General features: G+C 43.6%; 4 protein-coding genes across 6 annotated transcripts; 2 read left to right on the top strand and 2 right to left on the bottom strand.

The window, feature by feature from the left end:
* The first annotated feature begins 1,217 nt into the window (after positions 1-1,217).
* On the top strand, positions 1,218-19,088 carry ano11 (anoctamin 11). 2 transcript variants are annotated; one of them, XM_034536859.1, is made up of 24 exons: positions 1,218-1,546; positions 1,651-1,787; positions 2,251-2,374; positions 2,462-2,655; positions 2,748-2,855; positions 3,340-3,476; positions 3,553-3,610; positions 3,694-3,804; positions 3,899-4,064; positions 4,627-4,717; positions 6,168-6,264; positions 6,373-6,516; positions 6,819-6,956; positions 7,595-7,693; positions 7,859-7,961; positions 9,229-9,340; positions 9,432-9,486; positions 9,620-9,717; positions 11,120-11,256; positions 11,380-11,585; positions 11,684-11,820; positions 12,082-12,172; positions 12,616-12,799; positions 18,812-19,088. In XM_034536859.1, the coding sequence occupies exons 2-24, from the start codon at positions 1,674-1,676 to the stop codon at positions 18,955-18,957; spliced, it is 2,850 nt and encodes a 949-aa protein (XP_034392750.1). In that variant the 5' UTR covers positions 1,218-1,546; positions 1,651-1,673; the 3' UTR covers positions 18,958-19,088. The 2 variants fall into 2 exon arrangements, with proteins under 2 accessions (XP_034392750.1, XP_034392751.1); XM_034536860.1 differs by lacking the exon at positions 18,812-19,088 and adding an exon at positions 14,614-17,224.
* Positions 19,089-31,257: 12,169 nt separating this feature from the next.
* Positions 31,258-38,135, top strand: arhgef19 (Rho guanine nucleotide exchange factor (GEF) 19). The gene is made up of 15 exons (XM_034536858.1): positions 31,258-31,930; positions 32,045-32,536; positions 33,243-33,375; positions 33,462-33,547; positions 33,668-33,924; positions 34,018-34,178; positions 34,295-34,447; positions 34,751-34,880; positions 35,055-35,129; positions 35,227-35,316; positions 35,413-35,576; positions 36,303-36,461; positions 36,552-36,631; positions 36,718-36,822; positions 37,021-38,135. The coding sequence occupies exons 1-15, from the start codon at positions 31,288-31,290 to the stop codon at positions 37,173-37,175; spliced, it is 2,883 nt and encodes a 960-aa protein (XP_034392749.1). The 5' UTR covers positions 31,258-31,287; the 3' UTR covers positions 37,176-38,135.
* On the bottom strand, positions 37,458-46,947 carry LOC117733315 (rho guanine nucleotide exchange factor 7). The gene is made up of 11 exons (XM_034536861.1): positions 46,174-46,947; positions 44,139-44,247; positions 43,274-43,420; positions 42,852-42,938; positions 42,598-42,685; positions 42,374-42,510; positions 42,136-42,282; positions 41,395-41,481; positions 41,055-41,130; positions 40,858-40,934; positions 37,458-39,724 (listed from the first exon to the last, which is right to left on the bottom strand). Exons 1-11 carry the CDS (start codon positions 46,266-46,268, stop codon positions 39,593-39,595), a joined length of 1,182 nt encoding a protein of 393 aa, XP_034392752.1. The 5' UTR covers positions 46,269-46,947; the 3' UTR covers positions 37,458-39,592.
* Positions 46,948-47,818: 871 nt separating this feature from the next.
* ttll10 (tubulin tyrosine ligase-like family, member 10) lies at positions 47,819-56,354 on the bottom strand. 2 transcript variants are annotated; one of them, XM_034538128.1, is made up of 12 exons: positions 56,123-56,354; positions 55,213-55,509; positions 54,883-55,027; positions 54,515-54,633; positions 54,249-54,372; positions 52,748-52,833; positions 51,422-51,608; positions 51,101-51,272; positions 50,341-50,481; positions 49,503-49,619; positions 49,309-49,402; positions 47,819-49,138 (listed from the first exon to the last, which is right to left on the bottom strand). In XM_034538128.1, exons 2-12 carry the CDS (start codon positions 55,334-55,336, stop codon positions 48,561-48,563), a joined length of 1,887 nt encoding a protein of 628 aa, XP_034394019.1. In that variant the 5' UTR covers positions 55,337-55,509; positions 56,123-56,354; the 3' UTR covers positions 47,819-48,560. The 2 variants fall into 2 exon arrangements, with proteins under 2 accessions (XP_034394019.1, XP_034394018.1); XM_034538127.1 differs by having other exon boundaries at positions 55,213-56,354.
* Positions 56,355-58,384: the final 2,030 nt, after the last annotated feature.

The raw sequence follows: 58,384 nt of genomic DNA, 5'->3' as shown, positions 1-58,384 counted from the left end.
GTCATGCCGTCTGATCATAACGTTAAAATACTACAAAGGTTAAATATTCTTCTAACAATCAGTGGGGTCCTTTAAACAATGTTGAGAGAAAAAAAACTATATATAGTTTAGTTAAAGATAATTTAGTTAATGTAACATCTGGTGCAACGCAAGATGTTCAGTATCGGCTGTAGTCCATATCAAACAGCATAGATGGAACACGTTCAAAGCCTCTGGTGTTAGTCATCTTGTTGTAGTTGCTCCGGCAACAAGTTACTGCGGGTATTATTTCAGCAGCATAATAATATATTTCATCATGATGTACCTTTTGGCTGCCGTGGTTTCTACAAGCTGTTAACTCTTCTCGTCTCGTCTGCACACAACTCCACAGAACAACCTCAAGGAGGATTACAGGAAAAGTCTGTTTTTGACTTTGGTGCCTAATTTGGGTCAAGCTCCAAAAACACCGGATCCCATCCCATAATTCAACTGGATGCGTCTTTCATTAGACCCTAAAGATGACCACTTGTAACGCAGTCATTCCAACCTGAGATAACCCTGATGACGTCATCATGTGTAGGGAGGTGCCTTAAAGTTGGCAGCATAACATGTTTGTTTATTTCGAAAGAAATTAATGACTATTACTATATTATGTGACATTTATTATTATTTTTTCATATTCTTATATTAACAATTTCAACCTCTCAGAAGAAGTCCAAACAGTATTCATTGGGATGTAATGTAATGTTGCATAATTAGTCATAGTTGGTGAATGCAATTTTATAATTTTTTTTTGCTGGAGACTCTAAATGGACATTTAATTATCTAGACAGCACACTGTATTTCTATCCATTAAATGATGATGGTGATAGAATATCACTGTGCTTTCCCTCATTCACTCTGCTCTACATCTTTTCCTTTTCTAATGCAATTTTAATACCTCACTCTTTCATGCATCCTCCCTCTTTCCTTTTCCCTCCTCCTCTTTACGTATCTCTGCACGCACTCTCCTGACTTCTCTGTTTTCACTGCAGCAATGCGCCCCACTGAAAAGAAGCAGGTGTGTGTGTGTGTGTGTGTGTGGAAGAAAACACATTATGCCATGTGATGATGCGTGCACACCCCCGGCCGTGTGCCCGTGGTGAAATAAAGCAAAGAGGGCTGGACCTTCTCTTCTAGCGCTGGTAATGATGTATGTTAAGTAAGTGTACATTTCAAAACCAATGAGATAACATTTGCAAAAACAGCTCCCCTCCCCACCCCCCACGTGTTACATCCCGCATAATGAGGCTGCTACAGATTCTCCCACGCTCCGCCCCACACTGACTATTGCATTATTTACGAAGTGGGGATGTGCGCTGCACTAAAAAAGAAAATGCTGTGAAGTGTCAGCTGCTGCGTGCATGCTCGCTCCAATACGGGAGCCCACAGTTATCTCGCAGTGGAGCGGAGGAGCCTGACGGATGCAGAGACGGAGGAGAGGGAGAGGGGAGAGGACAAGGGAGGCACAGATTGCTGCGAATCCAATCCAGACTTTGGCGGCAGCCTCATCTTTGCCACAGTGGAGGTGCAGTATCAACCATTCTTTTCTCCTTTTCTTTCCTCTTTCTCTGAATCGGTGTTATGTCGTCTGAGAATGACTTCAGTGATGAGCACGGATTTCTTCCACAGCGCCTTTCGTCATCTGCCTCATCATGTTGAGGAAGGGAGACAGAGAGGTCCTCCTGAATCTGGACTACGTGGATGAAGCACAAACCACAGGCGGCTATGGGAGTCTGCAGAACGGGAGCTTCATCCCGCCCAGATGTGTGAGCATCAGGCTGCAGTTTTCCTTTTCATGTAGGAATCGCAGAGATATGGAATAAAAGGGGGACGGCACATTTCACAAAGCGGCCATAACCCTGCTGCTCCCTTCACCCCTCACTGACTTCTCTGGGATGTTGCAGTAAATCTGAAATCCACAGTAGTCGGTGGGAAAACCCCAAAAGGTCTTGTCGTGCAACGGGACTTTAACGGCACTGAAGGATTGTTCTCAATCCGACTGTAAAAAGCTCAGTGATCGTTTCCCCACTCGTCTTTCTGGCCTCATTATTGCAAATTGGAGGCTTTTATGAGGCTCAGTAATGGCACGGGATATTATGGGTTAAACCTCTTTGGGAGCTAATTAACTATGTACAGATGAAAGGATGTGCACAGAACAGAAGGAGAAGCAGTTCGAACTTGTTTTTAATCAACCGATTTTGATAAATAACTGTTTTGGATGCTCCTTAGCTTGCGGCCGCAGCTGTTGACGATGTGGGCGGCGAGGATCCCATGTACAGTCGCTGGAGCACAAGAAGTGACCAGCCGGTTCCACAGCAAGGGAATTACTTCAGGGATGGACGAACCAAAATCGGTGGGTAGCATCAGCAGCTCGCTGATGGATGACGGAGCCGGTCCTCCACTTGACCTTTTGTGACCTTCTCTGTTGATCTGGGTTTAGACTTTGTGCTGGTGTGGGTGGTTCGCTCGCGGAGGAAACGGCGAGGGAAGGGGAAGAGCCGGGCGACCGCTGAGGAGGGGGAAGCGGCGCCGACGGAGGAGAACAGCAGGTCTGAGCGGAGGAAGGCACAGCTGGCCCAGTGGAGGGAGAAGTTTGTTCAGAATCTGCAGAGTGCCGGGCTGCTCATGGAAAAGGTGCTGTGGGTCAGATTAAAGATCTCCGTCTGGTGGGTGAGTCTGCCCGTTGTGTTTGCTCACTGTGTCCGTGTGGCCTCGCTGCTCTTTAGGAGGAAACGGCCAACGAAAAGAAAACAATCCATTTTCTGAAGCTTAGCGCTCCGTGGGATGTGATGCTGTTTTACGCCGAGGAACTCTGTCTGAGAGCTCCGTTGCAGGTTAGTGCAGCTGTTTATGATCCAATAGGTCTATTTTCTATTGTTATGTCATGTCGCATAAGCGTCTTACAATATCATGTTACAATCATACACCGTGGACACAGCTACAGGGAGCAATTCAGGGTTAAGTGTCTTGCTCAAGTACACATCGACTAGGGCGGGGATTGAACCACCAACCCCCTGATTGAAAGACGGACCTGTTAACCACTGACCCACAGTCGCCCCGCCCTCTTGGTTTAGCAGGCGCGAGTCCAGCCTGAAATATCTCAACTATGAGATGGAAAGCTTTGGAATGCGTACAGATGCCCGTCTCGTTCAGAGTTATGGACACATAACTCTGAACTTTCATCGAGTGCAACAAGCTGGTCAAAGTTCTCATTTTTCCTGGCAAATATTTCAATATGTAAAACACTCTGGGACCAGTAACCACAGGTGTCACCAAATGAAATGTTTAAGGAGTGTAACTTTATAAATGTTCTTCCAGGCACAGCCAAACCTGGACTTAAACACATCGGGTCAGGTTCTGAAAAGACTATGCATACCCAACGTGATGAGGGAGTCGGTGCCCAACAGGCCGCTGGACTATTACACGTGTGCCTTTCGCAAGTCCAAGATGAACAGGTGCCTCCTAATTAACAATGAGGAATAGTAGGAGTCGGTTGGCATTGTTTGCTGAATGAATGTCTCTCTTCGACAGGTTCCTCGGCTGCAACAACCATGAGTCCTACTTCACTAATACACAGAGGCACCGTGTTGTGAGTGACAGGGAATCCCTCGGCAGTGCATGCACTCAGTGAAACGATCCCCACACGGAGTGAGAGTGTGTGTGTCATTTCAGGTGCATGAGATTCTTGCCAGGACGGTGTACGGCAAAAGGAAGAGGGCTGAGGTTGGCGTGGACAGACTGGTGAACGAGGGGGTGTACGCGGCGGCGTTCCCACTCCACGAGGTCCGATCGTATTTATCTGCTCTTTAATCGGACCGAAGGCTTGTGCTCTGTTCCCTTCTCCAATCAACAGGTTTTTCTTTTTTTCTCGCCACAGGGCCCCTTTAAGCTCCCAAAGAATGACATCCGTCCTGATGAGCTGAACCAGAGGCAGATTCTTCACCACTACTGGGCCCGCTGGTGTAAATGGTACAAGTACCAACCACTGGACCACATCAGGGAGTACTATGGAGAGAAGATTGCACTCTACTTTGCCTGGCTGGGTAAATATAAATATGTATCCAGACACATTAGGTTGAGTGCCTTGAAATGAGTCGTGTGGCAGGGGGGAGCGTACACGCTTTTTTTTTAGCTTTCATCTGCATCTCATGGTACTCACCAGCAGTATGGAGCTGTGGGCACATACTAACATGTAGTTGTAGAGATGATGAAGACCATGAGATGGAGTTGAAAGGTTTCGAAAAAACTCAAAACTAATACTTTCGCTTTCCACAAATCTTACCTCGTAAATTCTGGCGGTCCATTTATGCCCTCGTAAATCTGTGATAAACTAATAATTCACAACAATGTCACTGTAGAACAGTCCGGGCTCCACCTTACACCTGGTGCATATTTTAAATGTGGATATTTGGTATGAGGAGTAAAATACATTATATTTTAAAAAAAAAGAGAAGAGCATACTCAGCGTTGCACATTGTCAACAGAAAAACAAAAAGCTTGAGACAATAAAACTATCAACCTCAGAATGAGGCGACGCCTACCCGACCTCTCCGTGGAGGCCATCAGCCGAGAGCTGCGGCCTAATGCAGCTTTATGCCTCTGCAGGTTTCTACACCGCCTGGCTGCTGCCGGCGGCTGTGGTTGGAACCCTGGTCTTTGTGTCGGGAGTCATGTCCATGGGGACCAACACACCAGCGTGAGTGCACACACACTACACAGAATATATATATATATATATATATATATATATATATATATATATATATATATATATATATATATATATATATAGTATAGTCAAGGGTTTAGCTGCTCCATCCTAATCTGTGCCGGTTGGACCTTAGTTAATGGTAATGTTAGCAAGTTTGATATATATATATATCTGCGAGACACTGTTTTTCGTCTTTGTATGAATGCGTGTTCACATATTGTGCTTGTGTTTTGTTTTATCATGTCACAGATAGACATTTCCTGATTGGTTGTGTCAAAAAGTAAAAGGGCTAAAGAAACAGATCATCAGGCGCTTGTTTTGTGCTGTCGTTCCACAAATGGCCTGAGAGCATCTTGGTGAATGAAACTCAATGATGTGTCATCCGTTTAATGGTCCCCCGTGAATGTAAAATAAAACTCTTTGTAATTTAAGGGAGACAACAACAGGGGGCAGTGACTTCCTGGAGGCTTGTCGCCGCAGTGCGGTTGCCAGGTTTGGTGCCATAACGTTTGCTTTAAAGACACGGCATCCAGCACCTTTGGCGTAGTCCAGACACAAGATCCTTAAATTGATACTGGAATAGAGCAGAAATTCCAAACTCTTCCTCCGAAATCATGTTGAGCTGGCACAGTTTTAGATACCAAATTACCAAATCATCAAAGCAGAGTCCACCCTGCATGAAAACAATCCATATGGGTATGTCTGTGCCCAAATTGTTCTTCATTATTTATCAACACAGTGGGGTCTACTCTACCTACACAGCACCGTGGAACACACCCCGAGTATGTGTACAGATTGTAAAGCCCTCTGAGGCAAATTTGTAATTGGTGATATTGGGCTATACAAAATAAACAGAATTGAACTGAAGTGCGTTTGTACCTTAATGCTGCTCTTTTCACATCATGTCTGGCTTTAGTGGCAGAAAACTCATCCCGCTTTTAAAGTAACGAGGGCGGTTAGAGAGAACGAGAGGGCGAGTGAATATCTCAGGGAAGAATACAACCAAGTTCCTCAGATTGATGCGGCCCGTTAGTTCAGACTATAGATTAAAGCTCGTGATTTGTGTGGAGAGCAGTCTGCGGAGACAAACTGCAGCCGTCTCGTGTGATAATGAACTATTGGTGCAGAATGACGATCTCCTCAGGACATAAATAAGGAAGATAGACGTGTCTCAGCAATTCACTTAATAACTGCAGAGTGCAAACAGGCCGCGAGACCGACTTCCACACCTTCCATCCGTCCTGTTTTCTCACTCAATCAATATGCCGTGGCCTCGTGTGAAGGCAAAACACATCACAGTTAATTCTCCCTCACACCGACAACTACGAGCGTGGTTTCTGTCAATTGCGCTTTGACAGAAAAAGCAGTCCTTTCTTTGAATGCTTTTCAAACGTGTTTGCTCCGTTGTAACTCATCGGTGTCGATGTGTCAACAGTAAGGACATCTGTGACAGCGGAGCCAGCTATCTGATGTGTCCTCTCTGTAATACATGCGAGGCCTGGAACATGTCAGATATCTGCACCATGGCCAAGGTAACGCACCTCGAAACATTTCGCTATCCCTGTTTTTTTTTTTTTCTTCCGTTATTATAATGCAACAAAAAAAAAAGACTTAAAGCTGATGTACTTTCTGCATTGCAGTTGGGCTACTTATTCGACCACCCAGGTACAGTCCTCTTCAGTGTGTTCATGTCCTTCTGGGCCGTCACCTTCCTGGAGTACTGGAAGCGAAAGATGGCCACGCTGGCCCATCACTGGGACTGCATGGACTTCCATGAAGAAGAGGTCTCACCATCCTCCCTTTCTTTGCTTGCTTTCAATACGAGTGTGACCATGCTGGTCTAATAATCATGTTTCTTAGGTAGGTCATGATTCAGGGTCCAGCAACGCCAACAGAGTCCAACTGCAGACCTTAAAGCTCCTTAGAATACTGTTGCCTTCCCATCCTGAGTAAACGGCAAACATAATGTCAGTTATGTCCATGAAGTTACAAGCGTAGTCCGTATCCATTGGGCCGCTTGACCTGATTGTTGTCAGCCAAGCGAAGTGCGTCCGTAGATGCTGATGTCATCGCTGTGTTCCCTCAGGAGCGTCCTCGTCCAGAGTTTGCAGCCATGGCCCCGACGATGGAGCAAAACCCAGTGACTGGGGTGAAAGAGCCCTACTTTCCAGAGAAGACCCGGTTGTCCCGGATGTTCACTGGCTCCATGGTCATCATTATGATGGTGAGACACTGTTGACATGTGTTTTAAAGGCAGAGGGCGTGCTCTTTTGATTTGAGCTTTCTTTCCTCATGCAAATACGTTGGATTCTCAGATTGGCGAGTCAATAACACCAACTTCTAACCTGATGAACACATTGTCAAACAATCATTGCCATTATTCAGTGAAGAATCTCAGTGTCTTTTTCAGCTCTTACTTTTGTGACCCTGAAGAGAGAGAGAGAGAGAGGTGGAGTTCACACCTGTGTGCTGTTCCTCTGAATCCTGCAGTGGTAACTGAACCTTTCTCTCATAATGAATCCAGATCATTTGCCCAAAGGGCTGGATATGATCTGATAATCTAAGCCTCACACATTATGTTCAGTCTCAGGATTAACTTGTTCTTGGGCAGATATTTGAGGATCATTTTTCCCCAAACCCTTCTACTGACAATGATGATTTGAGGTGGAAAACGATACCATGGTACCAGCTCTGTAAAGGCACCCTGCATAGAATAGTATCTATGACCACCTGCCGGTATCTGGAGAAATCATCCAAATATGGGGAGTGGTGTCGATGATCGCTGCGCCCCATTTGGCACTCAAATTCTGTTGTTCAGAATATCAAAATCCACCAACAATGTCCCCGTTTCCTCCCTCTCAGCTGTGTGTGGTGATGATTTTCCTGGTGACGGTGGTCATGTGCCGAGGTATCATCAGCTTGATGATGTTCCGCACCGGGAGCCCTGTCCTGCGTACAGAGGTATGTATATATATATATATCATCGACGGATGTGTGGATTTAATTTGTTCTATTATGAATATTTGTATTGAATTGTAAAGCAGTGTAATGATGTACATCAGCTCCTTTAACATCTCTGTGTGAACCTAACATACATCACACATACACATGTGGTCTCGTCTCCAGGCCGGGACAATAGCCAACATCTCCAGCAGTATTGTGAGTCTGGGCCTTATCCTGTTGATGGGCCGGGTCTACACTGCATTAGCTGAGCAGCTCACTAAATGGGGTAAGAATCAATACTGCTCTCCAACACCAGAATGCTCTCTATTGATATCAGCCTCTCACTGGATGTCCACTAACTAAAAGTTGAGACTCCTCAAAGAGCAGATGAGGTCTTGAATTGGATCCCAGCATCTGGGGGCGACGATGGTAATCGTAGACTTTATTTGTCTAGCACCTTTTATACAAGAAATCAAAAGTCCTTTACAATAACGAAACATGGATATAGAAAGAACATCAAAACAGTGTTAGAATGCAATAGAATGGAAAACAAGATAGATAATATAACAAACTTGATTAAATAAAGTAAATTACAATAAATAGAATGCATAACGATAAGATGGAGAATAAAACACACTGACTAATAATAATCACATTTCATTATTAACAAGATCAGTACCCATATTTACCGCATGTACATATACATCAGTAAACACTTGCAACATCATCAAATGGTCTCCATTTGCTTCTGTTCTTATCTATATTTTTCTACATCAGTGGTGGAGATTTTAATTTTCTAAGACGAAACCTCTCGACCAATCGGCGCCTCGGTCTGCTGAACCAACTTTGCCCAAATGATTCAGACTCATAGAGTTGCAGGCCTGCATCAGTAATGTCATGGATAGCGGTGGTGTGTGCATCCCCCAATTGAATTTCCCTTTGTCCCTTTAACGTATGATGATGATTTTTCATATATTACGGAATACTTTTACTTTAGCTAGCCAGCTTATAGCTAAACACAACAAGAGTCAAGAAAGACGATCCACGTTGTCGCGCTAACATGCTCAGGGTTCGCCGTGGTCTTCATTGTCTGAGCACAACCCAGACAGAAGTCTTATTAATCCTTCCCCTATTTAGTCATAAACTAAAGTACAACTTTGACTTGATGATGGCACCAGACGAAAAGTCAAAGGATGACTTAAAGCCACTAGATTATGGCCACTAGAGGTTGTGATACATCCCCTTGGCAGTTCAAAGGAGTATTGGATTGGTTGTCGTCTCTCCATGAGGCACAGTAGAATAAACTCAATCAGTCTCTGAGTGAATTTCAATTTCAATCCATTTGCTTTTATAGAGTTGTATATACAGTTGATTTCTCGGTTTGTTTTGACATAGTTTTGACGATTGTTTCTATAAGTTAAAGGGAACAATATGTTCACCAAGTTACACAACAACATGTTTAAAGCTTTCAAACGTATGCGGAAGAGAAAACAAAGGCGGGCAGTTTTAGTCTGACTCTGATGTCTTGTGTCCATGTGTTTACTCTGTTGCAGAGATGCACAGAACACAAACCCAGTACGACAATGCCTTCATCTTCAAGGTGTTCATCTTCCAGTTCGTCAACTTCTACTCGTCCCCCTTCTATGTGGCTTTCTTTAAAGGAAGGTGAGACACAAGTCAGTCTCGACACACACACACACAGAATATTGATGAATGAAGGACCGACTTTAACTTTCTCACTTCTCTGTGTGGGTAGGTTTGTGGGTTACCCCAGCAACTATGGGACCTTGTTTGGGATGAGAAATGAAGACGTGAGTCTATAATTTACCACTTAATGTCAAAGGCATGGAGTATTGCATATCCCTGCTTTTGTATTTCTTTAATCTAATTATATAAAAGGTCCCATCTCTCTGTGTTTCTGTGTGTCTCCACACTGTGTTGCAGTGTGGTCCCGGCGGTTGCCTCATTGAACTGGCTGAGCAACTCTTCATAATCATGGTGGGAAAGCAACTCATCAACAACATTCAGGAGTTCATTATCCCGTATGTTTCCTGTCCACACGACTGATTTACCATTCCTGAGAGATCAAACATCTGTTATTTTACTGGAAAATACTTACAAATTCATAAATAGCCTTTAAAAAAAAGTGAAATAGAACCAAATAAAGTAGAATGAGCGCAATACGGGCATGTGATATTTGACCTGCGTGACATTTGGCAGTTTTTCTCGAGGCGTTGCATCCCAACTGCAGCTCTGTTTTGGTGCAGTGAAGCTCACCGACGTACCTCTGCAGCACTGGCACACAGTGCGGGTGTGTGGGTGTGGAAGGAGTTTGTAAACCAAGGAGTTACCTTCAGAGAGCTGTGAGGCTTTGTGGGGAAGCTAATGAGCTCACAAGCTGACGTGTTTTAAAGAGATGATCGGAGGCCACGAATCTTCTTGTTGTCGTGTTGCGTTGCTGCTTCCCTTACTTCAACTTTTCTTGACCTCCCTGCTTGGAAGTTGCTATAGTTTGTCTTTCATTGACGGTTATTTTTTGTATGCCACTTCTTTTTAAATAAGCGTGAGGTTGTCGGGTTGAAATCAAGGCCATATATTATTATGTAGATCTCCTTGCTGATAACCGCAGTAGGGAAGTCTCACGTGCAGCTGCTGTGAGATGGATCGGTGTGTGTGTGAGCACACACAATGGGAGTTAGCAGCCAGGCTTGTTCTGCTTGTCGGAGTACTTTTTGTTTTTGTTTTGCTCTGCTCGCGCTGCGTCCTAACTCGTGCCTCGATCCTTCAAAGAATACGTTTGTCCTATTGATGACCTACAGGCAGGACTGAATCCTAACGCTGACACTGTCCGTCGCGTGCGGCGGCCCCTGTCTCTCGGGATCAGCGCGCCCGTTTCCAGTTGTACTTTACTGCTCATAGCCCAGACGATGGCTGCCACTGAAGAGATGACAGAGGCGCTAAGAAACCTGCTTAGCACCTGTTTTGTGTCATACATTAATACAATATCATAGAAGACGGTTTGTGTGCTATTATATAGTGGGATTGAGCTACAATTGCTAAAAGTACTGAGAATGTTGAGACAGAGTAATAATTAATTACTAAGATGCCAGTTTCAAAACCACAATAGAACCGTCTGCAACTTCTTTTGAAGGTTTGAGTGTCAGAGGCTGCTTATACTCTGGCAACAACTTCAAATGTCTCCAGCTTTGAAGAAAAGAAAAACACATGCTCATTACAAATCATCAACAGTTAAATGAACAGTTATTATCCATGTGACATAATATATTCCAGGGTTCACAAAAAAGAAAGGCATTTCAAACTAGAATAAGATAAAACATCAGAATCAACAGCTGTTTCGTAGATGCGCATGACCTCTGACCTCCGTGTGTTATCAAAGTTCAGTGTTAATCGTCGTGTTGATTTCATCTTCATTTGCTCTGCCAGTAAAGTGAAGGCCTGGCACCAGAAGAGGTCTTTGGCCAAGGTGCTGGGGGATAATGCATCCCATGAGCCTCGGCGCTGGGAGGAAGACTACCAGCTGGTGGAGTGTGAAGGCCTGTTCGAAGAGTACCTGGAAATGGGCAAGTGTCAGCTACTGCATTCAAACTACATGGTTTCTATTCAAATGCTCATAAAAAAAAATAGATTATGATGAACATGTGTAAAAAATAATGATAATGTAAGAGGTTTAAATTGCTCTGCAGTGCTCCAGTTTGGGTTCATCACCATCTTCGTGGCAGCGTTCCCCCTCGCTCCGCTCTTCGCCCTCCTCAACAACTGGGTGGAGATCCGCCTGGACGCCAACAAGTTCACGTGCGAGTACCGCCGGCCGGTGGCTGAGCGCGCCCAGAACATCGGCGTCTGGTTCAACATCCTGGAAGCCCTGTCGCACCTGTCCGTCATCGCCAACGTGAGCCCTTTTGAAAAATGACATCCACGCCAGTCTGCATGCTCCTCTCTTTTTCTCCTGCGTCACCCTTTGTTGTTTTTCCTCTTTGCCGTCCGCAGGCTTTCCTCATTGCCTTCACGTCGGACTTTTTACCTCGTCTGCTCTACCAGTACAAGTTTGGTAATGATCTCAATGGATACGTCAACTTCACCTTAGCTTACGCCCCTCAGAACTACACTCACAACCCCCTGTGCAGGTATGCTGATTGTCTGAATGCATGTGTACTGTAAGAGTGGGGGAAACACTTTGGTTCGCAATTCTCAATTCTCCCTCTCAAATATGTTTTGTTTCGTGTCGTTTTTTGCACCAAAAAAAAAATGAAACGTTTAAAAATGCCAAAGTTTCTGTTGTAATCTTGTTGATTTTAGATCTGAGGATACTGTTACCGATGTTCAACACATTGTTCAGTTTGTTGTTGTTTGTAGTAACTCTGTTTTATTTGTATTTATTATTTTAGGTATAAAGCGTTCAGAGACAACAATGGAAACTACTCACTGTTCTTCTGGGAGCTTCTTGCTGTCAGGCTTGGTTTCATCATTGCTTTCGAGGTATGAAGGGAGCAGTTTGCTCTAATCAGTTTTCCTTTGGCCTGTTTCAGTTATTGTTATCCCCACATATTAACCATTTATACTTTTCAGCCACATCCCTATTCCCTGTTGTGCGTCTGTTCCCAGGTGCATACTTGAACTACTAAGCCCTTTCTTAGTGTATGTTTTAGTGTTTCCATATCATTTTGTTGTTGCTAGTTTACCATGTCTTCTTTTCTTTGACACGTCACACTCTCGCTGTCCTCGCCTCCTTCTCCAACATCCCATTACTTACTGTAAGAAGAAAAAAAAGCTCTTAAACACTTACAGGCGAGGAGGAGTGGCTGAACGCTCCAGGGAGAACTTGAGAAAAAGTGGTCTCAGCGAATGTTTTTGTCAAAATACAAACCACCTCAAAGCTCAAACACACAACATGTTGCTTTTCAACATCTCCCCTCCGCCAGCATGTGGTGTTCTTCGTGCTGCGAGTCATCGACTGGATCGTGCCAGATGTCCCCGGGTCCCTGGAGCTGAAGATCAAGAGGGAGCGCTACCTGGCCAAGCAGGCTCTGGCCGAACACCAGGAGGCTCTGTTGGTGAGTCGAGGCCGAGGGGCCGCCCCTGCCACTCCAGGCACATCCAGCCCAGGTCAGTAGAGTGTGGGACACACACACACACACACACAGTGCAGTGCAGTGCAGTGCAAGACACACTCATTCATAAAACCTGACACCCTAGTTCTGTGTTTGAATAGTTAGGCCGTTGAGGTTTTCAGATGTCTGCCTCTCAAACTGCTACAAATCTGCTGCCACACAAACACAGTGAAGGTGACCAGAATGTAGTTTTTTGCTGTTTCTATCCAAAAAAAAAAACAATGTCCTTGTTATTCTGGATAATAAAGACTCTTCATGGTTATTAATTGATATACTCACGTAGATCCGTATTAGCCCTACGATACCTCACCCAAATGTCACAGTCATTTGATGTCGATTCTGATGCTCCCCACTATTTGCTAACACGATCAACAAAACGGTGCAGCGTTCACTGTCGATTCTCATAAACAGATTCTAGATTGCGAAGGCCTTTTTAAAAAAGCTCCCCCACTCGTGCACACACCTCCACGGAGCACTTGCAGAGCACCTGTGACTCAACTAGCTGTTAAAAACGCGCTACACTGCTCACAACATTATCATTAAAGGTAATCTGTGTGGGAGCCGAGCCAAATGCGTCAGTGTCAGATGAATATGATTACATCCATAGAGCTTGTGGGCTGCTGCTCGTTTCAAAGCGTTACGTTCAAGTGGGAAGTAAACGGTGATCAGTCCCATGCAGTCCCATGGGGTGCATTATCTTCCTCCTCTGTGCGTCCGTGTGTGTGTGTGTCCCTGTGCTCTGACCCATGTTGTTGTCATGTGTCTCATGTAGTGAATGTTACTGGAGGAGGGCGGGTGAGTACTGCACGGCATGTGAGTAGATGGCATTCTCAAAACGAATGTCAGGATGTCCGTAACCACAGCAGCAAATAATGAAAATGAACTTTGTTTTACTCAATCGCTAGCATTAAATCATGAAAGCTACAACACATGCAGTACAACAGCACTGTGCACGCCTATTATCATGATGTTGATATACAGTATGTGATGAATAAGTAATATCTATCAGAATATCTGTAAAGCGCAGGGCCCCGGTGGTGCTAGCAACGATATTTATTGTTTATTGTGTTGGATCTGTCATCAAGGGGGCACAGGAATGCTAGTGGCGATGACTATTATCTCTGTTTTGGAGCTGGTTGCAGTAGATGGCGGACGGGTGAAACTGTTGTAAAGTGCCGTCCAGCGCAGTGAACCAGTGTTCTGCTGTAGTTATGCACAAACCACTCTTTTTGCTCAGAAATCATTCATTTTGGCAAATTTGTCTTCTGCGTGGCAAGAAAACAGTCAGTGAGCACAGGTCGTGGGTTTAGCCTCTCGTAAAGGTGAAATACTACCGAAACCATGGCAACCCTTTGGGAGGCTGCACACAGTCACTGGCCCCACCTGTGAATCAGTTCTCTTTGGAGGTGCTGCTGGTGTACTCTCCTGCCAGGCCCAAGGCTATGCCAGGTGAACCGCATCCAGATTCTGGCTTCAAGCTTAACACACAGACGGGAGATAGTGAGCACATTCTCAGAAAGAACGCAAACTGTCATATTTGACAATTTCTTTTAAAAATTCCTATTGTTTTATTGCAAGCTTCCCCAATATATTAAAAGATAATAGCTGCCAGCTGTAACTTAGTAGCATATTGCAACAAAGATGGTCTATGTCAGCCCCCCCCCCCCCCCCCCCCCCCCCCCCCCCCCTCCCCTCCTCCTCCATTCCTCTTGCAGGAGTCCGTCTGACAGAACTAACTCTCTCCTCTGTCTCTGTGCTCCTTCCCCAATCCTTCTGTGCTCAAACCCAACCACACGGCCTCCCCTGAAGCAAGCGACACGTCCTTTGGAAACATGAGTTAGGACTCCAGTGAGGAAAACGAGTGGTCTGAGGCGACATTGGAGGAATAAAAAGAGCCGCTCCCTCACATCTGGGATAACGCGAGTGAACTTTGTCCGTGACTGGAATACGGCCTCTGCGCTGGGATTTTGTTTTCATTTAATTCACTGATGTGCACACCGCTGCGCAGGCTTTAAGATAAGCAGGCGTGTTAACGGAGGCTGAAGCCGCCTTTTCATCTGGAGAACGCAAGTTCTTCCACACAGCACCACGACTTATGTTTAGGCCGACAGAAATGTAACTTCACATGTTCCAAAATCGCTGGTTGATCTGAAAAGGATCCACATCTTTCTTATCCATACTGGGTTCTGACCCGACAGCAACCCCCGCCCGAGCCCCAGCGGACCTGAAGGAAACAAAAATGCCCAGAAAATGTGATTTATACGGTTTGCTGATGCGCTGCCCCCCAATGTGCTTTATACCGGCATCGATCTCTGTTTATTTATTTTTTTGTCTTTGCAGAAATGTAAAAGTAATGCCTTTTTAATATGTGCTTTAATGAATAGTGACACTAATTTACTTGTTTGGGGGAAAACTTAATAGTGTCCGTGGCCAATGCAACACTCTCAAAGTGGCATCATATGTTAGTGAAGCCACATCGATGCCAGTCATTGAAGTTGTTATTTTTCTAGTGGCTAATACATTTGCAGCATGAATTATTAATGCTATCAGACTTTAACTTCTGTCCGCTCTAATTACAATTTCACACTGACCTAATACCTGCAGGAGTGTGCATCAGACCCAACCTGAGTATTAGTAGTATTACATTGATGCTATATGGTTCTATTGACATTAAAGAGTAACTTAAATCCCCCTGAAAATGTTTGTTTTTGCTGACCTCCAGTGGTTAAAGTTCTCACCTTGAAGCAGTTATGTACAGGAGGGACCCTGTGACATCACAGGTGGGTGTGGTTGTAGGTGTAGCACCCAACCACACCCAGCTTCACTGATGGGTCAGAGGGGAACACTACTGTCCACTCCTGTCTTTTAGTATGGCACTTCCATGAAGTTGGGGCACAATGGAACAAAGGCTGAGATGTATCCTGACTAAGCCCTGGTGTGGGTCGAACGTCAAAAACACTCGCTCCTATTTTTCCCATCATGCAATGTCTTTTGTAGGGTTGCATAGTTGGAGGAGTTATTTTTGGAGGAAGTAAAAGTCTGGTTAATGTTCAGCTTAAAAACTCCCCTAAGAATCAGGATCCTTCAGTCAAACGTACTGCCTGTTAGCGAAGCAGAGGGAGACCCACAATCCACGGGTTGGGTACGTTTTAGCAGAACATTTTACGGGTTAGGGGTCAGAGGTCAGGGGTTAGACGAATCAAGTAATTATAATGCAAACAGTGTGTGCAATAGTCCACCTTCCCCCCTCTCTTCCTCTCTCTCTGTCACTCTCACTCTCACTCTCGAACACACACACACACACACACACACACACACACACACACACACACACACACACACACACACACACACACACACACACAAAGCAACGCTCAGTACTTGTCTCTTTCAATGTCCCAGTCCTGACAATTGTGCTACTATAATGCATAAAGTTGGTGGTTGAGTAACGCCTATTTTTACGAGTTGGCCGTTGCAAATTGGCTCTCATAACACGTTGGGTGGCTGCACGCAATAATTAAACCGCCCAAGGTGCAATTTAATTTCCAAAACATCCAATAATTACAATTCTTTCACTGATAACAATCTCCAGCTTCAATGAATTTCCTCCGAGGGCCGTAAATTTGACTGACTGTCATTTATATACGTAGAGTCATCCACCATGTTGAAAGGATTCAAACTGATGGCCATACAGCTTCAGTATTGTCCAGGACACTGAAGATATTATTACAACAAATATGTGCAACTCCCCCACTTCTCCTATGTCTTTCAAACTCCCTTTCCCCAAAACACTTGGAGCCTTCAAACCCCCGAGATAACCCCGATGACATCATTAGGTTTTTTTCTTCTTCTCAGACTTGACAAAGTGCTCCAACAGTGCAAACAGTTGACATTAAAGAACCGGTTCCCCCAGGCCGGGCTGTACTCCCTCTAATGAGTAAACTGTGCCCCTTAGAGTTTACATTGTGGTTGTTTTCTTTCTGATGACCTCTGACTGGAGGTCAAAGTGCACCTACCTTTTACCGCTAGCTGATACTGTAAGATGGCAAAGAACTAGCAGGCCTTTGTGTCTGTTCATTTCTAAAAAGGCATTGATTGTGCACTGATATTATTACGTATGTAGTTTATGGGATGTGTTCAATGAGATGAAGAGCATATATCGACATCTGCTCACTCGTCTGCAATATATGCAATGTATATACACATACACTGTACATGTGTTCTGTGCATGGGTGCTGAGCATGTCCATCTTTTGTACTTGAATTCTCTGCAGAGTTTTGTATGGATGATTTCTGAGCGTTGCTGTTGTAACATACTGTAAGTAGTAGTGAAATAGTACCCCGATATAGGACATATTTTGTGTGTGAGATGTTTTGCATTGAAGGCCTTTTAGACCAAAATAAAAGTAGTTTGATGAATGCATTTGCCTCCTCAGCGTGATATTCTCAGAATGCGGATGATATCCTGTCCTCACTGTGCTGTAGGGATGAACTGTACGCCATCACGCCTTTCCATCTGCCTTCACTTCATGCTTTCTTTTCTTCCTGTCTCCAAACAGAAGAGAGCTGCAGACAGATAAATAGGAACACAGATTTATTACAAGTCAGCAACAGATGACTCCTAATAACCTCCTTCGTTGAGCTCTTCCTCTCCCTCCTCCCCTCACTAGCTAGACAAATGGCTGTGGCTTTAGGCAACGGCTTTCATTGTATCGCCTTCCCTTTTCCTCCGTCACCCTTTCTTGCACTCACTCACTTAACCTTATTTTTAAATAATTTTCTTTCCCCTCCCTTTCCGCCTCTCTTCTCCTGATTGTTGTGATTGCTGTGCGTTCCTCTGCCATGGCCTGCAGGAAGAGTGAGTTAGTACTTGTCAGCGAGCACAGGTATGCGCTGTGGACAGCGGCTGGCTCATTCACCGGCTGGAGCGAAGAAGGAGACGCTCGCATCCACTGGCTGCAAATCAAAGTTTCAAATTAGCCACAAGTCTTTAATTTGCATTTCTGATGAGGCTGACCCGTTTCTGAGATGAAGCTGAGCTGAAACGCCTGATATTTGGGATGATCCCAAACCACTGGTGTCAATCAAATGTGCCCCATGCTTTTTGTTTAACTCGTCTTAAATGAGTGGATAGTTGTAATTTAGATCCTATATTTGATCCTATCCCAAATATGTTCGATTGCTAAGAAATTCACAGTGAGAAAAGTGATACAAAAGGAATAATTGCAAAACGGTTCTCGAGCCTGTAATGACCTGTTTTCCTCTCCAACAAAAAGTGGGACAATGAGACGTCCACCGCTGCGGAGTGGTGTCCCGGGGTAACCTCCCCGCCCCCCCTCCCCCCCTTTCCCCTCCACCGTTCTTTTCAGGTTTGATTAGTGAATGTAGTTGATACAGCAGCGAGCGGAGAGGAAGAGATGAGAGCTCAAGCATGCCAGAACAGCTTTTTTTGTCACCAACCCGGTTTGTCGTCTAGTGAACGCTGCACGAAGACACACACACACACACACACGCACACACACACACACATAGTCAGAGGCATTTCAAGTGTTGTATCTGCAAACAGCGATTTGTTCGTGTAAAAAAGGAAAATGTCCACTTTTGCATTGCTTGTTAGTCTTTGTGCTGTTTGTGAATACAAACCTCACACGGTCAAATAGTAAAGTACATTAGATTGTGCACACTCCCACCGAGGAGCAACATTTCTCCTCTCCAAGTCCGTCTGCTCCCTCCTGTCTGTGTGTCTTTCTGGCTGGAAGCAGGTGCTGAAATGAGACACTAAATAACTATTAGAGTTAGAGGAAGGGCGAGAGAGGGGGAGGAGATTGAGGGAAAATGAGAGAGCACTTCCCCAACAGTAGCAGGGAGGGAGGAAAAAGGAGAGAGAGAGAGAGAGAGAGGGAGAGGGAGAGCAGAGGAGCTTAGAGAGGGGATCTGCATTGCAAGTAGCTCTGAGAGCAGCAAGTGGTGGCTGTTTTCCCCAACCTGTTTTTGTTTTCCCCGAGGAGGCGGCGAACAAGAAGGAGGAGAAGAACCCGGCAGAGGAGCACAGATTTTAAAACATCCGAGCCGAGTCTCAAAAGAAGAAAGGAACCGAGAAGAGGAGAAGAGGAGGGGAGCGAAGCCGGGAGGAACACAAGGCAGCAATGGATAGCAGAGTGGCTCAGCCTGACCCTGGGATGGCATGGATTCACACACAGCTGCTGGCTGCGATCCAGCACACACACTAGGCTGCAAACACCAATGAGGTACTGTAACGGCGACAATCACTAACCAAGCACATGACATTCATTCACCCTCCGTGGTCTTTCTGCTCCAAGTTGGGAGATTTTTTCTTCTTCTTCTGCAGAGTGAAAGTTGAGCTGTGTTATATTTTCCTGAGAGTGAAGGCTCTGCTCTGTGTGGTGCAACCTGGGAGAGAGCAGTGCTGTGCAGCTCGCCAGGTGCATTGCATGAAATGACAGCTCTGAAAACAAAGGTATACATATATAGTTGATTTTTAAATATAGAATACAGGGAGCAGCACAGGCAGGAGACGGGTTTCTCAGGACTTGTTTGTTTCAATAACTGACGCAGCTGTTTAAATATGAGTTTCTTTTCAATAGGCCTCTGTTGTGCATGTGCATTGCAGCGGAGTACAGGATGACATTTAATTTTCACTTTCCTGCAACACAAAATGTGCGGATCGCCAAAATGTCCCGCGGCAACGTAGATGCACATGTCCTGCCGGTGGGATGGCCGGTGTCACCGCTCACGTGCTTCCCTTTGAACAAGTCCCCGTTTGCATCGGGGACGTCTGCAGCAGCTCCCTAGGCAGCGCGGAGTGAGGTGGGCCCTTGATGGTTACAGTGCAGCAATGAGTTGTTGCAGAGCGGGGCAGGTAAGTGCATGTCTGGAGTATGTTGGATGAGAGGTCGTTAAAAAACTGTACATGGTTGAAACTCCTCTGTTCTCCTTTGTGGGACATTTGAGCATAAGACTCCCTCTCGGCCTGGAGCTCCGGGCAAAGGCAGGGCCTCGGGTTGATTACTGAGGGGTGTGTGTGTGCGTGTGTGTGTGTGTGCGCGTGTGTGTGTGTGTGTGTGTGAGGTGTGGATGTGTTCATGTACATATATGTGCATTTCCCAGAGGCCATGCACAGTGGTGTAAGTTTTCCTTCACCCTGCCCCACTGCTTTGTTTGCTAACTCATGTGGAGCCTCCATCTGGCCTGAGTTGTTGACGCGGCTTCGCGAAGGGGAAGCGACAGCGCAGTAATGACATTCAGCGGCCAGGTCATGATTTTTAATCTCCCTTCTCCTCAGTGCGCCAGTTCGGGACCCACATGTGAAACCCATTACCACCCCGCCAGACTTTTCCCCGACGTCTTCCAAACTACATCAGTGAGAGAGGGGGGCGGGCTGAGGTGATGGCTGCCCTTTTTTTCTTCTTTTTTCTTGTCTGCCGGCCCAATGACTAAGCGTATTGTCATGGGAATTGTCTGCTGATGCTGCTGTGGATGGTCTGGAGGTACATATTTTGGCTGGAGCGCAAATAGATAGCTGTGGGTGTTTCCCGGATTATCAGATTTACTACGGTATGTCTGGACTGGAACGCACCACCTGCACGTTGGGCAGACGAGTACCAGCACAAAGCATAAATCAGGACCTTGAACTGTTTTACTGCACGTTATTACAGGCTGGAGATGCTTTCTTCCTTGAATAGCCATCACATAGAGTGATGTCCTTTCGCTGTGATTGAACGTCTCGCCTCTGAGCACCGTACATTTGATTTCCCTCTGCATGCTCATATCACACACAGATTTATAACTCAGCTCACCGCAGCTCCTCCCACTTCCTCCCTCCCCCCCCAGAACTGTATGTCTGGAGAGCACCTGCCCCATCACCTGCCACTTAGACAGCGGCTGTCTGAGCGTGTGTGTGTGTGTGTGTGTGTGTGTGTGTGTGTGTGTGTGTAAGCGTTCCAGGATGCCACACCTCAGCCCCATTCCTCCCTCACCTTGCCCACTATTGCAAATGCTACCTGTGCTCCTCATGGTGTTTCCATTAACATGCACACACACACACTCAGCTGCTAACCTGGACGTGTTGTTTATCTTCAAACTTGACTAAAACCATTAGGCGTCAATGACTGAGAGCCAACTGGCCCTGTAAACATCAGTGACAGCAATAGTTTGAGGAGGCCCTGTCACTTTCCAGGCTTTTTGACTTGTGGCTTAAATGGCAGCAGCCTTATGGCCCATAATTGCAGCCCTCGCTGCTGCACGTGGATAGTCGAGCTGCTTTGTTTGTCTCCTGCCTCGGTTTAGTGGTCAATTTCAGAGGAATGAGCTTGCCGAGTCATCCAGGGAATGTGGAAAAGTGTCTCCGCGGGTCAGAGGGTCTCATCTGGGGGTTCAGCGGCTCAAAAGTTGGACGTGAACTTGTCTTTAAACCTGGATCATAAAAGAGGCCACTTACTGAGTTAAACCCAGGGCCTTAATAAAATTACAGTAATGCGATGGGTAGAAAAGCTGATTTTCTAAGACAAACAAAGAACTGTAATTACCTTAAAGCACAAACCATACGCACGGCAGTGCACAAGCTCTGTCTTTTCTTAGTTAATCTGCATGTCAGAGGATTTTTGGCCCATGCATGAATATTAAAACAGACAGAAACTCAAGCCCAGAGGCAATGTGTGTGGAAACCGCCCCGGCTGCATTGCTGCACACCTGTCTAGCACAGCAGGCCTTGGGTTATTTCACATTGTGACTTGACGCTGTGTCTGCTCAGGAGGCCTTGCTTCTTTGCTAAAATGTATTTTTTTTTAGGCCTCTTCGTTCTTCTGGGGAGAAGAAAAACGCAAACAAGGTGTCGCTCGCAAGTAAAAACAATTTTAGCTTCTTCAAGGTCGTTTAGCTCCCATTCGATTCGTCGCTTTAACCCCGATGACGCTGTTAAAGGCTGTAACAATTAATAACAACTTTTAGCTCTGTGCTAAAGTGGAACTGGTCTGGATGGTCAGCTCATCAGGTGTGTTCCACTTTTACCGGATCACATTTCAAAACAACAAGCAGCCCAGTGGATGGCTTGTCCATACCTGTCCAGACAATAAAAGCAAAAATTAGGGTGGAGGAGGGGGTGAGGTAGAAACGGCTGGTGCTTAGGTGGGAAAAAGACGAGCAGACAGCTAGAAAACAGAGAGGAAGAGAATGCAAAGTAAACACATGAAGACGCATCAGCGGTTTGTATTAAAGTAGGTCAGCCTCTTCAGAGCTCAGATTGGAATCAAAGTGCACTGATTGACAGTTTGAATACAGCAAACCCAGCAGCTGCCCTCCTCTTTAGGGAATTTAAACCAGTCAGATAACTGGAAAAATAAACTACAGCAGATTTCTTTTATTGTTAGACATTTACTTCTAGTGCTTATATGATTGGTCCATCAACAGAGAATGAATCAAAAGTAAGTAAGTAGACAAGGCTTTACTTTTTTTGATTGGCAAATCAAAAAAGGATTAAAGGGTTGATTATTGATTGGTTTATGATATTTTATGTTTTCTTATTGTCAACAAGTCCCATAAAAAGACCGGCAATGCATTAGTCCGTCCTGAGGTCCCTTTGGCTCTCTCCCCAAGTCCATTGGTTTCTGCTGAAAATTTAAATCTTTAAAAATGTGACACAAATTAAGTTTCACTTTTGATAAATGCTGAATAGCTTCCTTGGATTGCCGGGCACAGTAGAACATGCTTTACTCAACAACAACAACAACAACAACAACAACAACAACAAAAAAGCAGTAAAGAGTGCATTTGTTGGGGACTATTTTCAGCAGCGGAGTTATACATTTGATGCTCTATTGCTGCAGGAGGGTTTGTGTGGACTCAACTGAAAATAAACTGTAGTGTGTGTGTGTGCGTGTGTGTGTGTGTGTGTGTGGGGGGGTGTGTGTGAGTGTGTGTGTGTGTGGGGGTGGAGCAGTGAAGGAACATATCATCCAGTGCAACAGTGTTTCTCACTGGTGTGAATAGTTTTCGGATAACAGTGGAGCTCTGTGTCGCAGAGGATTCGATTGTCGGTCCTTATATGGAAATATATGAGCACAAGAAAAAATACAGAGAAATCGTTGAAAATGTTTCAGTGTTTGTCAACCGAAATTGCCAAAACACTCATTGTTCATGATGTGCTGTTCAGAAAAGGAATGTTTGAAGACGTCTCTCTGGCCTACCTTCTGACATTTCATAGACTAAACAATAATCCAAAACACATTTATGAATTGATTATGAATGTAACCATTAGTTGCTAACCTTAAGGCATAAGGATGGGGCCCTTTTTGTCATATAGGTAATATGACAAAAAGGCTCATCACGTTTACTCCATAGTGAGATCTCTGTTATTGGATAAGCTGTTGTTGTTTACAGCTGTATGAAACATCAAATAGTTGTCGAATTATTTGTAAAAAAACATAGAATACTGTAAGCTAAAATAGTTTTTTCTAAGATGTGTTGAATTGTCCGTGTGACAAAACATCCTAAATCAGCACTCTATTCTTAGACTGTCATGGCATCCAGATAACCATCATCTGTCAGAAGGCACTGATTATGAGATTTTGTGGATTTACTGCGTGCTGGATCCCTGGCTCTCCATCGACTCTGTAGCTTTCGCGTCTTATGACAAAGAACCATAATTAGACAAGGTTATTTCCACAAGTTCGTCAATAGCTCCTTTGTGTCTCCGCTATCCTGGCTGCGTGTCTCCTGTGTGTCTCTGACTGCAGCTGTTAATGGTGGCAGAGCAAAGTGGGGGTGGGAGAGGTTAAAGGTCCAAAAGTGTTGGCGTGTACGTGCGAGATGGTCTCCATTTTTTCAGGATTTTAAAAAGAGAGATCGCCGCCTGTCTGTCTCGGGGAGGGGGGAGGGGGCTGGACTCCCACCGGGTGAGACGAGGTCAGGGCAGGAGGCCTCTCTACATCTCGTCGCTTTCAATCAAAGACAAATTGCGTCTCAAACACACACTCTCACGTTCAGGTGTGTGTGCGTGTGTGTGTGTGTGTGTGTGTGTGTGTGCATAGCTTTGTGTGATTGTAAGCCAGGTTGTCAGTATGCATCTTCATAGTGTCTCGGGGGGTCGTGGGTAAATTGCCTGAGGCTGGAGAGGCGGATTAGGAGGACCCGCTCCATGTGTAAACATTTGGGTAACCCCCCTCCAACCCGCCTCCTCTGTAGCCTCTGGGGTGCTCACCTGTCTCAGTGGGTGGAGGCCAAAAGAGCAACGAATACCAAGAAACTCCCTGAACTGAATTCGCTCAACCATTCTCACACCATTCAGTTGTCTGATCTTCCCCCCCAAAAAATAAATGCAGCTTAGTGCGTCACCTTGACATCTGGTGCCCTTTCTCCGATTGGAATTCGAGTCTCGTTGAGGAGTTTGTTTTGATTGAGAGATTTAGATGAAGCCCATTAAAGTACCAAGAAGACACGTCCTGGCTTCCCATCCAGGCATTTTTAGGTGTACATTTGAAATGCTGTGCGAAGGCCAAAATCCTAATTGAGTGCGTTGCCATCAGTGGGGTCGAGGCAAATCTCTTGGCAACCAGCAATCATCTCATCTTAACTGGAGACACATGGGAGATCATTTTTATCGCTTCAAGATATGCAAAACCACATAATTTATTAACTTCCTACCTCAAACAAAACATAACAAACATGTTGCATACTGTCTGACTTCCCATTTGCCCGTCATTGTTTTTATGTCAACACGTTATAATCGGCATCAAAATAGTTGGAAGGAGAACAGACACACAAGACTGCAAAAAAAAAAGCAGTCAACACTAATAAGTTGACATTGCACAGTTAAAACCTTTAAAATAATTTTTCGGAATTCAAGTTGCTCATCGCTATCCCCGTATTGATAGAAAATGTTCCATAAACCCGGCGTGAGGGTGGCCCTCCCATAAAGTGACGCTGAATGATGTCACGTCTTGTCTCGGCAGACAATGCCGGGCTCTTTAGTCTACCGCTTGGCAATTAGTGGTCCGATGTGACAGAGTTAAACTGCGATCTCGCACACACACACGAGCCGATCACACCACACTGTCGGGACACTCCGGTCCGTCTGACCAAACACACCCGGGGAGAGAAACCGCGTGCGGGGGAGGGCGCAGACGCTGAGTTTCCACAGTCTGATGGAGATAGAAAACACTGCACTGCGGACATTACACATGATCCTCCCAATATGTCTTTTGGGGACTTCCATCTGTGACCAGAAGGCACTGCAACAACATAGCAAAGCTCAAAGTGTCCTCTAATTGAATAGAAATGTCTCATTTTGTTTCACTTAGTTTAGCTTTGCTCTGACCGATACGTAGGCCTGTGACACGTCTCCTCTGCTGCACAAGCTGCAAGCAACATTTGTTCAAGGCAATTGAAGAGATAAAGATCTAAGACAAAGCATACAAAGTTCTGATTGGCTCGGTCTGGAACCATGTGACTTGTTCTTTTAGGTCACCACACAAACTTCTGGAAAGGTGATGTGTTGTTGTCTTCAGAGTGAGGTTTTTTTAAGGCTCGCAATCTGATCTGGGTTGCATCCGGGGGTCACCTCTGTGCAACATTTATGTTCAAGCAGCTGAAGACTAAGAAGGGTGTTTGGAAATGTCTTGAAACTCCAACAAGTTTGGCTTTTCTGTCTTTTTTTTTGGTGACGTATCGCACAAGAGTAGAAGGGACTCTGAACAGCGCCTTTGTCCTGGCAAACCCTGACTTAATCTCACAAGCTTAGTTTAAGCCTGGTAAACATCCACGGAGAACCCGTGTTGCAGAAAGCAGGACCAAAGTAACAAAAAGCACCCTCATCGGATCTGAATCTCGCTTCACGTTACAGTGAGTGCCAAGTCGTGACGTCCCGAGGGAGGAGACATCGCAGACTGACTCACTTACCGAGCCAACAGTGTTATCTGCCGCTGTGAGGCTGTGAGTGGAACTAGTATTGACCGCGTGGCGCGATTACAATACGGCCCGTGACGTTCAGTATTTTTGTTTTGTCTCTCAATACCTTCTGACTCCACGACCCTGTTTGTGGCATTGAGACACGAGGGTTTGTGTTTCTATGCAGATGACATTAGATATATTGGTTAATTTTTTTAAAAGACTATTAATTTGCAAAAGAGCCGGCCACTCTGAGATTTTTAGCAAATGTAACTAAAAGAGGGGTGAATATGTCATTTTCTGGGGGGGGGGGGTCTATTTTCAGCTGTGGATTGATACACCTGTGGTCCTCTATTGAGTCCTAACAGCACCAGGGTGGGTGTCGGAGTAGCTTAAAATAAACAACAGTGTTCATAGTTGGCTCAATTCATTGTTGGTTTCAATATTCTTTGTGGAATTTGTTGACAATAAGTAATGCATTCTGTATTACTTTATTTATTATAGCAAGGGGCACCGGGCCAATACTAAAGCGGACAACACTCAGCAAAACAAAGTACATTGCTGTTTTCAGGCCAAAAATTTGACGAGAATTTGTCAAGTAATTTATCGTCCGTAAAAACCCAAACCCACGTCCACACAGAGAGTACTAGTCGACCTCTCTTATAGTCTGCTTAGCCAGACTACAGCACATGATCATCCTGCTAAAGGGGGAAAAAGGTGCTATATATTACAATGATTGTCCTCTCTGAAACAATAAGCGTCCTCCATACTGCCGCTTTAAAGCCTGGTTACCGTCACACTGCCTTACAGTAGAAAAGTAAACAGTGTATAAATGTATTGCTTCACTCCCATGAACCACAAAGAGCTCCAACAGTGAATCCATTTGTTTTAACGTTCTTATCTCCTCCCCCCGGCAAACATCAAACATGCTCTAAATATGCGATTAAGCAACATTTAACTCTGTAGTGAAGCTGACTCAGCAATGGATTTATGCTCATATGTATGTGCTACACTCCATTAAAGGATTATTTCAGAGCCCTTCAAGATGAACAATATCACAATTAAAAATGCGGCTGGTATGGCTGTTGGCATTAAAGGCATGCCAGAGTGCCATTCATTAACTGCTGCATGCAGACATGGCGTCTTAGAGCAGCCTAGTGAAATTACAGGGGGGGGAACGCTGGCAGCAAAGTCCATAACAGTCACAAATAACACCCTGCTATGACAAGGGAAATTACACGTCTTTGGAATTGAGATTTTAATCGCATGATATAATTGTATCGGCGCGAGGAATGTTAACCTTAACCCAGTGAGCGTAATCGGATGCTTTCATGTTTTGATGAATGTGGTGGCGAGGCTTATTGTCAGTTTTTGGGATCGCCGAGATTTCTTGATCAAATAAGCAGATGACAAATTTCCTTCAAAGCAGTATGTTGATTTATTACCACTTGGCTGTTGATGGAGGATTATGTGAACATTCGTTTATCAGGATAAAATGATCATGGAAACTGAGGCTGTGTTTTCTACACAAAACACTGTCGACTAGGAAATAATTCAGATTTAATGTGATATATACCGTAAAGTTTGGTTAATACTGTACATCTACAGCTGGATTACATTATAACCAGCCAGCTATCACATCTAGGCCCCAATGGGATTGTGTCATTGTGCAGCAGTGGCCTGCATGTGTGTGTATGGCTCGGTGGCTGCACTATATGAGCGGATCAGTAGAAGGAGTTCCCACACCCTCTCAGGTGTCCTGTGCTCAGGGCAGCCTGGCCCGGGTTCACTTATAAAGGCTGTCTTTGTCTGCAGAAGGGAACAGGTAACCATTTGTACCTGCACTACTGTGTGTGTGTGTGTGTGTGTGTGTGTGTGTGTGTGTGTGTGTGTGTGTGTGTGTGTGTGTGTGTGTGTGTGTGTGTGTGTGTGTGTGTGTGTGTGTGTGTGTGTGTGTGTGTGTGTGTAGGAGAGAAACAGGGGGAGACAGGATTGACTGGGCTGCCTCAAGAGCAGGTGTGGCTTTTCAGCAGCCTCATATTCACAGCATACAGCACGACACATGTGTGCTCCATAAGAAGGAAGGTACACTATTACCTATTATCTATAGCCTGTGATTCCCCAAGCAAACAAACACCATTTTAAACATAGTTGGACATCCCACGAAAGCATTAACGCATGCTTTAATTCTCTTAAAGGCACAGTGTGCAGGATTTAATATATTGGCAAACATGCAATGTAATGTTCATAACTTTGTTTTCACAATAGGACTTGTTGTGTTTTTGTTTGCTTTGAATGAGCTCTTCTTGTAGGGAGTTAGTCGCACCGCCATGTTTCTACAGAAGCCCAGAATGGACACACCAAACACTGGCTCTAGATAGGGGCCTCACGTATTTTACTTTACCTGAAGGCCGCCGCAGTTCTTTGACACGCTTGTGAAACTGTGAGCCGCAGAGTCCAAAACCGTGGTACCGCCTGCCGTCTGCCTGACTCTTAAAGTAGTGTTATAATAAAAATGGATGGCCTCTGAGCAGCATGGCGTTGCCACAGTTTTGCACTCGATGGCTTACATCACCACGGTCCTGGAAGGGGAGGAGTAAGCAGAGGGGTATTTAATTGGTTGCAATCTGTAACCACGCTGCTAGATGCCACTAAATCGTACATACTGTACCTTTTAAGAGACTCATATGTCCATGCAACTCCTTGGACAAATAAGTCTGATTGTGTAGCCTGATTGTCTGATTGTAAGTCTATGAGAAAATGACCCTTCTCACTTGATATTTATTTGACCTCAGTAATCATTGTACACATGACTTCATGGTCTCAATAGCTGGTTTCAAGTCTTCTTCAGCACAGCATCATGTTCATCAACTCAAGGCTTTTAAAATGGCAGACCACAAACCAATGAGTCCACTTCTTATATACAGTCCATATGTAAAGTTGAATGTGATACTACCTACTCTAATTTAAAATACACATATCTCATAAAGATGTACAGTGTTTCATAATGTTGAACATTACATTACAAATAATCACTCACAGAGGAAAACCCAAAGAAAAGTTGTATGACTGTTATGGGCATTAAGTCAAAGTTACTGCTTTATTGACGTATGGATATTTAAAGAAAATATTTAATATTTTTTTATTTTGAGAGCTCAAGAACCTGTGATATGACAAAAGCTCCCTCAGAGCTGAGTGAACTTGTGGAGAGACTGTTTTCTCAATGTTTCCAAGGTCAAGAATGAACATTCAATGTGATAAAGCTAACTTGTTGCTCAGAATATCTCGCCGACATTGTTCTCCAAAATAAAGCCACAGGCTTAAGACACATGACCCCATGAGAGAACAATTAATTGAGCTTTACACTTTTTGTGTTGAGTGATGGCTAAATGTGAGACAATGGCGTGCCTTTGTGTGTTTGTCGTTGTGTGTCTGCGCTTTTTTATCTGCGCCGTCCCAACAAGGAATGGACAAAAGAAGTACACAGTAAAGAAAAGACACTCAGACAGGAAATCATCTGTGAAAGTATTTATTCTGGCTTTGCTAGAAAGGTTACAGTAAATATCATGTCCGCTTCACAAAAACACAAAGGCATACGGGTCACGTGACCTGGGAGAACAGCTACGAAATGTTTCACCAAGTTGGCCAGAAATATTCATTTACGATATCGTCAAAGAACAGAAGAACAGACTATTCTTACTATTTTTTATTTATTTTTACTTTCCACCTTTTACAATTTAAAAAAATATATATTAATCTGATATGAAATCGGACTAAATAAAATAATACAAATCCATGTTGCCTCTGTATCGCTCTGTGCATAGTTCACATGAGGCCCTGTGTGTGTGTGTGTGTGTTGCACTGTACGTGAAACATCTGTACAGTTCCTCTAAGCGGCTCTTTAAATGAGGAGTTGAGGATTACCTGCTCAGGAAGCAGGACGGTAAAAAGAGACAGCGCTCCGTAAGGGTGTTTTAACAGCCTGTCAGGAGAGCTAACTTTATGAGCCGCTGCTGGGATTTACCAGACGCTCTCTGTGAATATTCAGTCACAAGAGGTGCCTGCCAGCTCACGCGGGCTGACAGGAAGGCAAACCAACCACCAGAGTGATGAATGAGTATAGATCTCAGGTGAAAGGTGAGAGTGCTGAGGAAGTGCCCTCTTCCTCTGTCTGTTGTGGTATTCTGTGTGTGTGTGTATGTGTGTGTGCGAGTGTGTGTGTGTGTGTGTGTGCGAGTGTGTGTGTGTGTGTATAGATGTTGTTAAGTACAGGGGCTGTATGCTGTGAGTAGAGAGGTCTTTAATTAGAGCAGGAAGACACGGCTCAGGAGGAGACACACTATGCTAGACTTAATGGTGTGTGTGTGTGAGTCTGTCCATGCAGGTGTGTGTGTGTGTGTGTGTGTGTGTGTGTGTGTGTGTGTGTGTGTGTGCGCGCGCGTTAAAATACCTTGAATCCCAAACATTTTCAAAAGCCAAAAGAAAGTAATTTCTCCATCAATTAAACATCCACCGACTGTCTGAATAGTTTATGAATTGTACTCATTGCTTCCTGTTTATTAGAACAGAATATACTTTGGCTGAATTGTTTCCAGGCAACAGTATTTGGTTGCTGGGTTTGTGGTTTGTTGCTGTCCTGGTTTAGATTAATAAGGCAGTTCATTTTTTTTTAAAGCATTCCAGTCTTCTCCCTTTGCTATTCTGTTTGCTTCAAATATTTTAATAGTTCAATCATCCCCACATTTTGTCCACAAGAACAGCTTAAAAACTGATTATAGATAACAAGAAAAACAATATTTGAATTATTATTATATTATTATGTTATAATATTTATTTGTGGTACCACTTACATTTATCCTAATTTGCAGAAGTTCCAGACCAGAAATTATCGCTATATCCTTTTTCATATGCAGATTATGGTTCAAACTTAATCCAGTAAACTTTAAACAGACATTCAAACATGACCTTACCACCTCCTTGCATACTGTCATTTAATTTTGATTATTAATATCTGTGTAATGGATTTTTTATTTTTAAAAAGTGCTTTCCATTTATATGTAGAAAGTATGCAATATAAAATATGCATTGACAAATCCATTCTTCTCATCGAACATGAAAGTTATATTTTGTTGCAACTTATTATAATGTCTTTACTAAGACGACAGTTTGCCACTTGAATAATGATAATGTGTTCAGTGTTTGATGAGGGACTGTATGAATTTATTTTTCATTTGTAAAAAAAAGAAGAAAAAAGTTGGTTGTTGTTGGAAAGATTAAAATAATGAAATTATTAATCCGTTAACATACAGTATTTATCTTTAATTATGTTGGAACACATTATTAGTATTATTTTGAGGTATTAGGTGGAGGTTATTGTACTTTTACATTTACAAGATTCAACCCCTTCCGACACCAATAGGTGTTATACTGTCCCTTTTTACAAGTTATAATCAAGTAATACATGATCCCTACATTTGCATTGATAAAGTCAAATGAAATGATAACTAATATCTTGCAGAACAGTAGCCTGAGTAAAGACTCTCTTCCCTCTCTCCTTTGGCAGCTCTCATGTGTTCGTTCCGCCATGCTTCCTGGGTATGGACTCTCACCTTTTCCTGATTTCCACCTTCACGCTTTTCGCTGCCGAGGAGAAGGTCCCAGCATGTGGATCCCTGGCTCAGGGGAGTCCCAGGCTCTGAGCGAGGCCCAGGAGGACAGGCCTCTCCTCCACCCGTGCCACCACAAGCATGTCGCCGTGTGCCAGCAGGAAACGTTGGCTTTTATCGAGCTGCAACCACCGGGGACCCCGAAACTAAACGGTCTTAGCCCGCAATGCACGACGCGCTCGCCGCCCCTGAACGGCTTCACACACACACTGAATGAACTGAACGGCAGCCTCCGGACAGACGGCGAGCGCCAAACGCCGTCGAATTTGAACTCTGCGCCCGCGGGTGACTGTGAGCTCGAATGCCATAATGGCGTCAGGACTTCTTTGCAGGAGCGGACGGAAAGACCTCGCGCTGTCACAACGGTGTGTCGTCCTCTCCACGCTGCTCTCAGCCTCCCGCTGCCGTTACCGCTGTCCTCTTTACACACAAACCGAAACTCCTGGGAATCTCAGCTACCTTGCTCCCCATCCTCGCCTGAAGGCCCTGGGTTTCAGAGCCTGGACTCCTGCCAGCTGCAGAGGAGGACGTCACAAGGTTCAGTGAAAGAGAAGTCTATCCGTGAGTGTGCAGCTGTTTCCCCACCACGGACAGAGTTTACGTGACAAATCAGGCTTTAAAAGCTCTTTACGTGCTTCCTCTTGATCTCACATTAAGTTATTTTCTTGTTTCCAGGGCGAAAGATGCAGGTTTATTCGCCGGACAGCCAGAGCGATGAATCTCTCAGCAGCCCAATCCTGGACGCAGACTACATCTTCCCGGGACCTTTTGCATCTTTCCTGGAGGAGGACCTCAGTGGATTATCCTCCATGGAGGCCATTTCGAGGCCTTCATCCACAGACGGTCTCATAGATCTCCCAAACCTCAGCCACGATGATATTTTCAATCTCCCCGAGGAACCACTGCAGATAATAGAGGACTCGATGCCGTCGGTGGGGGAAGACGGCGGGAGTGGAGAGACGTCGAGCGCCACGGGGGGGAGCTTGTTGTCACGCAGCCGCCAGGGGGATCAAGAGCGGCGGCGCTTCTCGGCCTCAGAACTGATATCTAGACTGCAGCTCTCTCAGAGGAAGAGCTCCTTCACCTTGAAGCTGGGGAAGTCGCTGTCGGCACGGGTCGCCTCCAGAGACAGACAGGGCTCCAACAGCTTCAGCCCCAACGCCGACCGTGAGTAGACACCAGGTTGACGTAGCACAAAGACAAAAAGGCAGATGAGAGAGAAGTTAAAGGATAACTCAACTTGAAGTGTTCCGGTTCACAGCTTGGTCCTCCTGCACATCACTCAATGTCAAATCTCAACCATCTGCACAGTTGAGTGAAAAATATCTGTGAGCTCAGCGTTGCCTCCAGAGAGCAACGGTCAACATTTGGACGTGCTCAGATTCTCAAAGAAATAATGCTTCACGTCAATTAATAATTTATTTGACTCACAGAAAATGTGATGTATTTGGGTTTTTGGTCAAAGAAAACATGCCTTTAAGAAGACATTACTTTAGGCTCTGGGTAATTGAGATGGATTTTTTTTATTCATTTTAGATTTATTGTATTAATTGAACAGTTATAGTTATTAACAGATTGATGTAAATGAACGCCAAAAGGTCTGAAGACTTACAGGCGGAAATGACATATAAGACGATAGGTAACCAGGTAATTTACATGTTTGGTAGATTAAGAGGAAGAAGTTGGCAGGTGAACTTCTATCAAAGAGCCCTTTAGCAGCTATTTAGTTTAGAGTTTTGTCCTCATGAAGCTGTCCCTAAACATCCAGAAAGGTCCAAACTGATAGTATCGTTTCATGAGCCTTCATTACATGAGGTGCTTTGCTTTTTCCCTGTACCTCACACCTGCACCGTGGGCTTTTCATCCTCTTCAGCTAAGTCCACCTGCAAGCACCGCAGCTCGGGAGGCTCTGGTGATAGCGCCCCCAACAGTCCTGTCGTACCTGCACCTCCTCCGCCCAGCAGTGACAATGGCATGCCTTTGCATCGGTGGAGCACAAAACTCGGGTAAATACAGATTCAAACTGTTCAGAAATTGTAGAGATTCAAATATTTGTATTGATGTCAGTTCACTTTTTCTTCTTTTTTGACAGAATGAGAAAGAAATCCATTGATGAGGACTTCTGCACACTTCCAACTGTTGCTAGTTCAAATCGATTATCACGGTTTTTGCCTAGTTGTAAGTCTCCCGGCACAATTTAATTGATGTATTCATTTTTAAATCAAAACTGTTAAGCTATTGCACCTAATTAAAGAAAGTCTTGGTTGAATTACCCCTTTACTTTTTACTTTCCTGCAGCTATTCTGTACCAGGAATACAGCGACGTCGCCATCAACAGAGAGATCCAGAGGCAGCAAGGGAAGGAGCCAGGCACAGAGGAGGAGGGGCTCCGGGATGAGTGTTCAGACGGGACCCCGTCTCCTTCCAACCTGTCTCCGTCCAGCTCCTTTCGCTCCTCGCGGGGCTCTGCCTTTGCACTGTGGCAGGACATCCCCGATGTTCGGACCAGCGGCCAGCTCGACAACTTCAGCAACGAGGAACGGAAATTACAAGAGGTGAATGAAGACATTCGCGGACCGCCTCAGCTGTTTTTTTATAGTTTGTGTACTGTAGATGACCCGGCTGACCTTTACTCTCCCTAAACATAGGCAAAGTTTGAGCTGGTGACGTCTGAGGCGTCCTACATTCGTAGTTTGACGATCGCGGTGGACCACTTCATGTTGTCGCAGGAGCTTGCCGAGTGTCTCGGGGCTCAGGATAAGCAGTGGCTCTTCTCCAAGCTGCCCGAAGTCAAAGGTGTCAGTGAGAGGTGAAGCGCTATGCTGATGACGGGCCGCTGTTGCCCTTCGATTCTTTATTTCTAATGTCCCGGTCGTATCCTCCCCTCCTCTGAGTGTGTTTTCTGCTCACTCGGTGCCTCTTTAGGTTTCTTCAGGACCTGGAGCACCGGCTGGAGGAAGACATTCTGCGCTTCGACGTGTGCGACATCGTCCTGGAACACTGCCCGGCTCTGCGAAGGGTTTATTTACCTTACGTCACCAACCAGGCGTACCAGGAGCAGACGTACCAGCGTTTGCTGTGAGTAACTGCTTTCATCTATCTGCTGCTTGAGACCTAAACGTGTATGTAAATGTGTCTCTGCGCGGCTGCGGTGAATACAATCCAATGGTTTCATGCTGGATGTCCAGAATTTCCTCTCAGGGTGTTCAGGTGTTATTTTAGTCCGGCATGATTTAACTTGCAGATGTATCATCTGGAGGAGGCTGAGCATTTTTTGTTCTCGTAAAAAAAAAAAAAAAAAAGGCACGCTGGAATTTACACCCACTTTGACTAAAAGTCATTAAAGTGTTTCTCTAAATCTGCTTGTTCTTGTCCTCTCAGGCACGAGAACTCTCGTTTCCCCGGCATCCTGGCTCGTCTGGAAGAGGACCCCATCTGCCAAAGACTTCCTCTGACCTCTTTTCTAATCCTCCCGTTTCAGAGGATCACGCGGCTCAAAATGCTGGTGGAGGTACGCGATTAAACATTCACCCAATTCATGTTCGCACTCGAAAGCCAATTACGTGCTGTAAACGGGAGAATATGTGGACCGGCTAAACAATTTGCCGCGGCAGGTCACCGCAAGAGTATTACTCACTCCGTTGGCGTGTCTTCAAAACAAAAAAAAAACGTATTTACTTTTCAGAACATTTTAAAGAGGACGACACCAGGCTCCCGAGATGAGGACACTGCCACGAAGGCTTTCAATGAGCTAAAAAAGGTGGTGATTATCGTCTCTAATGTCCAGTTGGATGAGTACCAGTATCATCACTGGTGAGGCACAACAGTAATAACCATGTCGGTCTGTGTCTTCTTAGATCATCAAAGAATGTAACTCCAGTGTGCAGTCAATGAAGAGGATGGAGGAACTTATTCACCTCAATAAGAAAATCAATTTTGAGGGAAAGGTGACCGAAGTCATTGTACATTTTATTTATTTTTTTAATTCGTATCGGCGTTGTGAACATTTTGCAGTGTTTCTTATGCATTGCCTTTCTTCGTAGATCTTTCCTCTGATCTCTCAGTCCCGCTGGCTGGTGAAGCACGGTGACCTCCTGGAAGTGGACACGCAGACGATGAGCATTTCTGGATCAAAGCTCAAGTTGCCCACCAAGCCGGTGTACCTTCATCTGTTCAATGACTGTCTACTGCTGTCCCGGAGGAAGGAGTGAGTGAAATGCAGTCGACACAGAGAGCCCAACGGCTAACATATTGCACTGATTGCTGACTCGTGATAGGAAACGAGGGAAATTTAGTTTTTTAAGTGTAAGTTCAAGGAAAAGTCGATCTGAATGCAATTTTCACATGCCATAGAGGCACACTGGTTGACGTGATCATTCCTCCTCTCCAAACTGGTCTTGCCAGCTCTTCCTACCGCAACGACACTGTAATGACTCAAATAGAGGAGGAAATACTTTAGTGTCTACTTTCTGCGTGCAAAAATAATGTGCAAAATATGCTATTAAAAAGGGTACATTATAACACATTATACATCATCGCATCCAGACGCATTAAATCAGAGTTACATAAAAACACACAGTAGAAGCTACATTAAACCAGGTTATTGATGGTGAGGACTGATATATATATATATATATATATATATATATATTATTATTGGCTTATTCACTTACATGTCGAGAGTTAGATGAGAATGTTGAAACCACTTGTCTGTAAAAAAACAACAACAAAAAAACAATAATATGTATAATAATGTATAACAATAATTATGATCATTATAATACTAACACTACTACTAACAACAACAATAATGTAATAATAATAATAATGGTCTGACACACACAACCATAATGGCTTTAAAGACCCACCAGCTGGTTATTATAATGTGGAGGGAAAACACATCTCGATAATAAACCGCCATCTTCTTTTGCAGTACGTGGAAGTTCATGGTGTTTGTACACGCCAAGATAGGAGAGCTGAAAGTGAAGGACCTCAGTCAGAAGCTGCAGGGCATCTCCGGCTTCATCTTCCACTTGCAGCTGTGTGAAGGCCAACAGCTCAAACATCAAATCCTGCTCAAGTCGCACACTGAGTGAGTCACAGCAATCATGAAGTGTGCCCAACTAGAAAGGGGCATCTTTAGCAGTCGGAGATGTAACTGCTCTTTCTCTCGTCTACCAAGGAGCGGGAAGCAGAGATGGATTACAGCCATGTTTCCATCTGATCCGCTCGAAGACATCGAGCAGGCCAGTGAGAACGATGGTCAGTGGAGAGCTTTAGGTGCACTATGACTCAATGGAAACCTTTCCATCCTCTCATTCGTCGTTTTCTTGTCTTTTTACGCCTAGATATATCCCAGGTTCAGTGCATCAAAAGCTATCAGGCCCAAGAGCATGACGAGTTAACGCTGGAGAAGGCCGACATTCTCCATGCCAAGACCATTACAAGTGATGGTAAGAGCTTGGATAAAGTCCTCTTTTAGATCAAACTGAATTCCGACCTCAACCTGTACCTACATTAACGTAACTTGTGGCCCATAAATAGTTAGATCTGTCTGTCCCACTGGCCATGTGAGGTTTACTCTAGTGTGGTAGCTGTGTGCATGTGCAGTGGTCTCTTTGACGTCTATACGGGATGTTCTCTTTCGCCAGGCTGGGTGGAAGGCATCCGACTGTCCGACGGGGACCGGGGCTGGTTCCCCAAAACCTACGTGGAAGAAATCACAAGTCGCAGCGCTCGCCTCCGCAACCTGCGGGAAAATATCCGCATCAAGTGTGTCACGCAGAAACTGGAAGGGGAAGACTAATCACTGTTACTGTGACGCTTCATGTGTCAAAGGTGTGTCATTTCTAAGCCTTTGGATCTTTTTAGTTTGACTTTTACATGGATGTGGGACCTACTTCTAGAATGCAGGGGCTAAAACAAGCCAACATTTGTGACTGTGTGTGAGCGTTTATCTTTAGCAAGCTAACTGCAAATTAAGTCTTGAAACGAGAGCGCAGGAGCTGAAACGTCTTTTATACCAAACGAGTCATGTTCACATTAGGACATTTTATTTGTGGGAGCAATCACTTTATGCATTCTTTCTGTGAATGCGTCTCTTTTCCATTCTTAAGTCTGAGAAACACCTGCACACAGTACATTTCTCGGCTCGTGTCTGTCACATTCTTCGTCTGTCGTGTCTCCTGTGGCCAGATTCCGTATTTGGACTGTCTCGTGCCATCAGCGGAGCTCTGTGAGGTGCACGAGAGTCATTCACGTAATGATGCAACAGCAGAAGGTCGCCTGAGGCAGATGCTTCTATTGATCCTGCATTAGGACACACCGGGGGCCTGTCATCTTCTGTCTTTGTTCACACGTTGTTTGAGTGCGGCTTTCATTTTCAGATGAGAAGAAAAGAAAACCTGATTTTGTGTTTTAATCCATCCAATATCTGATGCACTACAGTGTGCAGGTGTTCATTTCTATCCATGTGAGTTGTTAAAACATCCAGACAAGGTCCAGACAAGGATACTGAAGAATGGTGGTTTCATTTCTTTCAAAGGTGATTTCACGATTCTGCTGTACATATGAAGGACAGATTATCCCATTAACAAGGCCAAACTACACAAATACTGTATGGATTAAGGTGACTATATTATTATATTTTTGTTATTGTCAACAAAACAAACAATTTATCCCACTGACAAGTATTGCCTAAAGACTGATAGATCGTATTTCTCTCTGGCATTGGTGTCCAAAAAACAATTAAACACACATCAATGAGCCACACTGTTAAACTGACTTTTCTTTGTTACCACAAACACTGTAGCTGATCCCAGAGTACATAAACCATCCCACTGATGCAAATACCTATTAATGCACAGCTGGAAATAGTCCCCAACAAATGCACTATTTACTCTTGTTTAACGTTTGCTAAAAAACTACAGTGCCCCTGATTTTTAGGGAATGATTTTTGCCTTTTTTAATGTTTGACTCGTTTTTAATCTCCAGTGGGAACCAGTAGGGCTTGGTGGTCAGTGCCACAGACACCATAGTGATTGTTAGTTTTGTTCTTTTCACTGCATTTGTTGACAGAAAGAAAAATACAAAATAATTGTCTTTTAAAAACAAACTCCGGACACATTTACATTGACCCTCATTGTGGTAAAAGGGTAGCGGTTTGCTTTTAAAAACTTTAACCCCAGTTGAACAAAAACTAGAAAATTGTTATAATCCACCAGGATCAAGTAATACTGCCATATACTAAGGACTGAATTACATTTAGGCCTCCCTCGTCCACATTGTTCCCCTCATCCCCAAATGGCCCAAAGCGCAGTATAACTGAGCTGAGACCTGTTATTAATGAACCACTATAATCCAGATTCAATGGTAAACTCTTCCAGTGGCACATACAATGTCTATAACCCCCTTTTATTTTCTATGTCTGCGTTGTGAGTTGTAATTTAATTGGTTGCTGTTGCAGCATGTGTATTTATACTCCTCTAGCTGGTTGTTCTCTAAGGAGATTCTGATGTAAATGTACTTAAGTGCAGATGGCTTCATGTATAAAGAGTAGAAAATGATTAATTTACTATTATGACTGTAATTTATGAGAACAAAGTTCAACAGATGTTATTACATTCCATAACTATAACGTTTTCTGTTTGATTCCTTTCTAATACCAACATATAAATACTGTAATACACTGGATGTTTACCGGATCTCTGCACACTACTGTAAATGTTTAACCTTTTAAATAAATACAGATACTTACCTGTTTTGTTGTTGTGTTGAGTTAACAACTCCGAAGAGTTTTTAAAAAGCTAAATATGTACAGCTGCTTCAGTACTATTTCCATCAATAAATAAGCTTTATAGCTCTATAGTCAAACAATATGTATTTTATAGTAAAAGACATCAAAGCTGAATATGTACAGCTGCTTCAGTACTATTTCCATCAGTAAATAACCTTTATAGCTCTACAGACTAACATTTCTTTTAGCTGTGGTCTGGCCTTAAACTGGCTCATGAACTTGTTTCTGTTCGTCCCCACATGAAAGAGACTAAAAGTGTAACTAAATCACCGAACCACATCAATATTGAGTGAGAACATTTCAGAGCCTCCCCGCTGCTGTATCTTCATTTTGTGGCACAATTATACATAACAGTCATTATGTACATACTATCTACATGTTATTCCAGATTTATAATAAAAGTCAAGTTTTTTCCACATTCCCATGCTTCAGCTGCGACCGTTGATGTGGCATTGGTCGGCTGGTATCGTCGCTTCCTGGGACTCCCTCCTGCTCCTCTGCAGCTTTGGCATGATTGGAGGTGCGCTGTGACTCACAGGAACGTGACTGTTTCTGTCTGGCTGCAGGTCAAAGAAAAGTTGATTCACATTTTAAGGTATTCGACGTAACCGCGGCACACCACACGTGAATATTTCTAGCCAATACAACCTTTTTTTTCTCCAAAATGAAGAAAAGCATTTCTTTTCATATACAAATACAAGTTTCTCTCAGCATGTACAGTCACTCACCCTCTGCGAGTGTTAGTTGAGAAAGTTAACATTGACCAATGGTAACCTTTGCCTACTAGTTCGCCAGGAGGAGAGCAGAAGGTAGCTCCGTTAGCTAGCTAGCTTGTCCTTCTCCAGAGATGGCTAGTTGGTCTCCGGAGCTGCTGTCTGCTCTCCTCCCGGCAAAGAAGTAGCTGCCCAGGAACTAGAAACGTTACATGCAGAACTGTAAAACACTGAGGCATGCAGTAGAAAGTAGTCAGCAGAAATGGAAAGATTTAAATAGGCTAAAACATTGGTTCTTATCGAACCTGCTTAAACTGTTTTTCTTTTGGCCACTCGGGGGCAATAGAAACCCACAATTACACACAACAATGGCCTACTAGATAGTCAATGGACTGTATTTTGTCCTTTTCTACCTCATTTACCCATTCACACACCAATGCAGTTCAATGCAAGGCGTTTGCTTTACCTATCGGGAGCAACTTGGGGTTCAGTGTCTCGCTAACTGCCAAGCCTGTGATTAATTGAGGTCTGCTCTACCTCTTGGGCCCCAGCCACCTGCATCTTCTACCACCTTTTAAGTTGCACTGAAAATCTTAGTTGAGTTGGCACATCCTGAAAATACGGGGCACAATTTACATTTATTTGGAGTGATGAATGGAGGTCCAATGTTCACTGTCTTTTAACTTTGTTTTGGTCGACACCAACTGGGTTACTGAGGGAAACATATGGCTCTTCAGCTGCTAAATGCCTCACTATGTTCACCTGCTAGTCTCTAACTAGTCCAACGGCAAATGGCAGTTTGGAGCTGGGCGGGTAACATACAGTGACAAAACAATGCTGCAAAAGAATTCACCAAATCTACAGTTCCCCTCTTTATTCTACGTAGCTCTGCAGCATCTCTTCACTCGTTGTTTTAACACTCAAACACTATTCTTTACCATTGTATATTCATTAAAATATGTCAGACAGCACAGTCTAACCTGTTGTAATTGAAACATCCAGTTCCGATAATCCTCCAGACAGGCACAAGAGATCTGCAGGGGCTCCACCAGCTCACCTAAAACACAACAATTGTGAAATTATTCATTTATTTCTCGCTGTACTTAGTTTTTCTGCTATAATCAAATGCTACATTTAGCCAAAATAAGTATTAAAGTCAGATGTTCGCACAGTATACCTGTCAGCTCAAACTCCAGCCGTCCAGGCAGGGCAGGCCTCTCAACTGCTTTGATGCTGTGTCGGGGCAACCTTCCCTGTTAGAGATGACATGGAAGAAATATGAATACTTCAAGTTGATCTGAGTTTTCCTTTTACAATCACACAATGACTGCACAAGAAGAAAACAACTACTGAAGGCAGGTGTGTGTGTGTGTGTGTGTGTGTGTGTGTGTGTGTGTGTGTGTGTGTTACAAAATGTTCTACCCATGCTATATGTAAAGTCCTGTGTAAAGATTACAGGGACACGTAGTTATGCCACAGCCATTATGGATTTTTCCCATAGAGTCATTTTACACTACCTCATATCTTATATTCAGACGCTTGTTGTCAACTGACAGCAGCAGGACGTCTTGAGGGAAGAGAACCATCAGTCTTTCTTGGAGTCCCTGAAAGAACCAAGCCATGTCACTGCTACTGTTGTATTAGCCGTTCAATACCGATAGTATAATACATACTTATATTTACCATAATGTGCCACAAGTAGCAAACTGCAGTTTATCGCAACTTGTGACTCTTAAATTTGTAATTTGGTCCATTGTTCAAATTGGTAATAATACTAATTATTACAAAAATATTTGGTCTAATTTGGCTTTATTATGATGACTTAAAAACTGAACTTACAATGCTATAATGAATTGAAAAGACGGCCAAATAAGACACAAGTTGTAGTGAACCTGAATAACGTAAATAAATCATTTCCATTTCGAGCTTCTGTTAAATAAATGATGGACCATAAATGAGAGCAGCCTCTCTACATGTCACAATGTCGGTCAAATTTTACAAGAAAGAGGTCTTACTTAGAAGTGTTTTATAAAAGGAAATGTGGTCTTGATTTTCAGATAAGTATTATTGTAAGTGGTGGTTAATCTGTCATCAGGTGGTAAGTATGGAAGGTCGTAGAGGTAATGGGTAAAATAAAAAGAAAGTTAAAATCTCTTCGGTTCACTAGCTTGTCAGTTTCCGAAGTAAATTTGCTCTCCAATTACTTGATCCATGCTCATTTGCAGATTCTTAATCCAGTGTGACAGAGTGTGTATTACCTGTCTCTGTGCGTTGATGATATGGACAATAGATATGTACCCCGGCTGACCCATGTGCTGTATCGGCGAGCCCTCCCACTGCCAAATGGGAGCTTGCAGTAAGTACTTTTTCAGTTCTTCTCTTTTACAGTGCTCATCACAGGGTAACTAGGGAAGAAATAAGATATGTGATCAATGTATTCATTACGATCTAACTTAATGTGGAGTTGTAACCAGAAGTACAGCAGTAGGTCATTACAAGATAGGAGAGGGCGCAGTGGGAGGGACTCATGGGTTGTGCCATTGACTTGTATCTCCTGTCTTCTATGTGTTGCATCCATTTCTGTAGCTCTGCAGCGCTGGCGCATATGAAGACCTTGGAGTCCACCATTGGACCTAGATGAAAGAGGGAACAACATCAGTCATGCTCAGTGCTACTTTACACGGTGTTTCAGTGTCTCAGCAGAGTTTCCACCGACTCACCGCTGATCTCAAACACGTGCGGTGAATGTGACGCTTTAGGGTCCATGGAGACAGCTTCCAAGGAAAGTCCAGAAAGGGGGAGGATGCCCTGCGAGATAAGAAAACACAAACTGTCAGAAAAAATTATGTGCTTCAGTTTCCTCCGAAGAGATCATAATGCATTTTCATCATTATAGTCCCCTAAAAAGCTGCAATGCCCATTTACACCAGTAGATACTGAGCTCCTACGCTCCTGTAAAATGCACAAAGAATACCTCATAAATGAAGTCTTGTCGAGCGTGGTCCAGGGAAAGGATCAAGAGGTGGAAAGAGAATAACACCAGGAAGTGTTCACTGGTTTCCTGTGGGGGGACAAAACGAAGACGTGTGACAACAATTTAACACCAAACAAACAGAAACAAAATATAGTGCAGCAGGTGTCGGCTCATAGTGTCATAGAGTCTCCATCAACAGTCCAACACAGGCAATGTAATAAAACTGACCGGTTTCACTATTTTTCCAATTTAAAGATGTTGCTCGCCAGACAGAAGTTCAAGTTACTGAATGTAATCCAACAACTGGAGCAGTATTACGACCGATATTCTTGAACAGGATTTCAGAATAAACCCTTTCAGGATGATGTCTGGGTGGAGCCACACCTCATACCAGCGGACACCCATGTCTTAGGTGGTGTTACCTGTGTGTAGCTGTTGTAGAGTGACACCAGGGAGGAGTGGATGATCTCTCCATACATGTGGGCAGGTTGGCCCTCCCACCCCCTGATTGGCTGGTGGGAGTAAATCCTGTGGCGTAGCTCGTCTCTGCTCCTGCCCCACAGCACCACCTACAGACATAAAACCTCATCAGCCCATATGTATTGGTTATGATTTATACATTTAAATACTGTGTAGCTTTTCCATGGGTCGGCCATTTCCCCTTAGTTGTAATAAACTGTGTATGTTCTCAGTGGAAAAATCAAGGATCCTGCGTACTCGATGTTACTAAATGTTTGTGTCACAGCCCCATCACTATTTTTTATGGGGCCACATGTTTCACAGAAAGAGGAGTCATGCATTAAGCAGCCAATTGGAGTTTGTTTCACTGTTGCAAGCCTCTAGTCATCGTTATGTGAGCAAAACGTTGCACAAGCAAAGGGGATTTAAGTTTCTAAATGCTAAATGTTGTTCTGTTGGTGGTTGGAAGCTTCATATTTAGACAATTTCTCATTCAAGTGGAAAGAAGTTTGTGTGGCAGTGTTTCCTCCCTCCTTTGTTTCCCGTAAAGTTTGAATCCCACCAAACAGGAAATGCAGAATCTCTCACTTTTGTAGCGGAAATTCCCACAGTGTGTAAACAGTGTGTGTCTGGCCCTCAACACAAAGAACTGCACTGTGGAACAGTGGAAACTGTTCACGTTCATGGGAGGCGCATCTCCGCCGCACTCTGACAGTGTTTGCCCAAAGTGAGCCGCATGCTGTGTTCTTATACTGTGTAAAGTGCATGATGACGTTTCCGCCTGTGTCTCTGCCACACACACACACACACACACACACGCACGGCGACCTCTTGTTCCAGGTGTCGTATTGAAGGGTGGCGCGGTGGAGGCGGGTGCTGCTCATCTCTGCTATTCCTCACTGACAGCTGAAGCCTGGCCTCTCCCAGACTCCACACCCTGAATACACACATTTCATCAGTTACGTACAGCAGCAGTCACATTGGTGGTTAGCTTCGTGGCCTCATTGTTGCACGGATGTGGCTTCAGCTTATGGTCCCGTCTGTGCAATGTGAACGTCAAAGTGCACGTTCTGTTTGGCTCTGTCCCGCCGTTCAAAGCAGCGAATTCAGGCCGGCCCCGAGATTCTAAACAGCCTGAAAACTATGTTTGTGGACCCTCTTGTCCACGTGTGTGTGTGAACTAATAATGTTACTTGTGCTTGGACTGACTGCGCCCCCTGGTGAACATCAAAGAAAAATAAATAGAGATTGAAGAGCAATAGAGCATATCACAATATAAAAGACTGGTCTTGATCCTCCTGCAGCTGAGCAGCAGACAGACGTAATCAGATTACACTCGTCAGAGCAGAGACAGACCCCCCCCCCCCTCCCCCCTCACTGCAATATTTTGAAGCCAAAGCAGCACATACTAATTCTTCTGTACTGTGGTGGACATACACAGAAAAAGTGACACAATTAAGTATAGTTAAAAACAATCATGCATGCAGAAAATGGTGGATTTTTGCGTATGATGTTTGTGTAATGTATTGTCCCACAATGCAATGCGCAAAGGAAGCAGAGGAGCTGCTCACAACAGATGCTATGCAGATAGATGATATATCAGTGGCTTTAACCTCAAAATGAAATTTGGACCGGGAGACTGATGACATCCCACTGCTGACGTTTCTTTAAGAAACTAATATGTTGCTCATTTTAAACCCGTCCGTCAATGCCAAACTACAGCGACATATTGGGACCCCTCAGGGTTTATGAGGAATATTGTAATCCTCCTTTGGTAAAATGCCGTTCTCTGCTTGGTGGATCAATATGTGGAGCTCCTTAGTCAAAGCAGCTTTTAAAAAGGTATCAGTCATGAGGTCACCAGTGATGAATGTATTTTCATCTTGAGTTTTGTGTATTCTTTCTTTATATCTACAGGCTCGCATTGCAATCTTAAGATATAATTGCTGTTATGTGTCATTGGTCCATAAAAATATATAAAATAAACATGATTTAAAGAAAGTTATGAAAAACATAAACATTTAAACGTGCGGTTGATGGTAGCAAGGAGAAGCATTTCCATTTGTTTAAGTTTAATTAGCAGTTTGAAGGATGTTATTCGGATACCAACAGTCAAAATCCATACTCATGTCAGTACTTTATACACAGTGATAAACAGTCACTGGTGATATAGTGTGTGTGTGTATATATATATATATATATATATATATATATATATATATATATACACTATGGGCTATAAGTAGTAATCGACCAGATAAGTAGTAATTATTGAACAGCCGCACATAAGAACTGGTAGTTACTGTTGTAATTATCCTCTGGTAATCCCTTAGCCTTAGAACAAGAGGGGATTTGTCCCGCCCTGACTCTGTATTAAACCCCTCCATGATGCAGCCATTGTCTTGTAGTAAGCTGCTAATCACGTCAGTGCAGCATCACCGAGTCCCCAAGTTCATGTTTAGTAAATAGGAGCCAATTACTTCTCCAGTCTTGTTGTTCTGCTCGGTGCTGATGAGTGGAAATCATATGGATGTAATGTGTGTTGTTCTGCAGCTGTTTTCATCGTGGTTAAAGGGAATTGAATCTTTTCTTTTCTGTGTAAAAGCACATCCTGTGAAAACAAGCATTTAGTGTGCACGTCCTGGAAATGGTATCATTGAATACTCTGCAGCTTTAAAAAAGAAAAGAAAGTGCTCTCTCTTTAAAGCTGTGAAGATAAACACAGCACATTTGACCCAATCTGCATTTCCTTCTTCCAGGACCCAAGTGCAGACATAACTGTGTAAATGTCCCCACCTTTACTTTTCCTATTTTTTTTAACCAGTTCTCAGCTTTAACACATTAACTTAAATTCATGTCTTACCCTAAATTGTCTCCAGAGAGTTCCAGGAGCTCGATCTCATCCGGGCCCACCTCGTCCACTCCAGTATGCCTCTGGGTCACACTGCAGCATCCCATGTCGGACGAGGAGTCTGTCCCTCTCCGTCCGTCTCAGCTTCTAGTCCACACACTGAGCACCATCTGCCCAGACACTCATCCCTGCTGTGTGTGTGTGTGTGTGTGTGTGTGTGTCACACTTAAACCAAAGAGATAACTGAAAAATGGGGGCTGGTTGGGTCCAAAAGAGGATATTGAGGGCTAGAGTGGCGAAGGGAGTGCGTGCTGTCGCTAAGTTCTAGTTCCCCCTTTTTTCCAGCATGTAGTTTATATTTAAATAGAGCCGCAAGAACGAAAGGTGTTGACGCTTTGGAAGAGGAATTGAAGATAAAAGTGGTCAAAAAAGTGTTTTGTTGTCGCAGCTTTGTTGTTGCTCCTTCCTTCCTGTCAGTCTGCAGAGAACTGAGCCGTTTCCTCAGTTGTTTTCTCAATCGACGGTCTGAACTCACAATGGGAACCTGCTTTACCGTGACAAACAAAAAACGGGCGCTATTGTTAATTAAAGCTTCCCATTTGTGGATGTTAAAAAAAAAAATCGCAGCCGCATCAGATACTGAACCTGCTGCATGTTGACGCGTGAGGCTCTGCTGCTCCCTGCCTCCTTGCTGAGAGTGGATGAAGCAACCAGCCCGTGTTCACGTGCAAAAACTCATGAATATTGAAAGACAGGGGAAATAATTAGGGGTTATGAAATGGCGAGGTAAAGGGCTGCAGTCAAAACAACAAGTCACAACAACTGTAGCCTGGTGTTGATCTTCTTCTGTCAGACGGTGGGAGGGTTCACACTCACGTCTGAGTGTTCCTGCTCTCCACAAGGCCGGAGATGTTTCTGTGAGGCAGCTGGATGTCAGATGAGTGACTGCTATATTTACCATTTTCCATTTGATTAAAGTAAACAAGTCTACCAATAATCTACTTGGAAAGTGACATTTTACGATATACTACGCCGTAACTTTTTATAGTATTTCATGAGATAGACTTTTTATGACATTCTATATAATTACTTTTTGACTGTGGCTTTTAAAAGGATTTTTTGACTTTTTATCCTTTTTTTAATAGCACTTTGAAACTAACTATATAGCTTTTCATGACTTCCACAGTATAATTTGACTTTTTATGACAATTTACACCATGTCATTTTTGTCATAATGTTCAATGAGGGTATATTACTTTTATTTTTTAGATATTACACTTGGATATACAATATGACATATCATACTATATACTTGTTTGGACATGTTAAACTATGGCATTTTCATGCCTTTTCTGACATACTATACCATGACTTTGTATTAACCTTTTTTCGACTTACTATTGTCACAGATTGGCTCAGAGATTGCAACAAAAACAGGGAGAGACAAACAAGTGGGCTGCTAAGAAGAAGCAATTTATTTTATTTTTAACAAACAAACTTTTTTTTTTACAAACGAGGGAAAAAATAAGGAAACAGGGGAAGGAGAACAAGGACCATCTGGTCTGCCAGCCAGAGAATGAAAGACTCGCTGCAATTATTGGACAAACAGACGAGACTACATTTAAAGAAATGCTAAAAGGGTTTTTAAATATTGTTGTCTGTGAAGCTTGTGTTAATTCATGCAGTATTAACATGAGATGCATTTATTTTAAAGGTGTGTGTTGACATTAAGACAAATATGGTCTGAGGATGTTCTAAATTTGTTCCCAGAGTTAGAAGAAATTTAAGGAAGAAAATATTGATGAATCCCAGATTTGACCATAAATTATTTTATACACACAGTTTAGGCAGAGAGTTTGTGAATGAGGCCCAATTACTTTTTAAGGATTTCCAATTCCAATTCCAAATGGCACGGGTCAAGGTCAATTACTGTTATAACATCATGAGGAGTAGCAGGTTTGACCTCACAGGCTACAACTTAATAGAGAGAAAGGCTGAAATGTGCTAACACTTCAATTGGACTGCGTTACAGTGATGGCAGACTATGTGGTCTCTTGTCTTCACCAACACAGAATAGCAAAACAATATACAGTATTGTGTGAGCGACATATTTCTCTTCTCTTTTTCAATCGTGAATAACCAATTCAAGCACTTTCAATGACCCACATCTACGTTTATTTACAAAAACCTTTTTTCAGATATCCATTTCTTTCCCCTCAAATGCACAAACTTCCAAGAATTTTGAAGACCGGTAGGAACCATGTGATTTTATAAAATAATATTAAATATCCCCAGATGTCCAACACGGTGATCATTAAATGTAGGCAAAGCTCTTCAGATCCTCCTCGCTGTTACTCTTCTGTCTCATAAACAAAGCTGTTTTCTTTTTTCGCTCTTCTTCACGTTCTTTTCCACGCGGCATGAGGAGGGACCGGTATCGTGGTCTCCGGAAAGCCACAAGCAGTGATCCCTTGTGACGACAGCGACATAATTATCGTCTCCCGATGAGCCTTTGAGTCCTTCACGACGCCTGCAGCTTTTGAATAATGATGCACGCCACATTTGCTCAGCTTGAGTTCAACCCGAGTCCTGGGATTCTTGGTCCTCGCAGTCTGTATGCTGTGTAAACGTGAAGGTCCCTGCACTGATGGAGAGTCTTGATGGAAACGTGAGGGGGCTGTGGAGGTGGGGGGACACTGGCCATACTTTGAACTACCTCTTCCTTCCCCACTTGCTGATACATTCCCCCTTTCAGGGGATGATGAGGGCACAATGTTGCCCTCTGACCCGCGTCTTTTGGGCTCAGTCTTTTGGGTTCTTTTCCGGCTGAATTCCCTGTTTGTGTTGCTCTTGCTGCAGACCAGCGCTGAATCCGGAGGTAAAACTCTGTTGTAAAGCAGCACGAAGTCCCTCTGACTGGCCAACGGAAGAATCCTCTGATTGGCACGACACTTGTTAAAGATCTCCAGCGTTAAATCTGTAGGGCATTAATGGAGCAGATTGTAAACGTGTTTGGTGGCATCACACATATACCAGCCTGTTGAGCAAACAAATTAGAACAGTAACATAAGGAAAATGGGACTTAAAGATCTACCTAAACCTGAATGAAAAGGGGGGTTGGGGGGTTATGTAATAACGTTAGCTCACCCAGCGTCTCCACAACAATGCCGGGTATCACCTCCTCCAGCACTTTACAATTCGTGTGGAGCGCTGGATTACAGTTCATCTCCAACAGCCAAACCTATCATAGACGTGCAGACGCGATTAGTGCAAGAACATGCAGGTCAACGCACATGTGGAACACTGGCCGCCATCCGGACGTCCAGCGACGCGTCACCCACCTTGAAGTCCTCATCGACCATGAAGTCGCAGCCAATCAAGTCAAAGAAGCCCAGTCGGCAGTCTAACTTGGATTTGACTGCCAAGAAGCACTGGGTCATGATCTGCTGCATGCGCATCTGATGCGAGGAAAGGAAACACAGACAGATGCTCAAATGATGCTTCACGGGTGACATACAATGTAACACTTCCTTCAGCACCCATTTTGGATTTCTGCAGCTCTTAACAACAATATTCTTGACTTTTTATTCAATCGTCACAAACTGTTTGACCTCTGCATTTAATCCATCCAAAGCATTTCGGAGCAAAGGGCTTCTGCCAGGGAGCCACTACGGGTTCAGTGTCTCTCTCAATGGCACTTTAACATGCCGACAGGAAGCGCTGGGGATTGAACCGTGAACCTTTAGCTTAAAGGACACTCTCCCTCTCCGCATCCCGCCTTCTGAAAGGTTGTGGTTGCATTTCTTCAATGATTTATTCGTCTGATCTTTTGTAATGATTGTCTCATTGCTTTCTCAGTGGAGTATGTCGAAACTTTGATTAGTGCCACCTTGCTCTGAAGAAATTACTCATTGATGCTGTGGGGTCTCCACTTCAACGTGTCACTATAACGCATTAAAGGTTTGACTCAAAATAATGAATATGTGTTCATTGTACCGTTTGTTGTACCGTTGTGGATAAACATAACCACCAAACAAGCACATGATATTCCATGTTAGTAATATCACGACGTCTTCTCGGATAAGAGTGAGATCAAGCCTATAGTTAGCTGCAAGCCCTAACAACCATCATTATAATGCTAATTGGTCCCCGAGAGCTACCACACACCACAGTACTCACTGTGAAGGCGCCCAGCACCCAGTCCCTGGGCAGACCCTTGGGAACCCGAAAGCTTTCATTGACGTAGGTGTTGAATCTCTCCATGGACCAGACCGTGTCCTCCTTCAGCTGGCTGTACAGAGGGTTCTTCTTCTGCACGCACTGGAGATGGACAGCAGGGGGACCAGAGACACACAAAGCATTCAGCGGGAGCACAGAGACTGTTTACGCCACAGCTAGTGCTTGATCCACTCAACTTTCTGTAAATAATGGAGGACAAGCGCGCCAAAGAAGGACAGGACGCAAATACCTGTTAACTGGCACGTGTGAATGAATGCCTTTAAACTTCATAAATGAACAGCGATTTCAGTCTAGTTCCCTGTTCTTCTTATTCAATGCAGGCAAACCGGTGATTGACATGCAGGGTTGTGGTTTGTCTGCGTGGAATTAAAAAAATGAAATCAAACCAGCAGTGCGTGGGGATTGTTAACCTTTTCAATTAAGATGATTATCACACACAGCAACTGCAAAGAAGGGGATGTCTTCAAAAGTTTGAAAGAGATCTACTTGTTATGTCTAACTCAGACTTCTAGATTTCATTAGATTTAGATACATGTTGGAATATGTTTTTGAGCAGCTTTCACTTCCACTCAAAGCACATTTAAAGGCCAGTATGAACAGAAGGCGGGATTACAGTAAAATAGAGCAAGACTCCTATTTTAAGCCAAAACAAGTTATCCCTGAATATGTTCGGCAGAGATCGAACAGCATTGAGCTGTACCTGATTTGTCAGGTGGGCAGACAGGTTGTTGGAGCTGGGGTCGTAGAGGTCACAGGTCAGTCGCACATATCCATGGCGAAAGAAGACCACGTAAGGTGCGGTGCAGGCGATCAGGAGGTAGGAGCGCACGTCAAACTTCTTCCCTTTCAGGAGCAGCGGCCTCTGGATGTAACTGAGGGCAAAATGTCTGTTTACCTCCAGTTTCAACAGCTTCATCAACGTTTCCATGGAGCAAAATGAAATTCGCCATTCGGCGGCAAGATGTTGCCTATTTTGGAGACATAACATCTGATATTCATAGCTAGGTATGTGTTCACCCACTGTTGGACAACGCGAGCCTGAGGCCGGTGGTGGAGCGTCCTCCCGTTGGCCTGGCTGTCCTCCGTGTGCTGCAGGTTCAGTCTGAAGGCGGCCATGTCCTCCTGGCTCTTCAGCAGAAAGATTCCTCTGCCTTGGTTCAGACCCGTGGGCTTACAGATCCACATGTGACTCTCATTGTTGCTCACACCTGGTAAACAGTCATAACTGTAAGGGATTGAAATATAAAGTCCTTCTCTGTTTGGAGACTTCTCAGGTCCGCACTGTGGTGTCCTGTTCTACACTCTTTCTATTGTTGGGTCTTTCTTTTCTGTGTAATTCTGGTATAATAACGTCTTTCTTTCATGAATGACAATGAGTGCCGTTTCAGAATTTTTAAGGACACCATGTGTACTTTCCACCACTTTATTTGAATGTTCAAATATCCCCAAAAATTAACTTAAAAGTCTCACATTGTTAATGTTGCATAGCAGTGGAAACTAACATCAACATTTAAATTCTGTAGCTGCATCATAAAACAATATATGTCAAATATAACTCTGACGGAGGCTATCATACCGTATAATGACTTGTATTTAATAATGATTCAATTCTCACTTTGAGGTATTTGATTTTGAACTAATTATCAATATTTCTTCCACCACTGATAGATATGATGCTCTTTAGACAGAGTTTTTGTGTTCTGATCTTTTATTCTACAGATGCATCCGTCACCCAGAGATCTCAACCAGCTGTCTGTGTCTTTCTCCTGTTTACATAATGATAACCATGTTTGTCATAACCCGCACACCACTTATCATAATGCTGTGTGTCTGTTCAGTATTACTACGAACAATACAGGAACCAGCGGTTTACGTCATCTCTGTCCCCAAAAATGTTTTCAGTTTTAATATGACATGTATTTTAGGTGCCTCAGTCCTGACCAGTGCTGAAGCCGATCCACATCCCATTCCAGCTCAGCGTCTCTTCTCGTGTTTGTGTCTCAGCCCTGCCCTCAGATGACTCATCGCTATGGCAACAGCATGTTCCCCTGGTGATTTAATCAGGGCCTTATGGGACGTGAAGTGCATTATTTTCCAACGTCCTCAGCCTCTTGGTTAAACAATCACCAAGGCAACTGTTGTCTTAACGCCGCCGAGCACAAACTATTATTTCTTGCATTACTGGATGAATGACAAAGTCAAGTTTGATTGATCTCATTTCAAAACCGGAGCCTTCTAAATAAACACAAACCCAGTTGAACCAGTGTCGTGTTGTTTTTTCCCGGATGCTCCTGATGTCGTACTATGTACTAAAGGTTAACGTAGGTGAGGTGTTTGGCCATTTTACCTTCCTGCTGGGCAAAGAAAGCCTCCCTCTCTTCCCTCACGTCCATGCGGAAGGTTGTGGGAATAAACTCCTCCATTTTCAGCTTCCTGTGAGGTGCAAAACAAAGCAAAGATGGTGCACAAATGAATGGCATTGTGTCTTCAGCTGTTTAAAGAATTATGAACAAATGTGTCACATATTGACAATCAAAAGTTATCTTTTTATTATAAAAATGTCCCCTTATTTTAAAGTGTCAAAATCCTAAAATTAATCTTCTGCTGACCACCTTTAAAGCATGCTGCATTGCTAATTACATACCTTTCAGACAGCCATGTTTTCCTATTAATATATTCAATTACAGTATGACAACTAACTTGAGTTTAATAATCATGTTCGTTTGAATTAGTAAGACATTATTAGCACAGATTGATTTCAGATCCCAGACATTATGGCCACTGATGGATTTTGAGCCAGTTTTACATCTATAAAAACTGATTTTCTAAAAGAAAGGGTCCCAGTGGCTGGTATAGGAACAATTTAAATTAATCATTTAGGAAATTCCCAGAGGTAATGTGAAAGGGCTAAAACAGTATTACTACTTATGATCCATTATACTTATCGCATATCTAACACACAAACAACTGTTGCTTTCATTTACTATACAAAAAAACGGTGTTTTCATCAGTAATCATATATCTAGTACAAAGTGCGGATATAAATAAACTCAGCAATTATTTCAAAAACTGTGGCAGTTAGGCTAATTACTATTATTTTAATTGAAACTGACTCTTACTATGAGACTTAAGCAGAAGTAGCATGACTTGTTTGGTATCGTTATAGGATTACCGTATAAACAGTATGTATATAAATACACGTACAAATATTTTTTAAGATTGTCTCATTAAAGGCACTCTTTGAAGTTGTACTTCTTACATTCAGTGTTTCCTTGAGGCCTAAACATATTGAATGCATTTCCTTCCGTATATATTTGCAAAGCCTTATCATATGTTTTTAATCCTTCATCGTTTACATCTGCGTTAACTTCTTCCTGACCATTGCTGGAGCATCGTAACATTTCTTGGCATGTCACGGCCACCAGCTAAACCCATAACTAGAATATTTATTGACATGTTTGTCTGAGTTCATGCACATGACGTACAAATTAGTGACCAAAAACCTCCACAGGGTACCTTTAACTTCTTTCTCTTGAAATATGTCACCAGATATTTCACGTGCTGGTTCAAAGAATTAGGTTGTAAAATTGTATTAATTCACTATCAATAATTATAGTGAACATAACTGACACGCATAATGCTCAATAAGCATTATGTGTATTAAGCTGAGGCCGGTTGGCCGTGTTTATTAAATAGAGTCACGGGCTGATATGTCTGTTAATAGTATTTGCAGAGCCGGACCTCTATTGAACCTCCATGGTGGTACCAGATCATTGCTAGGAGATTATGACTCAACTCCACATTTAATAAAGGAAATAGCTGTTATATCTCTCTGTTTTGATACATACAACCTGAGTGCTTTGCCGTGGTTGACTTTGCTGCTGACTCGCTCATACTGCCGCAGACTGCTGAGGAGGCCGATCTTAGTGGTGAGCACCTTGTTGTTGGGAATCTGGTACACCAGCTGTTCCCCTGGGAACAACACATGCCAATTTTGAGAATGGATGGCAATAAACATCTTTTCTACTAATAGAAAGGTAACATTGTGGTATCTTTTTTTTTACAGTAAAGTAAAGCATTCAGATTATGCCTTGTAATCATTATAGCACTGCACCTTCTCTGAAGTTACAGTAGGTGGCTGGTGATTTGCTCTCACACCACTTGAGTTTAACATCCTCCCTGTGTATGTTGTAAATCCTCTTCCATCCTCTGCTCTCACAGTAACTGCTCACTCTAGAGGAAAAGTCCCAAAAGAAACCAATCACACTTCTGCTTTAATCGCACAACAACCCGGAGGTCAGGGCGAACACAGAGGGTTTGGCTAATAAAGGGCCCAAAACATGATGAATAATGGTTTAAATCTTTCATTTTAAAGCATCACTATTCTTAAACTTGTTATTCTTAGTTTAAATTTGAATTGTGATCGACATTTTTGAAATTTCTACAATCCAACGGATTATTGATGCATATTTCTCTTCTAACATTTCAGCCCCATTGGCTCCTCCAATGAAATAGAAAGGCCCAGCACCCCGGGGCTCCTCTGCCTGCCGCTGCCGGTCCCTGCCTGGGTAGGAGCAGGTCGGCAAGCCCCTGGGGAAGGACCTCAGGCCGGCTGCACCTGATGCTTCTACATACACAAACACACAGAAATCATGCATGCACACAGTCACTCATACTCACACAAATGCATAAGCTCTCTACATGTGAATCGCGTTGATGAATTGCATTTTATAATGTTGCGATAAAGGATCAACAAATGGGAAGAATAACAAATGACATCACACTTAGCGTCCCGCCTTCCCCGACACACACCTGACCCTCTGTCCCGGAGTTCCTGGTTGACAGACATGTGGGGAAACCCCTCTCTCGCTTTCTCTCTCGCTTTCTCCTCCCTCTGGACCGGCTCTAGTCCACTTTCTGATGTCGCTTCTTGCATGGCACCGCTTCCTGCAGGCCGGTTGTCCCCACAGGGAACCTGCACTGCCTCCTTCTCTGCTTTGTCCCCTTGTTGGTCTCCTCTGCCTGGACTTCACTGCAGGTCTCCACTAGACGACATCTCCTCATGCTGGTGCAGATTGCTAATGATGGCTGAAGATGTGTGCAGTGACACTGTAGACAGGAATAAAGTACCTGCAACACTAATGATAATGATAATACCACATCCTCCTTGTGTTTAGGCTAATTAGTAAATGTTAAACATGCAAATTATTGTGGTGACCCCCCCCCTCCCCCCTCCAATCTTTTGTCTAAGAGCACCAGTTAAAACTGTGCACTTGAGCTTCACTTTGGCCCATAAATATCTGTAGTTCAGAACAAATGAACAAACCTTAAATGTTCAGGCACACTACCGCTAAGTGTAGTTTTCTTTTGTTTATTCCGACATTTAGGGGTTTTCAAAGTCTAACACTGGACATCCCCTCATCCCCTCTCCAAGAAAAACACATTTAGGCTATTCTATATGATCTTCTTTGGATAACTAATGTCATGTTTTTTTGTTCACTTCCTGTAACCGAGCTTACCCTCAACTTGTTCAAAGCCCCCACTGGGGAGGTCACATTAGGGAGGTCACATTAATATCACATTTGGCAAACCTGGGAAATCACTTTAAAAAATACTTTAAAGAACATGTTCTATCTCAAAATAAATGTGCTGTTTTCTTGTATAAGACAGGAGCTGAACTCTGACCTGATTGCAGCTACATTTAGAGGCAAAGAGGTTTTACCTGTAGCTCCAGCGTCAGACACAAGGACAGCCAGACTCCATAAAAACCCACTCAGCCTGTTCCTCTTCTCCCATGTGTGCTCACCCGTGCAGTCCACCGGCGGGGCCGAGACGAACAGCCAACCCGAAGACTGAAGGACAGACTTGACAGAGGTGAAATCACATGGTGTGTCAGCAGTGGAACCCACCGAAACCGTCCGTAGTCTGTCACACTGCTCGTACGCAAACCCACTCCACCAAAGTAAACAATCCGCAGTTACTCTGGTAATGTGACCCTTAGCAACAGTTGCCGCTTGCAGATTGAACAGCAGCTCAAGAAAAAAACTAACCACTCAAGATTATGTATCCCACACCTACCCCACCTCTAAGTTTAGCTTCATTCAATATTAATTGCCCGTTAGCCTCTGTTGTGTGAACCCTGTGGTAACCTGAGAGCAGAGTGTCAATCAAAATGCATTTTCTGCCAGTTTTGCAGGGTATTATTTCCTGACACCAGAGGCAAAATAATAAGTTCTACATACAACAAGTGTAAAAAAAGGCTTAATTAATGTAGATGAAATGGTATCCGCCTTACATTGTATACTGATTGACTGTTTTTTATGATGCCCAATATCCTTTTCTCAATGTTACACTCTGACCCACGAAGCCTGAATGGTTATTTATATATTAAAAGTTATGTTCTGTTTCATATTCTGAAGGAAAGGTGTAGAGGGGTATGTGATCATATGATACATTATTACTGCAGTATCTCTTGATGAACCTTCAAACCTTTTACTTATAACATAACTTCTGCTGAAATTTAACCTGGGCATTTGATTAAACTTAATACTCACAGACATTATCTTATATATATATATATATATATATATATATATATATATATACATTACAGTTAATGTGAACATCAGTTTATTTTAACTCATCCAGCTGAATCATTGCTGGAATCATTCTTTTTTATGGCATGACATTATCATGAATCATATTGTCTTGAGCCAAATCCAGTGGCAGGTATGCAGTTGAGCAACATAGTATTTGTCTGCCTGCATTGGCAAATCTACTTATCACTTCTTCTGTCTCAGTGATTTGACAGGGGAGGAAACACCCAGGCCAAGCCACGGTTGGCAATTACGCATAATCTTCTTTCTTCCTCCCAACAGTCTCATAATTGACAGGGGTGGATGCCTCTCAGACCCTGCATCCATGCAACCGTATAATTACACATACAGTAACAAGGAGTGACGCAAACACCCAACTCCTGTAGGTTAGGCGCGCATTTATATTTTATGTTCCATTTCGTCACCTTCCTAAAAATAATGGCCAAAGTAACTTTTTGACAAAAAAAGGTGTTGTTGCCTAAATCATCTCCTCGTGATCATGACCACCTGCGGTGAACATTTACTACATCCTCAGTTCAACAGATCATGCGAATCCCCCCCCCCCCCCCCCCCTGTAGTATAATGGTCGACGTCAAGAGTGGAACCTTTTTTTTCTTTTTACAAAAAAGTCACACAAGAACGAAAAAGATGACTTTGGCCATTTTTATAGGACATTTTAAAATGTATGTAGAACATTTCAAGCAAATTCTGCAATGTTATGACGGATGAGAACTTAACTGATTCCCAAAATGCACAAGCTAACAAGCCAGTCAGATTTGAACTTTAACAATACCCCAAAAACAACAAAGTCCACGTCTCCTCCACGGTTCATAAATCATCGAAAATGCAAACTGTCGGCGCCATCAAACCCCTCAGTGTGTGCCGGTACTCTTGTCACGCGGGACTAAACTTACAACGAGGAAGCAGCGGCCACCACACAGTCGTGTCAGTACAGTCACGTACACACACGCTGCAAAATGGCAGCTACGTGAGAGAGCTGCTTGGCAATGATACCAGTGCAGCCACAGCACCCCAGTTATTAGAAGCGGGCCTCCCATATTCCTGTTTAACAGAGCTTTGTGTGGAGCCAGTGTTTGGCCACACCTTGATAAAGAGCTGCCATCTGATAGACACGCTGTGCAAAGGGCTGCGTAGCTGAACAAAGGGAACTGGCTTGTTTTACAACCCTGTCGACCTCATGGTTCACCATCTGCCAAGAGTCTTTGTGAATGTGTGTGTGTGTGTGTGTGTGTGTGTGTGCGTGTATTAGAATAAGCTTGTGTATTTTGTGTTGCTATCTGTATGTTCCCTTTTTTGTCTTACATATTACACGGTTACAATGTTAATGAATACCTTTCCTATTCAGATTTGATTTCCGTCTGTCGATC

This window comes from Cyclopterus lumpus, chromosome 7 (assembly GCF_009769545.1).
Source record: "Cyclopterus lumpus isolate fCycLum1 chromosome 7, fCycLum1.pri, whole genome shotgun sequence".
NCBI classification, from domain to species: Eukaryota; Metazoa; Chordata; class Actinopteri; order Perciformes; family Cyclopteridae; genus Cyclopterus; species Cyclopterus lumpus.
This window is presented reverse-complemented; position numbering and strand designations above follow the sequence as displayed.

Bases quoted from the DNA above. Each gene is read 5' to 3' on its own strand.
- ttll10 (XM_034538127.1), bottom strand. From the start codon at position 55,336: ATGCAAGAAGCGACATCAGAAAGTGGACTAGAGCCGGTCCAGAGGGAG. The intron at 54,634-54,882 runs GTTAGAAGAGAA...CTTTTCCTCTAG, and splicing joins GGAGCCAATGGGGCTGAAAT to AGTGAGCAGTTACTGTGAGA. The intron at 54,373-54,514 runs GTGCAGTGCTAT...TGTTGTTCCCAG, and splicing joins CTACTGTAACTTCAGAGAAG to GGGAACAGCTGGTGTACCAG.
- ano11 (XM_034536859.1), top strand. From the start codon at position 1,674: ATGTTGAGGAAGGGAGACAGAGAGGTCCTCCTGAATCTGGACTACGTG. The intron at 3,477-3,552 runs GTGCCTCCTAAT...TCTCTTCGACAG, and splicing joins CGCAAGTCCAAGATGAACAG to GTTCCTCGGCTGCAACAACC. The intron at 9,487-9,619 runs GTGAGTCTATAA...ACTGTGTTGCAG, and splicing joins TTGGGATGAGAAATGAAGAC to TGTGGTCCCGGCGGTTGCCT.
- LOC117733315 (XM_034536861.1), bottom strand. From the start codon at position 46,268: ATGGGATGCTGCAGTGTGACCCAGAGGCATACTGGAGTGGACGAGGTG. The intron at 42,686-42,851 runs GTATTCTTTGTG...CTTATCTCGCAG, and splicing joins GACAAGACTTCATTTATGAG to GGCATCCTCCCCCTTTCTGG. The intron at 39,725-40,857 runs GTTAGACTGTGC...TTTGACCTGCAG, and splicing joins GGATGTTTCAATTACAACAG to CCAGACAGAAACAGTCACGT.
- arhgef19 (XM_034536858.1), top strand. From the start codon at position 31,288: ATGCTTCCTGGGTATGGACTCTCACCTTTTCCTGATTTCCACCTTCAC. The intron at 33,548-33,667 runs GTAAGTCTCCCG...ACTTTCCTGCAG, and splicing joins ATCACGGTTTTTGCCTAGTT to CTATTCTGTACCAGGAATAC. The intron at 36,823-37,020 runs GTAAGAGCTTGG...CTCTTTCGCCAG, and splicing joins CAAGACCATTACAAGTGATG to GCTGGGTGGAAGGCATCCGA.